We start from the raw sequence: 69,920 nt of genomic DNA on the forward strand, positions 1-69,920 counted from the left end.
ACGCTAGCAGGTTCATAACCTATAGGTGTTGTGAACGATGTGTTCACCGGTGTACTCTATCCCCCTTATGGTTGCCTTTAGGATATCTATTGTTGAGGAAACCCCTTAGCAGTAATGTCCGTCCCGATGAGAATCCTAGATTAGGTCCCTTGAGATAGATGTTGTTTTAGGGACGTAAAGTGAGGATAACGGGAATGGGTAATCGGGATAGTGATTGGTTGGTGAAATTAAATATAATTTATTTATTATAGGTTGAAAACCCTATATGCTCACCAGGCTCCCAAGCCTGACCCACTCAGTTTTATTTGTATTACAGGAAGTGGCACAAGGGCGTAAGATGGATGAATCATCGAGTTGTTTTGTTTACAAGTCTCTATATGTATATATTTGTTGAATGACTTGTAATGTTATCGTTTATGCTTTATGGTATGTATCGGAACATGACATCCTGAGTTTTGATTATATAATGAAAATGCATCTCTTGATGAAATGCTTTGATAAATATTATTTTATCATGTTTTGTTTTGGGAACAAATTCCGCAACACTTTTAAATCAAAAGGATTTACTCTGAAATTATTTTAAAAAGCATAAATGAAATCGGTCTTTTCTGGCCGTGATTTTGGGGATGTCACAGTTGGTATCAGAGCATTAGTTTAAGCGAACTAGGAATTTGTAGGATTTCTAGACTTAAACTTAAAATGCTAAGTGAAATTTTGAGATGTGTATCTGTTATATTTTAGACACGAGCACTAGTTTATTTTAGGAAAGTTTCCTAAAATGCTTTTATGTGCTAAATGTTATATGTTGCCATATATGATATTATTTGTTCAGATCTATGGTCTGTTGCTGACCGGATCTAGAAACCTTATGTGTGTAGTATTCTAAGTGTACGCCTACGATATTAGAACTAGCATGTAATCCTTTCGGAGTGATAAGGATGATTTGAAATCTATCATGAATGAAGATCTAAATTTCACCTTATTCGGAGTGTAGATCAAAAATGGTGAGAACAAGGAGTGGCGTTGGAAACGCGGATGAAAACAGGAATCAACTGCTAGTGATTGATCAAATACCTATTGTAGCAGCAGCACCAGAACCAATAACAATGGCTGGGGTGCAAGCCATGATTCGGGCTATGTTAGCCGAACAAAGGGATGAGATGCGACATATGTTGCATTATAATAGGGACGAACCTATCATACCTATTGAGGAACCTGAATTGATTCCCGAGCAATCGGAGGAAGGGAACAATAGTCGCATTATGAGTCAAGTTGGGACTCAAGGAGAACGAAGGAACGATCCGGAAAGGAGAAACAACAAGGATGGGCGAATGTACAAGAACTTCTTGGGCGCCAAGCCGCCAAGTCTTTCTGGGAGCCCAAAGTCTGTTGAGATAATGGATTGGATCTCTGAATTGGATATGGTATTTGAAAGTTGCGACTGTAGCAACAAACAGAAGACTGCCTTTGAAGTTAGGCAACTGAAGAATGGAGTCTTGAGCTGGTGGAAGTTGTTGGCAGATACTATGCCACGAGGAGAAGCTTTGAAAATGTCATGGGAGGAGTTCTTGGAACAACTAAGGGTGTAGTATTGTTCAGAGATAGATTTGATTGATCAGAACAGTGAGTTCCAAAACTTGAAGAATGGGAGGATGAGCATAGACGACTATGCTACTGCATTCACTGAGAAAATGAAGTTATTTCCGTACCTAGTACTAACGGACCTCTCCAAGATTGAGAGATTTGCTAACGGACTGCCTGCCGACTTTGGTCCGACAGTCAAGATGGCAACTACTCTGAAAACGGTTGTTCGTGCAGCTAAGAATGTGGAGGCCCAGCAGAAGGAAAAGGGTCTGGAAAGGATAGAAGTTGGTGAAAAAAGGAAGTTCGATGGAACTTCTGGGTCCAATAAGAAAAACAAGTTTTCGAAGTCTGGTTCGAGGGGAAGTGGAGGCGAAGCGAAATGGTGTGACAAATGTAAGAAGAAGCATCATGGAAAATGTGAAGTAGTGGCCACATGCTACAAGTGTGGAAAGCCAGGTCACTATGCCAACGAATGTACCCTCTCTAAGAAGGTTTGCTATGGCTATGGTGAGGAGAGACACATGTCGAGGGATTACCCGAAGAAGAAGGAGGCAGCTAGACCCAACATTCCGCCAAAGCCGAAGGCGAGAGCATTCCAGATGACACTGGAAGGTGCTAAAGATGAAGCTGATGTCGCTTCAGGTACCTTTCTCGTAAACACATTGCCTGCCCAAATTTTATTTGATTCTGGAGCCAACTACTCCTTTATATCGAATGAATTTGGTAGAAAACTAGCTTTGCCTATTGATAGACTAGATAATGCCTTATTAGTCGAAGTTGCTAGTGGCAAGTTTGTACCTGTTAGCTATCGTATGAAAAACATCTTAATTGATCTGAATGGGAATAATTTCCACGAGGAATTATTGCCTATCGAACTTAACGGTTTCGACATCGTTTTGGGAATGGATTGGCTTAGCGCCAATTATGCCAAAATTTTGTGCAAGAAGAAGATAGTGAAGGTAAACCCGCCAGGGAAGGAATCGTTTATGGTGTATGGAGATAAACGTAGAGTAAATTCTGGAATCATTTCTCTAATGAAAGCTAGAAAATGTTTGACCAAGGGGTGTACATCATACTTAGCATTCGTGATCGATGCTAATAAGGAAAAGAAGGTGATGCAGAATATTCCCGTTGTGTGTGATTATCTGGAAGTATTTCCCGAAGTTCTTCCTGGATTACCGCCTGATCGACAAGTGGAATTCCGTATTGACTTGTTGCCCGAAACAACGCCAATTGCAAAAGCACCTTATCGATTAGCACCGACGGAGATGAAGGAGTTGATGATGCAACTTCAGGAGTTATTGGACAAAGGTTTCATTAGACCTAGTTCATCACCCTGGGGAGCTCCGGTGTTATTCGTGAAGAAGAAAGATGGAAGCATGAGGATGTGCATCGATTACCGAGAGCTGAATAAGGCAACAATAAAGAATAGATATCCGTTGCCGAGGATTGATGACCTATTCGATCAACTACAAGGTTCGAGCTATTTCTTGAAGATCGACCTAAGGTCAGGATATCATCAGCTGAAATTAAGAGAGCAGGATATAGAGAAGACTGCATTCAGAACCCGATATGGACACTACGAGTTTTTGGTTATGTCGTTTGGACTAACCAATGCTCCAGCAGCATTCATGGATTTAATGAACAGAGTTTGTAATCCGTTCCTTGATAAATCTGTAATAGTGTTCATAGATGACATTCTGATTTATTCGAAAAGCCAAGAGGAGCATGGCAGACACTTGCAAGAACTGTTAGAAGTCTTGAAGAAGGAGAAGTTGTATGCTAAGTTCTCCAAATGTGATTTTTGGATTCGTGAAGTCCAATTCTTGGGTCACGTGGTCAACCAAGAAGGGATAATGGTTGATCCAGCGAAGATCGAAGCTGTGATGAAGTGGGAACAACCGAAAAGTCCCACGGAGATCCGAAGCTTTTTGGGATTAGCCGGATATTACCGAAGGTTTATCCAAGGCTTTTCCTCGATCGCTACTCCGTTGAAAGCTTTGACCCACAAAGGAGCTACTTATGCTTGGAATGATAAGCATAAAGAAGCATTCGAGAAGCTAAAGAAGAAACTATGCGAGGCACCGATACTTTCTCTACCCGATGGAGTTGAAGACTTCGCTGTTTATAGCGATGCGTCTAGGGTTGGATTGGGTTGTGTTTTGACCTAGAGAGAAAAGGTGATAGCATATGCGTTTTGACAGTTGAAAGAGCATGAAAAGAACTACCCGACTCATGATTTGGAGTTGGCAGCGGTAGTTTTCGCTCTGAAAATATGGAGGCATTACCTTTATGGCACGAAGTGCAAACTTTTTACTGATCATAAGAGTCTCCAATATCTCTTTGGTCAGAAGGAATTGAATATGAGGCAACAACGCTGGCTAGAATTACTTAAAGACTACGAGTGTGAGATACTTTACCACCCTGGTAAAGCAAATGTTGTTGCTGATGCTCTCAGTCGGAAAGTCAATCTTGAAAAGAGAAGGCCAAGAGCGTTGAGAATTGAGGTTGTCTCGACTATTTTGGAAAGTATAAAGAAGCTCAAAGCGAAGCTTCTGAGAAGAATGACCGAAAGGAGGAACGTTTGGGCAAAACGTTGGTGTTCGGTGTAAACAGTCATGGACTGAAGGTGTTCCAGGATCAGATTTGGATACCTAAGACAGGAGGAGTCAGAGATCTTCTTATGGAAGAAGCTCACAAAACCATGTACTCGATTCATCCCGGTAGCACTAAAATGTATAAGGACCTAAAACCCTACTACTGGTGGCCGACGATGAAGCTTGATGTTGCAAAGTATGTGGCTGAGTGTGTGACTTGTGCGAGAGTAAAGACACAACATCAGAAACCGTATGGGAGTTTAGAACCATTGCCTATGCCTATGGGTAAGTGGGAAGACATTGCTATGGATTTTGTCACTAAACTGCCCAGAACAAAGAATGGTCACGACATGATATGGGTGGTCGTTGATCGATTCACTAAGAGTGCGCATTTCATAGCAGCCAAGGAGAAACGGTCTATGGAGAAGCTTGCAAATTCTTACGTGAAGGAAATTATGAGGCTTCACGGTGTTCCGTTAATGATTGTGTCGGATCGTGATAGCCGTTTCACCTCGAGGTTTTGGAAAAGTCTACAAGAGGAATTGGGTACCAAGTTGTGTTTAAGTACAGCTTACCATCCGCAGACTGATGGTCAGAGCGAACGAATGATACAAACGCTTGAACATATGCTGAGAGCATGTATTCTGGAATTCCTAGGTAACTGGGATGAACATTTACCTTTGGTAGAATTTTCCTACAATAATAGTTTCCACTCGAGCATTAAGATGGCACCTTACCAAGCTTTGTATGGACAGAAGTGGCGTACGCTGTCTTGTTGGCTTGAGGCTGGGGAAAAGCAGTTTATGGGACCGTAGATGGTTCATCAAACTGCTGAAAAGTTGAAAATAATTAGGGGGAGAATGTTAGCAGCTCAAGATTGTTAAAAGAGCTATGCTGACAAAAAGCGAAGACCGATGACTTTTGAAATTGGGGATTCGGTTTTGCTTAAAGTCTCGTCGTGGAAGGGACTTATAAGATTTGGTAAAAGGGGAAAATTGAGTCCAAGATTTTATTGGACCGTTTAAAGTTCTTCAGAGGATTGGGAACCAAGCTTACAAGCTCGAACTACCATAAGAATTGAATGGAATTCATAACACTTTTCATGTGTGTTATTTGAGGAAGTTCACGAGGGAAGTTCCCAACATGATTCCACTTTTGGAGTTGAGAATCGATGAGAACAAAAGGTTGATTGAAGAACCAGAGGCAATTGTTGACCGAAAGACTAAGAAGTTGCGACGCAAGATGGTCGAGTTAGTGCTTGTCCGATGGAAACACACAAATGGGCCGAATCTCACCTGGGAGACGGAGAGTGACATGATGGGTCGTTATCCGCATTTGTTTGTTGATGTGTGATTCCGGGGATGGAATCATTCTAAGGTGGAGAGAATTGTAACGCCTGTGTTTCTAGGCCTGTCATTAATGATGGTATAATAGTCTAGGTTAACCTTTGTAACCCGTTTTGAAATAATAGAAGTGTATTATTTGAGTATTATGTGTTTTGTGCTTAATTGCTTAATTATGTGGTTTGATTAATTAAGAATAAAAATAAGCGTCAAAATTTAAGTGTAAAATAAACTTGATATCTTTGGATAATGTTGTAGTAGTTGAAACGAGGTTTCCGAAGATATAAAGAATGCCGAAATCCGAGTTATAACGAAGAAGTTATGATCTGTCGAAGTTTCGCGACAGAACCGGCAACGCTGAATGACGTAAAAAGTGAAATTTACGTTAGAGCGATATTTAGCCTTAGTGATCTAAACGAAATTCGTAGAGTTCGTTAAATCGAGAGCGTGCATAAAAAGAACGCCAAAATCTGACTTCGTATGAGGAAGTTATGATTTATTGAAGTTTCGATTTAGCGGTATGCAGCCCGAAATACTCGATTTGAGATCGAGCGGTTTTTAGCCGAAGCAATCTAAACGAGAATCGAAGATCTCGTTGTTAGTATCAAAGCGATGAAAAGTTAGGCGAGAACGGACGTCGGATGAAGAAGTTATGAATTTATAACGGAAATTTTCCAGTCCCGGCCTATTAAAAATAATTAATAAAAATAAAGTCAAAATTAGCCGACAGAGTCTAAACAAAAGTTGTAGAGCATAGTCTCACCTACGCATGGATATAAAGAATGTCGAAAACGAAGTTCGTATGAAAAAGATATGAATTTTTAAAGTTTATTAAATAATTAATATTTAAATTTAATTATAAAATTCGGCCTTATCCGAAGGGGAGTCACCGATCTGATCCGAAGTACGCCCAGCGTACCGCGAAGCATGATGCGCCTCGCACTCGAGTTCTTCGGATGACGCATGCAATGACGAATTCGGAGGCTTACGCCCCGCGTAAGGCTGTACGCCCAGCGTACGACGAGGCTCCAGCCTCCTATAAATAGGATGCGAGGCTGCCGAGTTCTTTTGCTCTTTTTCTCTATTCTTTCTCCCATTTTGCATCGTTTTGCGTGCCAGAAGTACCCCGAAGCCCCGGTAATATTCCCGAGCCCCGAAGATCCTGAGAAGTGCGATTCCCGAGCCGAAGCTCTATCCGCGAGAAGTTTGATTTTTGTAGAGATCTTGACCGTTTTGACCGTCAACTTGTTCAACTCCCGGTAATCAATGCACATCCGGTGTGAACCATCCTTTTCTTGACAAAAAGGATTAGCGCTCCCCACGGCGAGATACACGGTCGAATGAATCCTTTCCCCCAGCAACTCCTGAAGCTGCAAGGATAACTTCTTCATCTCTGGTGGTGCAAGGCGATAGGGTGCCTTGGCAATAGGCGCCGCTCCCGGAACAAAATCAATACGAAACTCCACCTGCCTCTCCGGATGCAAAGTCATCAATTATAGAATCAATTTCAATATTATCCAACAAATCTTTTTCAATGCATAACATAGCCAAACCATTTAATATTTCTTGTGACATTGATGATCTCAAATAATTTTTTAATATTTTTAGTTTTGAAAAGCGTCTTTCTGCTGATGCTACAGTAACAGGTATGGTTAATAGAATTCTATATGCAATACAAACATTTGGATAACAATCTTTACCTTTGGGCAAACTCTAAAATTTCAATCGATGACATAACAACATTTGGAAAAGTCTTTATTAATACTTTAAGATCCGTAATAAAATCATTTAAATCCACATCACATAAGTCATTATGAGTAAACTTATTTACAAAATTAGTACAACTTGTTTTAAGTTCAATTTCATCAAATGATTTTAACCTTTTTGAATCATATAAAAATCCAAAAATATTTTCAAAGTTTGTTAATTTCTCAAATCTACTCTTTAATGACGCAATTGCCACATCAACAATATATATAAAATACTCGATTCTAAATGATTCTTCGGGTGATAGTGAAATATTTTCACAATTAGTTTCATCAAATTGTTTTGTTTTAATAATTTGTCATTTTTTAGGAATATAGGTTCAACATCCATATCCGATGCAATGGCCTTACATTATCTATACTAAGGGCATAACCTTCATTTCTATAATTTTTAAAAAATGTCATCATATTTTTTAATAGATCAATTGTGGCATCAATACACAAGGTTTTGGTTTGCATTTTATTACTAACTTTATTAATAGCAAATAAAATATCATACCAAATTACCATACCAAGTACAAATTCATAACTTTCAATAGCATGAACTAAACTTTCAGCTTCACTTTTAGACTTTGCATCATCACATGATGAACATAATTCTACCAAGGCATTCCTTATATGAGGAGCTTGAAACCTAATGGCTTTGACACTTTTTATTCGACTCTCCCAACGAGTATTAGATAAAGATTTTACCGTTAAGTTAGGGACTTTATCAAGTAATATTGACCATCTTTTAGTTGAACCCGAAAATAATACAAAAATGTGTTGCAAAACTCCAAAAAAAAGAAATAGCTTTAGCACAAGAATGAACCATATCACTAACCGTGAGGTTAAGACTATGACAAGAACATGCCATAAACAATGCTTTCGGATTAATTTCAAGTAATTCTTTTTTAACCCCTTGGTGTTTTCCTTTCATGTTAGAACCATTATCATAACCTTGTCCTCTTACATCATCAATATTAAGACCATATGATTTAATTGCATTTAATAACTCATTAAAAAGTCCTAAACCTGATGTGTTTTCTACTTTCAAAAATTCTATAAAAATTCTTCAACTTTTATTTTATTATTAGACATGTTCACACATCGAATAACTAGAGTCATTTGTTCTTGATGGCTAACATCAGTGGTGCAATCAAGGATAATAGAAAAATATTTTGATTCTTTTATAATATTAATTATAGAATTTCTAACTTTATTAGCTAAAATAGAAATGATTTCGTTTTGAATTTTGTGCCCTAAATAATGAAGATGAGTTTGATAAATTTTTATGTGTCTAACATGCTCTTGCATTATAACATCAAATTCTACCATCATTTGAATTGCTCCCAAAAAATTACCATTGGATTCTTGAAACAGTTTTTCATTACAACCTCGAAAAGTCAAATTGTATTTTGCCAAATATTTGACGGCAACAATTATTCTTTTTAAAACTTGCCTCCAACGTTCTTTTTCAGTTAAAATTTTATTTTGTAAATCTTTATCAATTGTTTTATTATTATACAATCTTGTTTTTACTTCATCCCAAGAATCCATACAAAAAAGATGTTGGGAATTATTTTCATGTTCGTTAAGTCTATCAAATAGATGTTTCCAATCATTAAATCCATCATTTGCTAAAGAAATTTTAGTAACATAATTATTAGGTTTAAACAATTTACAACAAAAACAAAACACTCTATCAACTTGTTTTGAGTAAATTAGCCATTTTCGATCACTCGTCTCACCATTATTTAACTTTCTAGTATAAGAAGCATAAGAAAAATGTCTAGATAAATTATCTTTAGGATACACAAAAAAATTTTCTCTTATCGGCCATTTTTCAATCAAAAGATCTCTTAAGTTATTATCAAGATTATTCCAGTTACTAGGATCAAATATACCTAAAGGTGGAATAAATTGTTCATTGTTATTATTCATGTCGTTTTCATTTTCATTCTCATTTGAAATATTAACATTTTCATGAGAAAAATTAACATCTTCATTATTAAAAATTTCATCATCAATAACATTTTCATGTATGGCATTATCTTCTTCACCTAAACCATTTTTATGTGCAACATTATCTTCTACGTTAGAATAATTTATTTTTTTTACAAACTTATTCATAGATCCTTTTTTAGAATAGTTTAATTGTTCAATTTTTTGTTTTTTTTTTTTCGTTTTTCACTTCCGGACATATATTTTCTAGGAGGCATTTTCAACATATAACAATTAAGATAACTAGTAACAAACAATCACACAGATTCACAAAAAATAACTTAACAAAATAAAGGGAAAGTAGACTATCTGATGGCTAATGTGGCTGCTCAACAGTTGACTTTATGTTGCTTGTTTATAAGATTATATCCTTAATTCTTTATTCCCAAAGCAATATGAAATCTGAAGATTAAAAATACAAAATAATCTTTAAATATGAGAAATTTCAAATTTAGCAAAATCACAGAAAATAGATTAAATTTGTTAAAAAAAGAAATTACTTGTAGGCAGTAGGTTGTAAATCTGTAACCAACTTAGTTGTTAATAATCTTTGAGCAATCTGCCAATCTCAAATCTTATTATCTGAACATAAAAAAACAGTTAAACAAAGAAATTAGAAAATTTATCTCATACCTTGATTAATCATTCATAACAAAATCAACATTACAAAAGTTTATTTAATCAAAATCAATAATCAAATCACATTCCATTGCCTACTCTTAACAAAATAGACAAATAGTTCACAGATTAAAAAATTAGACTCACAATCAAAGCGTTGTACTGTACTTCAGTCTTCAAAGTAAATCCAAAATCCGAATTCACCATTCACTGATTCACGGGACACAGATTCACCAAATGATTCAGAAATGAGAAATCAGAAAAAGAACCACCACAACACCACTCCACCAGCTATTCCAGAAATCAGAAATATGAAATTGGAAATGGCAAATCAGAAAATCAAAGTTCAGAGAAGATGAGGAGATTGGAGAAGGGTAACCGATTAACTTGAAGTCTTGAACTAGAAATAGAAGAAGGAGAATCGAGAACTAACCATTAGAGAGGTGTGTCATTTGGATTTTCCATGGAAGTGAACCAGCTTTGCTGAAGAGAAGTCGAACTATCGAAGATTCAATTGATTCTTGGAAATTGGAACCGAGAACATCAAACACGGTAGGTCAGACTCCTTCACTCCCGCTTCTTCAATTTGGGCGTAGTGTGTTGGAGTTAATTTTGGGCCAAAAACATATGGGCTTTGATTAATATAGGCTTAAAACATATGGGCTGCAACTAATATAACCCAATAACAGGTATAAATATGGGTTCCTTTGACGTTTGGGGGCCCGAGGCGGTCGCCTAGCTTGCCTAGGCCCATGGATCGGCCTTACTGATGTGCCATTAGTTCCCTCTCTTTTTGCTCGTGCTTCTTGTAACGCTCGGGTTTCAGGACTAAGCATTTTTGACAATGTAATAGTCTAGATCAACTATTGTAAGTCTTTTTGAAGTAATAAAGATGAAATATTTGAGTATTATATGAATTATGTGTTTTTCTGTGCTTATTATTTAATTTTAAATATATAATTAATAAAAAATAAAAATAAGCGTCAAAATTAAAGTATAATATAAGCCCGATATATTTATATAAAGTTGTAGTGGTCGAAACAAGGATTCCGGGGATATAGAGAACGCCAAAATCCAAGTTATAAGAAGTTATGGCTCGCCGAAGTTTTACGGCAAAACCGGCACGACACCGGGAGACGTAAATAGTGAATTTACGATGAAGGACTTTTAGCCTTAGTGATCTAAACCAAAGTTGTAGTATATGTTAAACCGAGAACATCCATAAAAAGAACATCCAAATCTGACTTCGTATGAGGAAGTTATGATTTTTCTAAGATTCGGCTTAGCAATGTACGGCCCGAAACTCGAACTCTAGTTCGAGCAGTTTTTGGCTTATGCGACCTAAATGAGAGTTGAAGATCTCATTAGTATGAAATCAACGGTAAAAATACAGACGAAAACAGAGTCCGTATGTAGAAGTTATGAATTTTACGAGGACGTTTAACAATATAATCTCATTGTACTGTTAAATTTATGATCGGTCAAGAATTAGCCGATGGAGTCAAAATGAAAGTTGTATATCTTATTATTACCTATGCGTGGATATAAAGAACATCAAAAACGGAGGTCGTATGTGAAAGTTACGGATTTTAGAAGTCGGAAGTATGTTGTGCGAAAATGGGTGATGTGACACAATCTTGGCCATTGCTTTCTCCCCAAGGCTTGCCACCAGATGGTGACATGTGGCACCAAGTTCAGCCACATTTCACCCTATAAATACCACCTCTCTCACCCTCATTTTCTTCACACCTTTCTCATTCTTTCTTCTCTTTACTCTCTCTAGAACCTCTCTCTAGCCCCGAAACCCCCCGAAAAGCCTAGGGAAACTCCCTAGCACGAGGCGGAAGCCCCGAAGTGCTCAACGGCTCCGAGAAGAAGAGCTTTTTAGCTCGGGAACGCTGCTCCAAGCAAAGCCCGATTTTCTATAAAACCCGCTATAAGTGAGCTACACCTACGCTATTTTTAATATATCATTTATTTAATTATAGTAACGTTATTAGCAACTTATAATAAGTACTTGGGCTATTATTATGGGCTATATAAGTATTTTTTAACGCTTATATAATAGCAATAATACCTAGACTATTAATTAGTCTCGACGAATAATAGACTAAACTCTAGTGGTAATAATACTAGGTTTCGTCGAAGGAAATTGTTTATAAGAAGCGAAGCGCTGTCTGAGTTCGGATTCACCACCTTTTCAGGTGAGTGTATAGTTACTTTCATCTTACACATAGATATGAAGTATTTTATATATTAAATGATATGTGTGCATATTATCTATATGCTTGCTATCTATGTTGGATGAATGTTTTTATACAATTTTTAAATGATTTAAACTGTATATGTATTTTATATCTACAAAAATGTTGGGATAAAACATAGGTAGATGTAATAAGACGATGTGTGATAAAATGAGGAGAGGCATCGATGTTGTTGTTGTTGATCTAGTCATCTAGCGGAGTATAGATGACGACCACGGACACTTCTAGACAGTCTAGTGGAACACTGGCAAGCTCGCAACATGTATGTGTTTGTGAATGATGTGTTCACCGGTGTACTCCATCCCCCTCATGGTTGCCTTTAGTACATTTATTGCTAAGGAACCCCATTACCAGTAGTGACCATCCCGATGATGATCCTTAGGATAGGTCCCTTATGATAGGTGTTTAGGGATGTAATGTGAGGATAACGGGAACGGGTAATCGGGTTATTGTTGGTCGATGAAATTAATAAACTTATTTATTGTAGGTTGAAAACCCTATGTGGTCACCAGGCTCCCAAGCCTGACCCACTCAGTTTTATGTATTACAGGTAGTGGCGCTCAATCATAATTGTGATGTGTTGGGATGAGGGATTACGGATATAGGCCTGTAGATATGAAATAATGTAGTAAGCTTATATTATATTGTTTATACTTATGTACTGTATCAAACATGGCATCCCGAGTCTTTTAATGAAATACATTTCTAAGGAAATGCTTTTGATAACTCTTTATCATATTATTTGTAACGCCCGTAGATCCGGGCTAGTCAATTTAGAGACGATAAGTGTCGAAAACGATTTTTCGACAAAGGATTATTTAGAATAAATAATCTTAACCAATTTGTAGAATATGTCTCAAGGTTTCCGTACATATAAAGAACGCCGAAATCCGAGTTATAACGAAGAAGTTATGACCTGTTGAAGTTTCGCGACGGAACCAACACGATACAGGGAAGCGTAACTAGTGAATTTATGATAGAGCGAGATTTAGCCTTAGCGATCCAAACAAAAGTCGTAGAATATGTTAAACTAAGAACATCGATAAAAAGAACGCCCAAATCTGACTTCGTATGAAGAAGTTATGATTTTTCGAAGTTTCGAGTTAACAGTGTACAGCCCGAAATTCGAATATTAGATCGAGCAGTTTTTAGCCAACACGACCTAAACGAGAATCGAAGATCTCGTTAAAAGTAGCGTAACGAGAAAAAGATGGGCTAAAACGGATGTCGGATGAAGAAGTTATGAGAATTTAACGGACCAATCCTATCCCGGTCTATTAATAATATAAAATTTAAAATCGAGTCAAAATTAGCTGACGAAGTCTAAACGAAAGTTGTAGAGTACGTTCCCGCCTTCACGTGGATATAATGAACTTCGAAAACGGAGCTCGTATGCGAAAGTTACGAATTTTTAAAGTTGAGTGTGCAAATTGCGAAATCTGATGCGAGATGGATGACGTGGCCGCATTTGGGCCATCGCTTGTTGACCAAGGCTTCGCTTCGGATTGTGACACGCCACCCTCGAATTACGCCCCGCGTCCGAGATGTTACGCCCCGCGTAGCTCCAATCTGAACCAACCGGAATGCGACACAGCTGGCTGCGAGTTGGCATCCATACTCGAGGAGTACGCCCAGCGTAAATCCGAAGCCAGCAACCTATAAATAGCTGCGAGGGCAGCCTTCATTTTTCACACCATTCTCCTTCTCTCTCTAAAATACTTTCTCTCCCTAGCTCCCAAACCACCCCTAAGCCCTAGGAAAAATACCTAGCACCCGAGGGAAGCCCCGAGGCTTCCGGAGTCCCGAGAAAAAGAGCCTTTCAGTTTCGAAACGCTGCTCCAATTAAATTCCGGTTTTTGATAAAATTCACTGTAAGTGTGCTATGCTTACGCAGTTTTTAATATAGCTTTCAAATAATTATAGGAATGTTACCAGGTCCTTAAAATAATTATTTGGGTTATTATTATGAGTTGTATTGAGTGTTATTTAACGCTTATATAATAATAATAATAATAGTCAAACTATTAATTTGTCGCGGTTATCGTTATACTAAACCCTAGTGGTATTGGTACTAGGTTTTTATCGAAGGAAAGTTGTTTTGAGAGTATCGAAGTGTTGTCCGAGTGCTGAGTCACCACCTATCAAGTGAGTGCATAGTCCCTTTCATGAACATGATTTTAATACAAGTATTGATTGAAGTATTAATTATATGTTTATGTGCGAGTTAATTGATGTTGCCTGAAATACGTGTTAAAGAACATACCTGATTATATTTAATAATTTAGGATGAAGAGTAGACCTAAATTAAATATGAGGAATATTGGGTAGTATATTCTTACGAGTACAAGTGAGTTATACTCAGAGAATAGAATTTAGTATATGTCGTTTATCCGGGAGTATGGATTAGACATAGTCATTGTTCCTAGTCTGAGAGTATGGATTAGGCATAATCATTCATCATTAATCCGCGAGTATAGATTAGTCATTATCCCTAGTCCGAGAGTATGGATTAGGCATAATCATTCATCATTAATCCGAGAGTATGGATTAGTCCTTCGTCCCTAGTCCGAGAGTATATATTTGGTAAATTTGTTCATTTCTGATCCGGGAGTATGGAATAGGTAAAATGACTAATCTTAGGTCCGAGCGTATGGATAGCCTCGTTGTGAGAATCGACAGGGTGGGATAAGAGTTGTTTATATATATGGTGAAATTGTATATTTTGTGAGTTTTAAACTATATATATGGTATAACATTGTGGGATTGAAATCCCTATGTACTCACCAGGTTTCCCAACCTGACCCACTCAGTTTATTTACATCACAGGTGTTGATATAAAGTCACATTACACTGAGAGATGTAAAGAGATGTAGATCACTAGTGTAAATAAATGTAAGTTCTGTTTATGCTTATGTTTATGTATTAACGATGACATCCCAAACGTTTTGAAATGAATAAAATACGTTTCTTCGAAAATGTTTTAATAACATATTTATCGTGTTTTTCTGGGAACAAATTTCGCAACATTTTTATTAAAAGAACTCTGATTTTTATAAAGCATAAACAAAATCAGTCTTTTCTGGCCATGAAAAATGGGGATGTCACATTATTGTTTTGGGACAAATTCCGCAACTCTTTTATTAAAAGGTTACTCTGATTTTGAAATAAAGTATAAACAAAACCGGTCTTTTCTGGCCGTGATTTTGGGGATGTCACATATCTCCCGTGTCTGCCTTTCCAGGAACTCCAAATGACGATGTAGGCGGTTTATTCCACTTTGGATCCGCTCGCAACAATTCCCATGATTTTTCAAAGTCGAAAACATGACCCATTTCAACCCGATATTGTTCCTTAGCAGATTTGAACAAATCAAAGGCGTTGGTTCCGCTTTATTGTTGCGCCTCAAGCTAGTTGTAAATACCGTTGAATTTGCTGCACCGCTTAGTTATCATACCCTATTTGCTGCTCAACATGTCATTATTGCGATACAGATTTTTCTTTAAAATAGCGTGAAATTGTCGAGCACCGCCCCCCAATAAGCTCCTTTTTTCATTCCATTTCCGCGAAGTTCGTTTTTTGAAGTAGCACACTAAGCCGCCGTTAAAGCGTATTCCTCCTCCGGTATCCACCATTGTGGAACGTCTGCATTTTCTGTTTCTACCGCTATTGTTTTCCCTTTCGATTTTCCTTTTCCTTTCCCTTTCCCTCTCCTACTACCTCCCGCTTCCACTTCACCCGATTGTTGTGTCGTAGGCGATGGTTGGTTGGTTGGTTATTGCATCGAAGCAAAAGAAGGGAAAAGATTTTGTTGTAAATTTGGGTTTTGACCAAATTAATTTTGTTGAATGTAAGGTGAATTGGGAAACTGTAGTGCGGTGAAGCGGGATTAAAAGTTGTGCCTTTATATGAGATTTGTGGTGAGCCTTGAGACGATAAAAGGTTGAAATAACCTTCATACCCCGCAAATCCGAGATGCGAGGTTATGTTTGGTTGTGTGTTTGGGTTTGATGATTGGGAGGTGTTGGGGTTTTGCTCCATTTTTTTAGTAAGAAAGTTTATAAAAGTGTAGATAGAATGTTTAAAAAGATGTAAAATTTGAAATAAAATAAGTATATATATATATATATATATATATATATATATATATATATATATATATATATATATATATATATATATATAATGGTTTGAATTTGACCGTTTTCAAACGGTCTAAAGTCACCACAGTTAATTTTTTTGGCGTTACACTTCGTTTCCATGGCAATGAGAAGCGGACGACGAGATGCAACGAGTTGGGGGGGGGGGGGTGGTTCCCCCGGTTACAACGGCGTCAAGAACGGCCACGTCACCCGCGTCGTTACTTTTTTTTGCCCATACCGATCACTCTTAGGGTTGTTTTAGTCATTACACTTGTGATTTTCACATTGGGCAATGTTTGCGAAAAATATATGTAATAACTTTGCTAGGATCCATTTATTATTAAATAAAGTTTATTTTAATATCTTCATTTCAATAGCTTGATCAACCTTATCATAGAGAAAATTCTTATTACGTTGTCCATCTGCAATGCTTCTTCAATAACCATGGAGTTGCAACAAGACTCTCGATATGATAAAAATAAATATCGTGAGGAAAGAATATCATCACAGATTTATCACGAAGAATAGGAACTCACAAATATATATACTTGAATTTGATCAAAAAAATATAACTCTCGCTCTTGGGTTATGAATGTATATACAAGGGTAAAGGAGCTAAAAACATACTTCTATTATAATAATGAAACAAAACAATTTTTTTTTTTTTAAAAAAACCACCATATTTATTAAGATGTGCTAGCACAAAATCAAAGGTAGTCAGGGAGGATGTATAGTATATATGATTAGGTTTCATGGCTTATTCCTTCCACCAATTATCTTAAGAGATAAAGTTGGATCAATTGTTGATTGTGTCAAATCAGGAATGGGTTGCACATATCCACTAATAAGCACATCAGATTCTATCTGCAATTTAATTTATCAAGTTTGTTAAATTGAATTCTACATATCAATGAAAGCACATTTGCAATATAAAACCAACCTGCTCATAAGAAACATCACTTAACTCCAAAGCCTGTGTCATTTCAACCATCCCAAGTTCCCCAACTGGAGAAGGCGCATTCCTTCCTCCAATTATCTTAGGAGCAACAAAAGCATGCACCTACATCATAATTTTACCCAATTATAGAATTCTACTTTCAAACAAATTAAACTGAAACTGAAAGATCATATATATACTTTCATACACCTTGTGTATGACACCCGATAAAATAGCTGATGCCGATAATGTCCCTCCACATTCCCACAAAACTGAAAGATACCCACGATCATAAAGATATTCCGCAACTCTTTTCGGGTTAAAAATGTCAAATTCCACTACTTCAACGCCTTTTGAGGCAAGAAACTTCTGGAAACTTCTTCTTGCACCTCTCTGAGTGACAACTATTGTGGGCACATCTCTAACATCCCAAAGATTTGCAACCTCGGGAAGATCAAGTGTTTGCGACATAACAATTCGTGTAGGTAAATGAACACCACCATTTCTTGGAGTTAAACGCGGATCTATTTATAAATATCAAAAAACTTTTACTAAATACTTTAGAAGTATTTATTTATAATTCACTAGGTGACAATAATTAAAATTTCGTACTATCTTTGCGCACTGTGTTTCCTCCTACAATAACCACATCGCTTCTACCACGTAACTCAAAGACTCGTGATCTTGACTTTTCGTTGCTTATCCATAATGAATGTCCACTACTAGTAGCAATTTTTCCTGTTAAAATATTTGGATAAAATGGAGCAAATGCAACGTTTTGATTTTACAAAACAACATGTGTCATCACTGAAACTCACCATCAAGGGTCATTGCGTACTTTAAAACAGAGAATGGGACTTGAAACGCTGATCTATATAGCAAAGGGGCATTAACAACAAGACATGATTTCAGAGCATCCTAGAAGAATTAATGTAGTATAAGATTGAATAACGACAAATTAGAAAGAAAGAAAAGAAACGTGTGAGAATGCTAAAGATTTATACAATACGTACCTCCATGGAGACACCTCTTATATCTTCCCCAAGAACATCAACCTGTAGTCCTTCACTTCGCAATGCTTGAATAGCATTTCCACGAAGATGTTGCAATGGATTTCTGATCCCAATTACAACTCTGGTAATTCCAGCCTAAGGGTTATGATTATTAAGCATGTAGATTTGAACAAATTATCCTATAATGTGAAATGAAGCAATGACAAAAACCTTAATAAAAGCAGATAGAGAGGTGTTATCGTTGTTGCAGTCTTCAGGTTCCATATTGACATAAGCAGTGGCGCCTCTGCAGTACTCTCCGGCGGCCTCCACCGCCTGGACCTCCGCCGGTTTCGTCCCTTGAGCGTAAAGGTATCCTTCTCCGAAAACTTTGCTGTTTTTTGCTATCACGCAGCCAAAGTTAGGATGCGGCGAGGTGAAACCGGCAGACAGGTCTGATAACTCGGCGGCGCGTTTTACATACGACGCATCAAGAGCGTGGTGGTGTTGTTCGTTGTAATTCATAACAGCGTTGGCCTTGAGCTTCATTGGGGCAGAAAACCCCATTGTCATCGACATCGACATTGCCACGGCAGATCAGAGATTACGAGTTTCTGTGGCGGTGATCAGATTACTCCATCGGCGGCGCGTTTCACATTTTATGTTCAATAAATAATAAATACGGCATTTATCATGTCATACCGTATAAACACAGCACTAATCATGCATCGCAACAATGCGAACCTTACATTATATATAATATTAAGATTAAATTATATTAATGGCCCCTATGGTTTGGAGTAACTTGTAGGTTTAATCCCTAACTTTTATTTTTAACTTGGACCATCTTATGGTTTGTTTTTGCTTATGGTTATCGTCATGAGTTCCTCCCCAAACGATAAACTTATCCCAGTCTCCTCGTCAATAAGCTCATAAGCTCCTGGTTTCTAGTGGCCGCTTTGTATAGCCTGCTCCGACCGCTACAACCCCTCTTTTTCCGGATTTCGTGTCGCCGACCCTAATTTCGCCGAAAACATTGCAATTGTTAAAAGAAGGAAACGTCGAGTTTGAAATGGTGTTGAAGTTGAATTTGAAGTTAACATGTAATGCCGGTGTGATGCTTTGAGAAGCATTGAAATAACAGGGGTGATTTTTAGTTGGAGTCTTTCACCAGTTCTCATCAATCGGAAAACATCTATTCTAATATATAAATGTTTTTTTTTTTTTGCCAAATATCATCGTCTCCTTCATTTTGACAAATGTCATTTTCTAGGCATTTCAGAATATCCTTTTTCCACTTGTCATTTTCTTATTTATTTTTATTTTTATTTAATTGTCACATGTCATATTCTTGTGTTTTTCATTTTTTTAAATTAAAGAGTAAATTACACGAATGGTTCCTATGGTTTAGGATAATTTACACGTTTGGTCCCTAACTTATTTTTTTAACTCGGAAGATCCCTACTATTTGTTTTTGTTACGCGCTCGGTCCCTATCATACCTAAAAAGACTACTTTTCTCTTGATTTTTTTAATTTATTTAAATAAACACACCTCCAACCTCACCTTCTTACCTTATATTATCTACACTACCATTTTTTTTCTATTTAAATAATAGTTTTTTTAGGTAAGATAAGGACCAGACGTGTAACAAAAATAAATAATAGGGACCAAGCACGTAACAAAAAAATAGTAGGGACCTTCCGAGTTAAAAAAATAAGTTAGGGACCAAACGAGTAAATTACCCTAAACCATAGGGACCATTCGTGTAATTTACTCTAAAATTAAAATTTTGTTTATATATGAAAGGTAGATTCATTCTATTAAATTTGACAATAATTACTCAAAAAATTGCTTAAGATTTACATAGCATTTGTATATACTCTATATAAAAATAATACTTAAAAATTGTTTAATATTTACAAATCGATATTTTTTTAATAAACTCGTGTTATACACAACTCTTACAACTAGTTATTATTATTTAAAATTAAAATATCTTAAAAACCAGTGGTTATAGTTGTTAAAGTGTTAAACAATTTATATATATATATATATATATATATATATATATATATATATATATATATATATATATATATATATATATATATATATATGGAAATTATCAATCCTTTAAATTTGCTAAGGATTTGGCAAAAGTGGTCCCTTATGTATGAGTGTCTTTGCAATGCTTTCTCATTTGTTATTTGTTTTTGTAGAGGGTCAATTTATATCTTTATATAGTTTGTTTGTTTACACGTGTTCTTTTTAATTTGGTTCACCGTTTTTTTAACCAATCATCTTTGGATTGATGTTACTGACATCTCTGGTAGAAGCACCGCCTCAAATGTTTGGATACCTTTATTCCTCTTTCGTATTCTCCTTTTTTGCGACAGTATCAACAAACCCCATCGATCAACAAACCCCTTCCATGATTGCTTCCAAAACTGAACGACGGTTTCTCATCGCCTGGTATAACCGACCGGCTACAGGGAACATCAACAGTCCACCAGGCTATGTATGTACGTTTCTTTATGTGTGTGTGCTGAATCGATGGCGACAGTCTCAACAAACCCCATCGATCACCATTCACGCCTTTAGAGGCAAACATCGACACCTCATCTACATCATTCATTATGAAACATGTTTGACTTAGCATGTTTGATTTAGTATGTTTGAAACAGGTATTTGAAATCAACTTACAATTCAATTTTCGAATTCCATCTTCTTCTGCTCTATCCCAATACAGGTATAAGGTTTTATGGTTTTATATGTTTTGTAGCCCCTTCATCTCTTATCTACCTTTCCCTAGCCCTAATTTGTGGTTATGTCTACGCCCAAAGAGAACGATAACGTCTCCTTTTGTGACGTCGTTGATTTTTATTTCTTTTATTTCTCTAAAACATTTCCCTGTGTTGTGTGGTCACTAGAAAAAAAAAAAAAAAAAGGCAGATGCAGATGGAGACGGTGACGGTGCCGACCACCGGAAAGTGCAGCGGGGGCGTCCATCCGGTGGCTACTAGAGGTATCCGGGGACTGAGTTGTTGAACGAAGTTGATATAATCGATTCCTCTTTACAAGATGCATCTCCAACGCTACCTGTTAATCTACTTCTTTTTCTATATACGGCTGTTATCTAATTGTCTTATGCCTCTCCTACTCATGATGATTTCAATTTGAGAATTAAAAGTTGGAAAAAGGATTTGTGTAATGTTTAAGTGTTGTTGCAGTCTATATGTTCGATGAAATGCCTCAATGAATGTATAATTGATGTTTTGGAGTTAACTTGTGATTACTAGAGTTAGGGTGCATCAAAGTCATGGAGAAACAAAGAAGATGCTAGAATTAGTGTATACTATATTTAAATTTTGATCCAACATACTACTTTTTGAAGTGACTAACATTGAAAAAAACATTTCTAATTTCCAGGCTGAAACCGGGTGTACAACCGTTATAGAGCCAAGATGACTATGAAAGTGAAAAACATACATTACATAAGGTACAGACAAAGTTGATTGGCATCCTGTAATTGAAAACAAGGAAGATGCTTTCTTACCCATTGATTATGTTTTTCACACAGTTTCAACATGTAATTGAGACCAACCGACTTCGAAGCACATGGATTTTTTGGAGCAGTATTTAGGGTTTTAATAGGTTGATTCAATTTACAAGTTTGATGATGGTGATGGAGGTACTAAAAGAGTAAATACTATTAAAATACGAAGTTTCCATATGTTCTTCCTTTCACTTACTGGATTGTTTTCTACATAAAAGAGTTGATTTACTCGAATGACTTCTTATATATGCTATTACGACTTGATGTTTTTGTATTGATACATGATAATCAATATTTCAGTTAGTTTTAGTCATTGAGCATGTAATATTCAGCATGGAATTGATGTAGACGTTGTTGATAGTGAAGATCGTGATAGCGACGCTAACGAAGAAGATGGTATGAATTCTCAATAATCTTTCTGTATCAAGAATGAATATTTGGAATGCTATTGTTTTCTCGAAAGGTACTTTAAGCTTTTTTTTAATTGTTATATGTACTCTTTTTTTATATTTGTTTCTGGGAAGTTTTGGATTTTACATTTATCATGTTTTTGCTCATGGCCTTGATGAAACGGAAATTGAAGATGATGAGTATGAGAAAGATGATTTCGTAGTAGATGATGTTGATGAAGGTGAACAGGATGCTTATGAACATGAAAGGGCAGATATTGATGATGAGAGGAAAAAGAATAAGAAAAGAAGTAAGATCAATTTGACAATCTTAAATTTTGTGTGAGTCAATGGCTATCTTTCTGATTTATGTTACATGAATCTTGGTAGAGAATCGAAGCAGAACAATGTTCTTGATGAAGACGACTGTGAGTTCCTTCAAGCTAACATCATTGGTATTAGGTGTCGAAATTTTGTGAGATTTTACGTTTATGTTTTGCTATGAATGGATGTGTCAGTGTCTGCAGTTGTGTATCTTACTGTGTGTGGATGGTTTTGGGTTTGTGTGTGTGTGTGTTTATGTATACATCTACTTTTTTTTTTGCTTAAGTGGTAATAGTAAACTTTCGGTTCTACTTCCATTTCATAATGTTACAGATTAATAAAGGAGAGGAACTTCTACATCCAGTTGGTAATAGATGCTTCAAGAAAGTGGTTGACTTAGAGGACAGGTAGATGCGAAACAAATACTACAAATGGAAATTAAAGGCTTTTCATCGCAAATGGAGGTATGTTTGACTATGTATATGTTAGCTTTACTAAATCCTATTTTAAGGAAAACTAAATTAATTCTTATAGGGTGTAGATGTTCCTTTTGTAGAGATGTTTGGGGCATTTGTTGTATCGGATTTCACTACTATAAGATATGAACATGACGATTCTAGATGATTATGAGATGGAGGATCTTGGTTACCTTGTTGACCCTAACCATGACAGTACTCAGTATCCTTAAAATATTTTTCACGACTGTATTGCTTCAATTTAGAAATTGATGATGATGATAGGTAATGAAAATTTAAAAGAAATCATCATTATCGGTCATTGTATACAACCGACCTTAGTTTTTCTTCAAAAAAGCTCACAATTTCACAAATATTGTATAAAACAAACGATTCACACATTTATGTATAATTACAGGATAAGTACTTGCTGTAGGCAAGCCCAATGTTGGAAAAAGTACACATTCAAACTGGATATCCATGGAAAATTACTTTTACCCAACTCTCTAAAATATCCCAAGAACCCTTTTTCATGACCAAAACATGAACTTGATTTCACCGTCTCCAGTATTTTTTAGATATTGATCCAACAATTTTGGCTTTTAAATTTGAACATGATGTTGTTCATTCGTAGATCGTTATTTTAGCTTATATGGAAAAAAAAAACATGCTCTTTAGAGGTGGAATTTATGTAGATCTGGACTTCATATCACCTACTAATAGTAATATAATTTATAGATCATGAACACACCAACCATTTCATTATTTCTACTCTGTTTCTATACATTAATATAACTCATGATGTCAATGGAACCTTAGGTTTATTTTTTTCCTCAGGTTGACATTTTAACAACCCTAAAGGTGTGGTTCTAACAGATAGACTTTTAAAGAGGTAGTATTTATTTATTTTTTTCTATTTACCTTCCTTTAAAATTCATATGATGTTGTTCAAGATCAGAATATCTAAAATTCTGATTTCACATTAATATGTTTCTAACAAAGTGGTGAGCATCCACTCAGCGTGCCTAACATGAGGTGGTGATCAGAAATACCTTTCTTTTAATCCATTCGATGTTTTCACATTCTAGAATTATTTTCTTAAAATCTACTAGAAGTGCATGAAATTGAGGTGAACATATGAAAATTTATTCTTACATCTATCATAAACCGTAACGACCATTCTTAAAATGAAGATAATTTAGAGTATGTTCCCATTTCTTCATCAATGTTTCCTACTTTATCCATTGCCACCCAATCCCTTCATCATTTAATTTTAAAACCTATTTGAAACTGATTAATGCTTTTTATTTCTAAGATAACTATGAATCTTTAATTGATATAAACTTGTAGTTATATTAAGTTTACAGTGAAGTGAAGTAGGGGGAGAGGGGTTTGAGGATGGAAAAAGGAGAGGAGCGTGATAATAAAAACCACATTTTTTCATTCCACTATATAGAGCCTCTTCTAACAAACTTAAAACTAATAAATACCATAATTATCCTTGAGCTAACCTGCAATTTCATGCATCATCTTTTCTTTTCTTTTTTTAATAAATCACTTTATTCATGACAAATTATTATAATTACATAATTTTAGGCCCGAGCTGATGGATCAGGCACCCTTAAGACGCACAAGATGTAACACCCAAAGTTTTAAAAGACAAGAAAGGAATGAAATCCCAAATTTTAAGGGTCGACTCGGCGAGTCCAAGGAGTGACTCGACGAGTCCGAGCGGGATCCGGGTCAAGGTGTAAGTGGCCAACTCGGCGAGTCGGCCAAGTGGACTCGGCGAGTCTGGTCTGTGCGAGGAGAACCCTAAATCCAGGACTTTGAGCACTATTTAAGCTTCTTATTCTCTCCATTAGGGTTCCTTAGAGCCTCCCTTGTTCAGAAAACGAAGCCTAAGCCTCCATTGTTGTGCATTCAAGCTTCCAAGCCATTTTTAGGTGATTTGAAGGAAGAAGAAGGAGGGGAAGCAGTGAAGCTTCAAGGATTTTCTTCAGATCTGGAGTTTGTGGAACCTTTCTGAAGTATTGAAGGTATTAAGTCATTTCCTTCCCTTAGATCTATTTTGGTTGTGAGTTTTGGGCTTTTTAAGCCATGATTAGCCACCCTTATGGGTTAGAAGCCGGATCTGGAGTTGCTACTTCAGATCCAAGTGTGTTATGGTATGGAGAAGCATAAAGTATCAGCCATTAAGTCGATCTTGAAGCCCCTTGGCCTTAAACCCTAGTTTATGGCATATTTTGCCTAGATCTCCTTCTCTACACGTAAAGTTTGCAACTTTACGTGTGGAATAGGCTTGGGAAGGGTAGATCTACAGTTTGGAGTCCATGCATGACTCTAAAGTCCTCTGCATGTAAGGAGAACTGAAGGGACTCGGCGAGTCTTTTGAGTGGACTCGGTGAGTAGCATGAAGTTGTGGAGAAACTCGATGAGTGGGATGAACAACTCGTCGAGTCATATGAGGATTGCTTTGTACTCGGCGAGTCTGTTCTTGGACTCGGCGAGTCAGGTCGCGAAACCCCAAACCCTTCGAGTTGAGACTCGAATCAGTGAGTCGGGTGAAGACTCAGTGAGTTGGACAAGTCTGGACTCAGAAATCGGTAGACTCGGCGAGTCATGGACTGACTCGGCGAGTCGAGTCGCGAATGGAAGGAATCTTATCATTTTGAACTCGGTGAGTCAGTAGGGTGACTCGGCGAGTAGGGTTGACCGGGAAGGTTGACTTTGACCAGGACTTTGACCTTGGACCAGGGTTGACTTGGTTGTCTTTCGGGGGTCAATTAGACTCAGTGTTGCATTGATATTAGTAGTTCGGGGAGCAAGGGGAGCAGGAGTTTCGTGAGTTGTCGGGCAGTAACTAGTGAGATCATCAGCATGTTCAGCTAGTGCAGGTGAGTTTCCCTTTGTGTGAATGGGTCTAAGGCCACAATGCCGGCCCATGTAGTTATGAGTAGAAGACCCGGGGGTTAGCCCTAGGCACAATATGCTAGTATTATTTTCAGGACGAGGTCCAATAATAGCGGGCGGGTGCCCAAGGAATTGTTTATATGATAGTTTATACTTGTTGTCTGTGTGATACATGTATGTGCCTGGTAGGGAGGTGAGTGTGGGTGAGGTCCCGTATCTCACCAATAGCAGAGTGTGGATGGGGTTCCATATCTCATTAGTAGCATAATAGGGGCGAGGCCCGAACTTGAACAAGAGTGAGAGTGGGCTAGGCCCGTACCTCACTACCATTAGGAGCGTGGACGGTGTCCCATGACTCATCAATAGCAGGACATGGGCGAGGCCTTAGGACAGAACCAGTCGTATGTGTTAGTTATGTGTTGTGAAATGTTTATGTGTTATTATTTGTTGACGGGCGAGGCCCTGTGACAGGCGAGGCCTAAGTAAAACAGATATGTATCCGAGCGGGGCTCGAAGCCAGGCGGGGCCTGGAGCAGCGGGGCCGTTGTAGCGGGCGAGGCCCAAGATAGTGGGCGTGGCCCAGTATGTGCAGTATGTGGTTATGCATGGTATGCGGTAGGGTGGGGAACTCACTAAGCTTCATGCTTAGTGAGTTCAGGTACTTCCGGTAGCGGAGGGAAGAGCTCGGGGTGATCGCATGGCACACACTATAGATTAGATAGCCTGGGAATGTTTACTCTGATAATGAACATGTGTTTTGAAAACTTATACTCATATTATGTTTTGGAATGATGACATTACTTTAAGTAATGATTTATTAAAAGAAATTTTTGGTCTTAAATTTTGGGTCGTTACAAGTTGGTATCAGAGCCTTGGTTTGAGGGATTCGGACATGCTCTCAGGTGTGTCTGAGCTCAAACTGAGGAATTGGTAAGGAAGTTTTCAAAATGGAAAGACAGTTTTGTAAAAAGAGTTTTGAGAAAGAAAATGGTTTTAGAAAAGTAAAAAGAATTCAGAAAGAAAAGATCTTTGAAAAGAGAAAAGAGGTGTGGTGCATGCAATCAACCGAGCTCAAGTAAGTACCCCAAAATACCCATACAAGTTTATGGTTTGGTTATCAGTAAATAGAATAGCATGCTAGATTAGGACTAAGGATCTAGGGAGGATGCCTTATGTGCCTGTTGTATGTGATTTTGATCTACATGATAGTGCTGAATAGTCAGTAGTAGGATAGCCTGATTAGGTTATGCCTGAGTTTATGAGTTGTGTTGCATGCTAGTTCAGATTCTTGCTATGTGGTATGGTTAGATTTTCCCTTGTCCGAATGTTGCTTGCTCTGTGCATTGTGGGATTCTAAGTGATGGGAGTTAGCCATTAGGTGGATACGTCACGTCACATGTGATCAGGGTTGAATAATCTCAGAGTGTTGGATTTGGTCCTATTGCACAGCTCTTGTTTGAGTCCAACCGTTGTAGGATCGTCACATGTGATGGTATCCAGGTGATGGCTAATTGGTATTGCGAGGAGGCCTTCAGCAGCTGAGGACTGGTTTGAGTTGAGTCAAAGGTTTCCCTTGTAGCACCTGGTTTCTGGTATGTAAATCTTATCCGAACATTTCCTATTTTAGCCTTGGACTCGGCGAGTCATAGGTCCGACTCGCCGAGTAGGGACGCGACCCAGGACACGTTTTAAGTTGGCGACTCGGCGAGTCCATATCCTAGACTCGGCGAGTCGCCGCTGTTGGATGAAACCCTAAGTTTCAGGGGTTTGCACCCTATTTAAACGACTTAACTGCCCCAAGCCAGCCCCCATTCACCCTTAGAGCCCTGTATCCCCCGTTCTAAGTTGTTCCTTGAGAGTTGGAGGCTATTGTGTGTGTTTTTGAAGGTTTTGAAGGAGGAAGGAAGTAGATCCAGAAGAAGGGAAGCCATCCAGGCAATTATTGTGTTCTTCCAGCAGTTCCTTTGAGGTATAACTCGTTTTCCCCATGATTCTATGCTTAAAACTTCATTTGGGTCTTTCTTGGTCAAATCCCCAAGCTTGAATGTGCATTATATGTCGTAATAAGATGTTTGGCCTCTGGATCTAGGAAAGATTGAGCTCCAGGAGCTCAGATCTGTTAGCTTTATGGCCCCATGTTGCTTGTTAGCCCTAGATCTACCCTTTAAGGCATTTTGAGCCTTAAAATCCATATTGGTGAATATCCACACGTAAAGTTGGAAACTTTACGTGTGATTTGTGTCCTAGAAGTCCAGATCTATGAATGCCATGGAGTGGAATCGAGCAAATCCATGTATTTAGTAAGTGCATGGCAACGACTCGGCGAGTCGTTCATATGACTCGGCGAGTCTGGTCGCGAGTCTCCGGGTTTGTTCCCTTTTCGTAATGTCGAGTGAGCAGTGAGTCACGGGGTGTGACTCACTGAGTCGGAAGCTTAACCCATCTATGGAGGTACTCGGCGAGTCAATTCCCTGACTCGGCGAGTTCAAGGCAATCTCCTTAGATCAAGAACAGACTCAGTGAGTTGTTCATACAACTCAGCAAGTCTAAGCATGAGTGTTCAACGGATGAAGACGAACTCGACAAGTGTTCATATGACTCGGCGAGTAGGACGAAGAACTTTAATGTCAGTTTAGAAGAAGAACTCGTCGAGTCATAGCCTAACTCGACAAGTAGAATCAGGGACCCAGGACAATCGTCTGGACAGGGACTCGGCGAGTTGGAGAGCCAACTCGGCGAGTCGGGTCAACTAAAAGTTGACTCTGATTTGACTTAGGGCTAGACCAGGGGTAAAATGGTCTTTTTACCCAAAGGACAGTTAGCAATGTATGATTAAGTATATTGTGGGAATTACAGCCGGGGAGTTTCTGGAGCAGCAGCAGCAGTAGTAGGTGATCAATTCCCACACAGACCAGCAGCTATTTCGAGGTGAGTTTCCTTTCCAGTAGGAATGGGTCTAAGGCACCAAGGCCGACCCGTGTAGACGAGATGTTAGTACTAGAGTGTGGGCCGAGCCCGTACCTCTGGGTTTAGTCAAGTATGAAATATGTGTTAATATGATAGAGTTGCTTATACTTGTTGTCTGCGTGATACTTGTATGTTATGGGTTAGCGGTTGAGTGTGGGCAGGGCCCGTATCTCTCCGAGGTTGGAGTGTGGGCTAGGCCCGTATCTCCCCGATAGCGAAGTGTGGGCAGGGCCCGTATCTTCACAAGTATGGGTGAGGCCCGTATCTCCCGGCTAGCGAAGTGTGGGCAGGGCCCGTATCTTCCCGAGTGTGGGCAAGGCCCGTAACTCCTAGCTGAACATTGTTTGTTATATGTATGCATGGTATGGGGTATTATGGGGGAACTCACTAAGATTTGTGCTTACAGTTTCAGTTTTGGTTTCAGGTACCTCGTCAGCTAGGGGAAAGGAGCCGGCGCGGTAGCAGCATGTCACACACACACTCTCCGGTTTCCGCATTTACGAGCTTTTCTGGGATTGATACTCTGATATTCTGATTAGTTGTATGTTTTGGTTTTCAGACATGGTTCAGTTTATATTATGGTTGATCAAACGATGTTTTAGTTATTAATATTTTCTAAAGTAACGGTTCTAAACAAAATTTCTTTTGGATGTGAAAATTGGGTCGTTACAAGTTGGTATCAGAGCCCTGGTTTGAGGGATTCGGACACGTCTTCGGGAGTGTCTGAACTCAAATCGAGGGATTGAAAGATTTTCTAAAAGAAAATGTTTTCTAAAATTGAGAAAAGAGTTTTGAGAAAGAACGAAGTGTGTGATGTGCGCGACCGGCCGAGCTCAAGTAAGTATTCCCCATAGTACCCATACAAGTTTATGTTATGTTTATCAGCTTTCGTAGAACCGCATGCTAGAATAGGACTAAGGATCTAGGAGTGATGCCTTATGTGCCTACTATTTGTGTTTCAGTTGTATGAGAAATTGCATGCTAGTTATTGAGTAGACAGTAAGTAGGATAGCCTGATTAGGTTATGCCTGGTAGTATGAGCTTAGCACTATATGCTAGCTCAGTTCCTGAAAGTGGATAGAGTTAATTGAGATTGTTACCCTTGTTTGAATGCTGCTTGCTTCGTGCTTTGTGGGACTCTGAATAATGGGAGTTAGCCATTAGGCGAATGCGTCACGTCACATGTAATCAGGATTGAATAATCTTAGAGTGCCGAATTTGATCCTACTGCGCAGCTCTTGTTTGAGTCCAACCGTTGTAGGGATGAGTCGGGTACTCGAAGGATTATCTGAGCCTCATCACATGTGATGGTATTCGGGTAATGGCCAATTGGCATTACAATGAGGCATGCAACAGCTGAGGACTGGTTAGAGTAGAATTAGAGATCTCCCTAGGGCAAGCCTAGGATGAGTATAGCTGTGATCAGCAGTAGTGAAGGGGATCTGGTGGAGTCGAGGCATTCCTTGGAGAAGGTACGGATAGATGTGGAAGGTAGTATGGACCCGTACTACTGAAAGCAGAGGATCCGTACCCGAACCAAGGAAGGCCAAGATAAGACCAGGGAACCTGTAAGTAGTTGTGATCCCTCAGGAAGTATCAGTATCACTAATGATTGTTGTGATGTATTGCAGAATGGTGGTACTTCGATCGAGGCCGGTAGATGGCAGTTCAGGAGAGGGGTCAGGTTCGGGATCAGGCTCCGAGCCGATTGATGAGAGGCTACGTGAGTTCATCGCGTCAGAGATCACCAGGGGCATCCTTGAGTCGACCCCCATTCTCTTTGGGTCGATCAAGGAAGGGATCATGGAGTTGATGGAGGATCGCCTACGGGCATTCAGGAATATGGCCTCTAGCCAGTCAGGATCTCGCACACTGTCCTTCAAGGACTTCAGGGGCAGTGGTGCGCCGGATTTCCATGGGGTGAAAGACCCCATTGTCTCCAGGCGATGGATTGCAGATATCGAGTCTGCCCAGTTGACTAGCTTCTGCCCCGAGGGGTCGAAGGTGAGATACGCAACGGGGTGTTTACGGGACCGAGCCCGGGATTGGTGGGAGTCAGTGGGTGACTCGTTGGGAGCCTCAGCTATCGAGGCAATGACCTGGTCGGACTTTGTGACCAGGTTCAGGGCAGAGTTTGCGCCGGCTGTCGAGCTTCAGCAGCTGGCCAAGGAGTTTCTAGACATGAGGCAGACGATGGAGACTGTGGCGGAGATCACCGCCAAGTTCCGGGAGAGGGCTTTATTGGTTCCCCAGTATGCTGGTGACGAGGACATGAGGAGGACTCGTTACCATGATATGCTACGAGCTGACATCCGGGAGCATGTTAGCTTTTCGGCTTGCCCTACCCTGGACTCCATGATTGCCAGGGCTAGGGAGAGGGAGATAGATTTGGAGCACATCCGGAAACGGAAACTAGAGGAGGGTCAGGCAGGAGGGGCTTCGGGGAAGAAGCCCAAGGGATCAGATGGTAGGCCGAAAGGCCAGTCAGGACCGAGCCGCTGCGGGAAATGCGGCAGGACGCATGTGGGGGCATGTAGGATGGGATCAGGAGGCTGCTACAAGTGCGGCAAGACAGGGCACTTTAGCAGGGATTGTACTACTCCAGTTTCAGCTATTCAGACATCAGAGTTGCTGTGTTTTCACTGCAACCAGAGGGGCCACAAGAAGGCCAATTGCCCCCAGTTGATAGTTGCAGCGCCAGTGAAGGCGCCAGCTCCAGCGACCCTGCGGATCACGGATGGTCGGCAGGGCAAGGCAGAGGCTCCAGTGGTGAGGAGCCGAGCATTTCAGTTGACTACCAACGAGGCACGCGCCGCACCCGATGTGGTGACAGGTATGATTCTTTCCCTCTATCCTATTTTTATGATGATATGTGCTCTATATGTATATGTATGCATTAGGATCGTTCCATGTGAACGGCCTCCCAGTTCAAGTGTTATTTGATTCGGGTGCGTCCCGATCATTCGTTTCCCTTGCACTTAGCAAGAAGTTTCATGAGTCATCGGGCGAGTTAGATTGCCCCTTGGAAGTGGAGATCGCTGACGATCGATCGGTACGAGCATCGATGATATTTCGAGATTGCGTGCTGCGTTTGTTTGAGGAGCGCTATTTGGTAGATTTGGTTCTCATTCCGTTGCGTGGGAACAAGGTGATTATAGGCATGGATTGGCTGAGCCCTAATGGAGCGGTGATAGATTGTGCACAACAGCTAGTGCGCGTCAGGACCCCAAGCGGGGGAGAGTTAGTGATTCATGGAGAGAGGCCTCAGTGTGGACCCACTGTATGTTCAGCTGCGAGGGCTAGGCGCTACCTTCAGCAGGGATGCGCAGGATATGTTGCATATGTGATGGATACCCGGGAGGCGGGTAAGGCGACAGTGAGCGAGGTTCCGGTGGTCCGAGACTTTGCAGATATTTTCCCAGAGGAGCTTCCTGGGATACCTCCAGAGTGACAGGTGGAGTTCAGGATTGACCTTGTCCCTGGCGCGGCTCCGATAGCCAAGGCGCCGTATTCGTTGGCCCCTCCTGAGATGCAGGAGTTGTCTACGCAGCTGCAGGAGCTGCTAGACAAGGGATTTATTCGTCCGAGCAGTTCACCCTAGGGAGCCCCGATTCTGTTTGTAAAGAAGAAGGACGGGTCGCATCGGATGTGTATAGATTATCGAGAGCTGAACAAGGTATCGGTGAAGAACCGTTACCCGCTTCCGAGGATTGATGACCTATTTGACCAGCTTCAGGGAGCATCTTGGTTCTCTAAGGTTGATTTGCGTTCGGGTTATCATCAGATGAGGGTCAGGGAGGAGGATATGCAGAAGACCACGTTTCGGACGCGCTATGGTCATTATGAGTTCGTGGTGATGTAGTTTGGGCTCACCAATGCTCCTGCCGCGTTCATGGACCTCATGAACCGCGTATGCAGACCGATGTTGGATCGGTCTGTGATAGTCTTTATCGATGATATCTTGGTTTATTCCAAGACTCGGGAGGAACACGAGGAGCATCTGAGAGAGGTATTGGAGACCCTGAGGAGGGAGAGCTTGTATGCCAAGTTTTTGGTTGCGCGAGGTGCAATTTCTTGGACACCTCGTCAACCAGAACGGGATTCTGGTTGATCCGGCCAAGGTCGAGGCCGTAATGAGATGGGAGGTCCCGAAGTCTCCATCTGAGATTCGGAGTTTCCTGGGATTGGCGGGCTACTATCGGAGATTTATCCAGGATTTCTCCAAGATAGCCGTACCCCTGACACGGTTGACGAAGAAAGTCGTGGTCTTTCGGTGGGGACCCGAGCAGCAGGCTGCATTTGAGACACTAAGACGGAGATTGTGTGAGGCGCCGATCTTAGCCCTGCCAGAGGGCGTAGAGGATTTTGTGGTCTATTGCGATGCGTCTGTTACTGGGTTGGGCGCGGTACTGATGCAGAGGGGGCATGTCATTGCCTACGCTTCGAGGCAGCTCAAGCCTCACGAGGCGAACTACCCGACGCACAATTTGGAGTTGGGGGCGGTGGTCTTTACTCTCAAGATTTGGCGACATTACCTCTACGGGGTTCGGTGTACCATCTACACGGACCACAAGAGTTTGAGGTACCTCATGGACCAGCCGAATCTGAACATGAGGCAGCGTTGGTGGTTGGATGTGGTGAAGGATTATGATTGCGAGATCCTTTACCACCTGGGGAAGGCCAATGTGGTGGTCGATGCGCTTAGCCGCAAGGCGGCGCCGATCAGGGACGTCTTCTTGAGGATGACCGTTGACTCCCCTGTTGGAGCAGATTCGGGAGGCTCAACAGGAGGCTATCAAGGAGGAGCATCGGAAGAGCGAGCGCGTGGTGGGTCAGGTTTCCTCCTTTGATTATGATAGCCGAGGACTATTGACACTACACCGTAGGGTGTGGGTGCCGTATCACGGAGGCGTGCGCCAGATTTTGATGGAGGAGGCGCACAAGTCCCGATTCTCTATTCATCCCGGGGCGACGAAGATGTATAGGGATCTTCGTTTGGATTACTGGTGGCCCTGCATGAAGCGGGATGTGGCATGGTACGTCGAGCGGTGTTTGACCTGCAAGAAGGTCAAGGCCGAACATCAGAGACCACATGGCAAGATGCAGCCGTTGGATATTCCACTGTGGAAATGGAAAGATATCACGATGGATTTTATCACGAAGCTTCCCAGGACCGCACGTGGAGTGGACTCGATTTGGGTCATCGTGGATAGACTGACCAAGAGTGCTCACTTTATTCCGATTCAGGAGAGCATATCGGCCGAGAAATTGGCCGACATCTATATCAGGGAGATTGTGGCACGGCATGGGGTGCCAGTATCGGTGACCTCGGACAGGGATGTGCGTTTTACTTCAAGATTTTGGAAGAAATTCCATGACGATTTGGGCACTCGTCTGCATTTTAGCACCGCCTTTCACCCGCAGACGGATGGCCAGAGCGAGCGGACCATCCAGACTCTGGAGGATATGCTGCGGGCGTGCGTGCTAGACTTCGGTGGTAGTTGGGATACCTATCTTCCCCTGGCCGAGTTCTCCTACAACAACAGCTATCACGCGAGTATCGACTGCCCTCCCTTCGAGATGTTGTACGGACGGAGGTGTAGGACCCCGATATGCTGGGGTGAAGTTGGCCAGAGGGTCATGGGGAGCACCGAAGTGGTGCTCAAGACGACCGAGAGGATCCAGCAGGTCTGGAGCAGACTTCAGACTGCTCAGAGTCGGCAAAAAAGTTATGCCGACAAGCGTCGATCCGATTTGGAGTTCCAAGTCGGGGATATGGTTCTCCTGAAGGTGTCGCCTTGGAAAGGCGTCATTCGATTCAGGAAGCAGGGAAAGTTGGGCCCGCGATTCATCGGACCGTTCAGGGTCATAGCCCGGGTGGGCAAGGTGGCGTACAGGTTGGATCTGCCAGCCGAGCTCAGCCAGATCCACAGCACTTTCCATGTTTCTCAGTTGCGGAAGTGCTTAGTGGACGATTCAGCAGTAGTGCCTTTGGAGGATATTCAGGTTGATGACAGCCTGAATTACATTGAGCACCCAGTCGCAATCCTCGACAGGAAGTCGAAGGATTTGAGGAACAAGAGGGTGGAATTAGTGAAGGTGCAGTGGCAGCACCGCAAGGGTGTGGAATGGACTCTGGAGCCGATGGACGAGATGATGGAGCATTACCCCGAGCTGTTTTAGGATCGAGCAGCAGACTTTGAGGACGAAGTCTAAAATAAGTGGGGGAGATTTGTAGCACCTGGTTTCTGGTATGTAAATCTTATCTGAACATTTCCTATTTTAGCCTTGGACTCGGCGAGTCATAGGTCCGACTCGCCGAGTAGGGACGCGACCCAGGACACGTTTTAAGTTGGCGACTCGACGAGTCCATATCCTGGACTCGGCGAGTCGCCTCTGTTGGATGAAACCCTAAGTTTCAGGGGTTTGCACCCTATTTAAACGACTTAACTGCCCCAAGCCAGCCCCCATTCACCCTTAGAGCCCTGTATCCCCCGTTCTAAGCTGTTCCTTGAGAGTTGGAGGCTATTGTGTGTATTTTTGAAGGTTTTGAAGGAGGAAGGAAGTAGATCCAGAAGAAGGGAAGCCATCCAGGCAATTATTGTGTTCTTCCAGCAGTTTCTTTGAGGTATATCCCGTTTTCCCCATGATTCTATGCTTAAAATTTCATTTGGGTCTTTCTTGGTCAAATCCCCAAGCTTGAATGTGCATTATATGTCGTAATAAGATGTTTGGTCTCTGGATCTAGGCAAGATTGAGCTCCAGGAGCTCAGATCTGTTAGCTTTATGGCCCCATGTTGCTTGTTAGCCCTAGATCTACCCTTTTAAGGCATTTTGAGCCCTAAAATCCATATTGGTGAATATCCACACGTAAAGTTGGAAACTTTACGTGTGATTTGTGTCCTAGAAGTCCAGATCTATGAATGCCATGGAGTGGAATCGAGCAAATCCGTGTATTTAGTAAGTGCATGGCAACGACTCGGCGAGTCGTTCATATGACTCGGCGAGTCTGGTCGCGAGTCTCCGGGTTTGTCCCCTTTTCGTAATGTCGAGTGAGCAGTGAGTCACGGGGTGTGACTCAGTGAGTCGGAAGCTTAACCCATCTATGGAGGTACTCGGCGAGTCAATGCCCTGACTCGGCGAGTTCAAGACAATCTCCTTAGATCAAGAACAGACTCGGCGAGTTGTTCATACAACTCGGTGAGTCTAAGCATGAGTGTTCAACGGATGAAGATGAACTCGACGAGTGTTCATATGACTCGGCGAGTAGGACGAAGAACTTTAATGTCAATTTAGAAGAAGAACTCGTCGAGTCATAGCCTAACTCGACGAGTAGAATCAGGGACCCAGGACAATCGTCTGGACAGGGACTTGGCGAGTTGGAGAGCCAACTCTGCGAGTCGGGTCAACTAAAAGTTGACTCTGATTTGACTTAGGGCTAGACCAGGGGTAAAATGGTCTTTTTACCCAAAGGACAGTTAGCAGTGTATGATTAAGTATATTGTGGGAATTACAGCCGGGGAGTTTCCGGAGCAGCAGCAATAGTAGGTGATCAATTCCCACACAGACCAGCAGCTATGTCGAGGTGAGTTTCCTTTCCAGTAGGAATGGGTCTAAGGCACCAAGGCCGACCCGTGTAGACGAGATGTTAGTACTAGAGTGTGGGCCGAGCCCGTACCTCTGGGTTTAGTCAAGTATGAAATATGTGTTAATATGATAGAGTTGCTTATACTTGTTGTCTGCGTGATACTTGTATGTTATGGGTTAGCGGTTGAGTGTGGGCAGGGCCCGTATCTCTCCGAGGTTGGAGTGTGGGCTAGGCCCGTATCTCCCCGATAGCGAAGTGTGGGCAAGGCCCGTATCTTCACAAGTGTGGGCGACGCCCGTATCTCCCGGCTAGAGAAGTGTGGGCAGGGCCCGTATCTTCCCGAGTGTGGGCAAGGCCCGTAACTCCTAGCTGAACATTGTTTGTTATATGTATGCATGGTATGGGGTATTATGGGGGAACTCACTAAGCTTTGTGCTTACAGTTTCAGTTTTGGTTTCAGGTACCTCCTCAGCTAGGGGAAAGGAGCCGGCGCGGTAGCAGCATGTCACACACACACTCTCCGATTTCCACATTTACGAGCTTTTCTGGGATTGATACTCTGATATTCTGATTAGTTGTATGTTTTGGTTTTCAGACATGGTTCAGTTTATATTATGGTTGATCAAACGATATTTTAGTTATTAATATTTTATAAAGTAACGTTTTTAAACAAAATTTCTTTTGGATGTGAAAATTGGGTCGTTACATCCCTAGGGTAAGCCTAGGATGAGGTAGTGCTGGGAGCAGTAGTAGTAGAAAAGGGACCTGGTGGAGTCAAAGCAGTTCCTGAGGAAAGTACGGATAAATGTGGAAGGTAGTATGGGCCCGTACTACTGAAAGCAGAGGATCCGTACTAGATTCGGGAAAGGCCGAGACAAGACCAGGAACCTAGTAGTGAGTATGTTTGGTCTCGCGGCAGTGAGAAGTATTCTGATAATGGTTATGTTATATGTTTCAGTATGGTGACATTGCAAGAGGGACCAGCGGGCGGATCAGGCGCTAGAGAGGGATTGGGCTCGGGTTTAGGGGCCAAGCAGCTCGAGGAGCGGATGAGAGAGTTGATATCAGCCGAGGTGACACGCAGTATTCTAGCTCAGACTCCTGTGATCTTTGGCATGGTCAAGGAGGGTATATTGGAGATTTTGGATGAGAGGCTGGGAGCCTTCCGTACTGAGATGATGGCCTTGATGGGAGCGCGTACCTTGACATTTCGGGAGTTCAGGGCTTGCGGGGCACCAGATTATCATGGGGCTAGGGACCCCATCGCTAGCAGCAGATGGTTGGCTGATGTTGCCAACGCATTCGGTACGAGCCGATGTCCTGAGGAGGACAAGGTCAGACTCGCTTCCTATCTTCTGAAGGACGGAGCGAGGGATTGGTGGGAAAAGATTGGTCATGCTTTGGGTGATGACGCCGCGTTGGACGCGATGACTTGGAGTGACTTCTCAGCTAGGTTCTGAGCGGAGTTTTCACCGATTATTGAGGTGCAGCAGTTGGCCCGGGAGTTTCAGGATTTGACGCAGACTACTGAGACTGTGGCGGAGATCACCGCCAAGTTCAGAGAGAGAGCCCTTCTTGTTCCGCGGTATGTTGCGGATGAGGAGATGAAGAAGGCACGATATCACGAGATGTTGAGGGATGACATCAGGGAGTTCTTAGCAGGTCCGGTTGTAAGATGCTGGAAGATATGATTTCTCGGGCCAGGGAGACGGAAATTGATTTGGAGCAGATCTGGAAGAGGAAGCCGGATGAGGTTCAGGTAGCCGCGAGTTCGGGCAAAAGGTCCAAGTGATCGGAGTCGAGATCGAGGGATTATCAGGACCGCAGTCGATGCGGAAGGTGTGGCAGGACGCATGGGGGCACGTGCAGGAGTGGTAGTGGTGGTGAGTCTGGCTGTTTCAGGTGCGGTCGGACTAGTCATTTTAGCAGAGATTGTACTGCTACCATCACTCAGGGATCAGTTTTCACTGCAATCAGAGGGGCCACAAGAAGGCCCAGTGCCCCAGTTTGTTTCCAGCAGGACGGGTGATGGCACTTGCCCCTGCAACTTTGAGGATCACAGACGGCCGTCAGGGCCGTGCGGAGGCGCCTGCAGTTGGAGGCAGGGCTTTTTAGATGGCTACTTTGGAGATGCGAGCAACACCGGACGTTGCAGGTATGCGACTTCCGTTTTCAGTTCTTTTATTTTGTGCATGATTATATTGTTATGGTTCTGCATCATTATCTGTATGAGTATTTTATTTTTGAGCGGATTGATTATGATCGACTTATATGCCATCTGCATACCTTGGATATTGGTTAGTAATTAAGGGATGGGTTGTATCGAAGAAGGTTACTTAGAGTGCAGTATCTGTAGCATGCCTTGGAGAGACTCGGTATGTCTCGCTAGTTCGGAGCCGTATAAGTTTTAGAATAGACCCTTAGCTACGGTAAGCTTGGGATTCCTCAGCGGATTAATTATGGTAGCAAGGATTGAGATTTCTCTCCATCGAGCATCGAGGTGTAAGCAGGATCAAAGTGGGGGAGAATCCTCTGAGTGTATAAGGGTAAGGGCACGCAAATACAGATCGGGTATATGATTCTGAGAAGGAAAGAAGGTAGTTCAGCGTTCGACGAATCGAGTAGTTCAGGGTTGGGAGTTTGAGAACTTCCCACCAGTGCGTGCGTGTAAAGGGTAATGGTGGGTATGTGGTTCGGATTCAGGTTAAAGGGCCGCATGTAGGACTCGTGTGAGTCGGAATGGAGATCTTGAGGTCAAATAGCAGGGGATGTTTTCGTGTTAGCAGTCAGTGGTGGAAAGTGATGTAAGACTACGGGGGGACCGTAGCATTCACTAGCAGTCAGTGGTGGAAGTGTTGTCAGACTACGGGGCAGCCGTAGCATTTTGTAGTAGCTTCATTGGCGGAGTCAGGGCGAGGCCCTTATCTCCTAGCATTCAGATAAGGATCAAGAATGGGGAGTGGATGAGAATGGTGATGAGACCTTGAAAGAGGCCGCTCTAGGATATAGTCGGGTGAGACCCGTGGGCTAGGCCCGTACGAGAATAGCAGTATAGGTGAGACCTGAGAGCAGGGTTGCTCAGTAGTATGGTTGGGTGGGACCCGTGGGGGAGGCCCATGAGTTTTAGCAGCACAGGTGGGACCTGGTAAGGATCTTAGTGTCTAGATAGGGGGTCGGGGATCCCAGAAAATCGTAGTGCCAGCCTGGTAGAATAGATTGAGAAGTATAGGTGGCGGGAGTTTCTTCGAATGTCGCTGGGAGCGACTAGCGGATTGTGCTGGGTCAGCAATCGGTGAAAGTCGGTAATCCAGATAAGGAATAGCAGAATCTCTAGTCAGTAGTGGTGCGGGGATGCAGAGTTTGGTGGAATTCAGTTAGTCGGTCGAGGGTTGCTCGGCACCAAATGGTAGTAGAAAGAACACCAAGTGGATACTGACAATGATGACCCGTACTGAGTAGCGAGAGTAATAGAGTGGGTGAAGACAGGGTCTTCACGGTGGCAAAGGAGATAGATGGTTATGGAGCGTTGCCTTGGGAAGGCAAGGAAATCGCGTAAGGAAAGAAGGGGTGAACCCCTATGTTACAGTACCCGGAGAGTACCAGAAAGATTGTCGATTGAGTAAGTCGTGTTTCCAGGATGCTCAGGGTCCGGATGCATCCGAAATTATTACTTGTAAGGATTGGCGTTGGTTTGAATGACTGAGCGGAAGGCCAGCGAAGTTAGACAGCGGGTGTTAGAACGAGTGTTGGAGTATTGGAGGCAGGTCGCAGGCGGTGGATCATAGCAAACTTCGAGGACAAAGTTTAGTTTAAGTGGGGGAGAGTTGTAACACCCAAAGTTTTAAAAGACAAGAAAAGAATGAAATCCCAAATTTTAAGGGTCGACTCGGCGAGTCCGAGCGGGATCCGGGTCAAGGTGTAAGTGGCCAACTCGGCGAGTCGGCCAAGTGGACTCGGCGAGTCTGGTCTGTGCGAGGAGAACCCTAAATACAGGACTTTGAGCGCTATTTAAGCTTCTTATTCTCTCCATTAGGGTTCCTTAGAGCCTCCCTTGTTCTAGAAAATGAAGCCTAAGCCTCCATTGTTGTGCATTCAAGCTTCCAAGCCATTTTTGGGTGATTTGAAGGAAGAAGAAGGAGGGGAAGTAGTGAAGCTTCAAGGATTTTCTTCAGATCTGGAGTTTGTGGAACCTTTCTGAAGTATTGAAGGTATTAAGTCATTTCCTTCCCTTAGATCTATTTTGGTTGTGAGTTTTGGGCTTTTTAAGCCATGATTAGCCACCCTTATGGGTTAGAAGTCGGATCTGGAGTTGCTACTTCAGATCCAAGTGTGTTATGGTATGGAGAAGCATAAAGTATCAGCCATTAAGTCGATCTTGAAGCCCCTTGGCCTTAAACCCTAGTTTATGGCATATTTTGCCTAGATCTCCTTCTCTACACGTAAAGTTTGCAACTTTACGTGTGGAATAGGCTTGGGAAGGGTAGATCTACAGTTTGGAGTCCATGCATGACTCTAAAGTCCTCTGCATGTAAGGAGAACTGAAGGGACTCAGCGAGTCCTTTGAGTGGACTCGGCGAGTAGCATGAAGTTATGGAGAAACTCGACGAGTGGGATGAACAACTCGTCGAGTCATATGAAGATTGCTTCGTACTCGGCGAGTCTGTTCTTAGACTCGGCGAGTCAGGTCGCGAAACCCCAAACCCTTCAAGTTGAGACTCGAATCAGTGAGTCGGGTGGAGACTCAGTGAGTTGGACAAGTCTGGACTCAGAAATCGGTAGACTCGGCGAGTCATGGACTGACTCGGCGAGTCGAGTCGCGAATGGAAGGAATCTTATCATTTTGAACTCGGCGAGTAGGGTTGACCTGGAAGGTTGACTTTGACCAGGACTTTGACCTTGGACCAGGGTTGACTTGGTTGTCTTTCGGGGGTCAGTTAGACTCAGTGTTGCATTGATATTGGTAGTTCGGGGAGCAAGGGGAGCAGGAGTTTCATGAGCTGTCGGGCAGCAACTAGTGAGATCATCAGCAAGTTCAGCCAGTGCAGGTGAGTTTCCCTTTGTGTGAATGGGTCTAAGGCCACAATGCCGGCCCATGTAGTTATGAGTAGAAGACCTGGGGGTTAGCGCTAGGCACAGTATGCTAGTATTATTTTCAGGACGAGGTCTAGTAATAGCGGGCAGGTGCCCAAGGAATTGTTTATATGATAGTTTATACTTGTTGTCTGTGTGATACATGTATGTGCCTGGTAGGGAGGTGAGTGTGGGCGAGGTCCCGTATCTCACCAATAGCAGAGTGTGGATGGGGTTCCATATCTCATTAGTAGCATAATAGGGGCGAGGCCCGAACTAGAGCATGAGTGAGAGTGGGCTAGGCCCGTACCTCACTACCATTAGGAGCGTGGACGGGGTCCCATGACTCATCAGTAGCAGGACATGGGCGAGGCCCAGGATAGGCGAGGCCTTAGGACAGAACCAGTTGTATGTGTTAGTTATGTGTTGTGAAATGTTTATGTGTTATTATTTGTTGGCGGGCGAGGCCCTGTGACAGGCGAGGCCTAAGTAAAACAGATATGGATCCGAGCGGGGCTCGAAGCCAGGCGGGGCCTGGAGCGGCGAGGCCGTTGTAGCGGGCGAGGCCCGAGGTAGGGGCGAGGCCCAAGATAGTGGGAATGGCCCAGTATGTGCAGTATGTGGTTATGCATGGTATGCAGTAGGGTGGGGAACTCACTAAGCTTCGTGCTTACGGTTTTCAGTTTTGGTTTCAGGTACTTCCGGTAGCGGAGGGAAGAGCTCGGGGTGATCACATGGCACACACTATAGATTAGACAGCCTGGGAATGTTTACTCTGATAATGAACATGTGTTTTGAAAACTTATACTCATATTATGTTTTGGAATGATGACTTTACTTTAAGTAATGATTTATTAAAAGAAATTTTTGGTCTTAAATTTTGGGTCATTACACAAGATTTGAGAACCTTTTGTATGTGCCTTTGTCAAATCCAAATGAACGTAGGACCATCTTGATAGATCTTGCTAAATAGATGTTGACCTTGACTTTTCAGGAGAGATTTCCAATATTAGGGTGAGGCGCCACTGTTGATCTTGCAATTGGCTTATCAAGATATAGATAAAACTACCAAGTAATTTGCAGTCCTCACACTCCTGGGCCATGAACAATTATGCTTCTGGATCTTAACTGTTGCAGCCAGTTTACTCATCATAGCATGTCTAGCAATCAATTGGTCTGCCCGACTGCATAGAAGGTAATAACAAAGAATGAGGTCCACAAAATGCATTTTTATATAGTCCAATGTTTTGAAGGGAATATTGGTCATTTTCTTATATGTTTTCCATTCTCCTTCATTTATAGATTCTATTGGGTTTGAAGCTACAAGGGAGACCTAATAAAGATCAAGGAGGAGGAATTGGAGCAGTACCCACGAGAGGAAGCAGGTGAACTGGTGTTGCCTTTGACTAAATTTAGTTAAAATGATTTTGTACCCAACATATGTGTTTTAAAAAGAGAATATATAACAATTTGCTTTTACTTTACTTCATTTTTTAAGCATCATACCTTCATAGTCAACCAGTTATAGCATCCTACTTCCATGACAAACGAGTGATAAACGATGACACTAATTCAAGTGTTTTTTGTGTCCTGTTGGTCAGCCTATCGAGCGAGAAGCTTGCTATGCATGCACTATAATAGTATCATAACAATGAAAGATTCTATATGATATGTCCAATGTGAATTGATCTCAATTGTCCAAGATTCGCCACTGCTGCCCCCCCCCCCCCCCTACGCGGGAGTCCGGGCCATGTTTTAGTCCCAATGTGTTTGGATTAGGATTTTACAAAGAAAACAATATAAGGAAAAAAAAAAAAAATTGGTAAGATTATATACACTTAAAACCACTTTCCTGGTGGCTTTTGATTATTCGTTGCTTGAAAAACTGTTATTTGATAGGAACGAAGCCCGAGTTAATTATATTTGGCCCCCCTCAATTACTAATTGTAGCCTCTACAAGGAAAACCTACATGGTCATGTATGGCCATTTTAGTCATTTGTCTTATAGCAACAATCTAAATCACGGTTAACTTTCTTTTGTTTTATTCAGTTAGGTGAAGAATTATGATTTATAATGGGTGGACAAAACTTGGTGCTTCCCCACAGAAAGATGTACATAATTAGTTTAGACATATGGAAATCATCAAAAACAACTTTCTATTGAGTTTTTTTGGATAGTTTACAAGAATGGTCCCTAAGTTTGTTGGATATTGTAGGTGAGTTGCTATTTAAACACAAGGTTCTAGATTATGATGCACTTTTGTTTACATATTATTCGACTAGGCTACTACTTTCCATAAAACTGATCAGTTCTCAAGTAAGCTACAAATCTGCTTGTCACCGGGTTAATCTCTTTTAATTATCAATTATAGTAATGCAGTTAAGAAATACCAATATATATTCATTTTTTCACCGTGTTTGTAAATCGGAGAATTACAAAGAATAGCAACATATTTTTACTGTGGTTACCAATTCGGGCAATATACAATAGTTTCACACAAATGCAACATCATCCAATCCCCGCAACGCGGGGTATACCCTTCTAGTTTATATTAATTTCTTGTTCCCTTAGGAACATTGTCTAACCTGGGTTGTGTTCGTGGGTTACTTAATCATGGTTACTTTAATCCGATCCACTACCTCTCATATCCCACCGTTTCCACCGATCCATCGTCTCAAATTCCCCTCCCTTCTTCCATTTCCTTCTAGTTCTATTGCTCGCCTTCCCCACTGCTCATCTTCTTCGATACAACATTGCATCGCTACCGGTAGAGAATATGACTTCGAAAGCGTCAACGTTTCCGCACCCTAAAAGATTATTGATGTTCCTTCGCCACTGTGAAAGAAACACAAACTGTCAGCGACAATGGGATTAGAGGGACAATGCAGATGACCATCGACTGGCTTCCGATTTAGGTTTTGACGACGTGACTGCGACAAGGGAAGTGCGCAACAGCCCCGACAATCATGAACTTGGGGGTAATCACACCCCAATTCCTTTTTCCCCTTCTTTGTCTTTACAAATTCTTAGGTATGTTTTTACCCGTTTTTTTGTCCGCTTCTTACCTGTTTCTCTTTTCAACTAAATTATGTTTCTTGTGTTTTGTATTTGTTTGTATGTTGATTTTTCTCTAAGTTTATTTCTTTGTTTTCATGGTTATCTGTTCTCATATGTGTTTCCATTTTTTGATCATTTTTTGTTGTTTTTCATGTGAGTTTTATAATTACCCTTCACAGTTACAACTTCACTTCTTTTAGCATCTTATTTTCCCTGATAGCTGCACCTGGTAACTGGTAATCGGTGAGAGGCAACCAATCAATTAATATTTTCTTTCTAAAGATTGATGATTAAGTACTTCTTCTGATATGCGAAGTGTTGGTTTAATGGTATGTACATAGCCAAGTTTTTTTAATTTTCTAGACATACCTATATATAGTTTAGGATCTGAAAAGTGTTAGTTTAGTGTTAGTTTAAGGAATCACATATTATTTAGGTGCATGAAATTTGTCATTGGAATTGATTAACCTGTTTCTTTATGTGTTGTTTTTTTGGCGTCTACATAGCCTAGTTTTTTTTTTTTACTTTTCTACACACATCTACATTCTTGTACATAGCTTATTCTATGTGATCTCAATTCTTTATCTCTACATAAATGAATATGTGTTGAACCATGTTGTTGTTTAATTTTATGTGAAGCAAGAAGCATCTTATAAGAGGTTGCATCAAGGCTAGAATCATTCTTAATGTTTCTTTATCGGCTCTTCAGTTTTGGAGGCCATTTATATATTCAATTGCTAATTGGCATTGATGTTGGCACAGGTATTTGATGCAACTGATGATGAAGCTTTGGGTCCACATGTGATTATGAATGTTCTATGGATCGGATTAACCAAAACTGACCGCAATTGGTGTCATGTAGACAAGGTGCGATAATTTTTATTATCACATTTGTTGCGACTTGCCAATATTCCATTTAATTTAATTGTTTGTCTGACACTAATAATTTTTTTTTTTTCAAATTATGACTTATAGATGGTAGATGGGGACGTTGCTTTTTAAGGTACATTTTCACTTTTATGGTCATATGAACAAGGTTTAGTTTCATTATTTTGATATCACTACTAGAAACCAGACCTTATGCGACGGAATTAGTGACGGAACGCTTCTGGAGCTAATTAACTATGGTTTTACGAGGGATCAGCGATGGATTTCAATAAATCCTTCAACTAAATTAATTACAGAAATTTAGTGAGGGGTTATCGAGGGCTTAGTGAGGGATTTATCTAACTTTTTCGGCAATAAGAAATTGCTTGCTAATCTGTCGCAAGTTAAAGGTTTTTAGCTAAGGATGAACGATGGATTTGTAAAAAACATTAGATTTTTTCTTGGGCCTCGCCAATCGATCGTTGAAAAGCCCACGCCTTTCTTACTTTCTTTTTTTCATTCGACGCTCTTTTCTTTATTCCTTCCCTCGTTTTATCTTCATTCCGTCTGAAAAGCCCTAAACATGATTTCCTCCCAAAACCCTAAATCGCAATGCGTTAACTCGATTCCATCCTCCGCCCCTGGAAATATCCTCCACCACCGTCTACCTGCTTGCCTCTCTTACCTGCATCGCCTCTCTAAAGCAACGCCAAAGAACATCCTCGTGGCTTTCCTCTCGGTTTGTCTCCCTTCCTCATTGACTCGTGGTTTTCTGCCAACGTTGTTTGATCTGTTGGTTGCTAGAAAGTTGTGGTGGTAATCGCATTCAAGCTCTTGTTCTTACAAATTTGATTAACTTTGAGGTAATTTTGAACTTTTGTGGATGAAATGCATAATTTTAGGCCACCGTATGTGTTATATGTCCTAGTTACAATTGATGAAATTTGATTAAATTTGAGGTAATTTTGGAGGACATTGCTATGAATATAATTTGGGTGATGAAGGATAAAAGTCTATCCCCTTTCAATTGAATTCTTAATTCTATCGATCAAAATAATATAGTTATATAGCCTAATACTTTAGATGATTAGAGTTAGACATTTGCTTGTTTCATCATGGATTGGATTTTTGCTAATATTTAGTGAATTAATGCTTGAGTATTTTAATAGTATTTTATCCTATCTGATGGATTTTATTGTATGTTCTACCTTTATAGATTCTCTTACATTGCTTTTCAAGGATTTAGATGTTTAAAGTCAAGCTTGTGTTTAATTGGTTTATATATGGAGTTTTTGGATTTTTGTTTGATATTCCCTTCAAAACGTGTACAACTTTTTTAATCTAACAGTTGATTACTTTTGGCTGTTATTGAGTATCAAAAAATGAAGTTTTCAGTATATGAACAGTAGACGTGATTGAAGTCTCATTTTCCTTCTTCTACTTGTTGTTCCAACCATTATTCTTTATAGTCTTTTGAATTATGTTATGAGTACTTTTAGTTACACAAGGCATTTGTGTCTATACAGGTCTTTTGTAGTTTAATTTTTCAAAATAATCTCTCATTATGTATATTTTGATTAATGCTTTTGACTTTTATCAATAACAGGTCCAAGTTGGAAGTTCCTGATCATATAAGATTAAGAGAAAACTTGGAAAGGGAGGATTTGGACACATGAATGCACCAGTCCCTAATGAAAGAACGGGTCCTGGAGCAATAGAGGTATCATATTATTTTTCTAATTTAATTGCTTTTTAACAAAATAATTGTTATTAAAATAATTGTGTATTTGTTTTCAGGTCACAAGTGTTGGAATAAATACTGAATGGAGATTAAATATGACCAGTATCTCAGAAGATAATGGCGAGAAAACACCATTAGAGGTTGGTTTTACATCAGAAATTATTAGGGTTAAATTCATCTTAAAAACTACTTTATTGCATAAATTAACGATTTAATTCTAATTTAATAATCATTAGTCTGTTATGGCTTATGATAGCTACGTTTGAGTGGAGTTGCAACATATATTGGCATGCATAGTTGGGCTTGTGTTGGCTGTAGCTGTTCTTGTTGTTCTTCTTGCAAGGTAATTAAAACAAAATTCACCTTTTTTTACCCTTTTTAATATAAAATGTTTTTTCAAATGATTTATAATTTTTTTGTTTGGTAGGTATTTTACTGGACATAGTAAAAATCCAGATGAAAGCGTGCAGTTTATTAAAATTTTCACGGTTGCTGTATGTAACCTATTTTTTTTCAAATTCAAATTCAATAGGTCACTTTTGTTGTTGTTGTGCTAGAAGGGCTACCCTTAGCGCGCTGTCACATTAATATAAGTTTATATATTTTTTTTAAATAAAATCAATTGTAATTTTTTATAAAATTTCAGCATTTAATATATTGTTATCTAGGTTTACTAGTTAGAATACTCTATGTGTAAAATGATGGCTGACAAAGGGTAATTTTTATTGAAAATCTTAAATAAAAATTCATGTATATTATTTATATAATAATTATTTGTTGTTGCAGGTTAATTAGAAGACTATCTACTTGTGAGACAATGGGATCTGCCACTACAATTTGCAGTGACAAAACTGGAACATTGACATTAAATTTGGTATGTTTCTTCAAATTTATAAAATCTTTATTATTTTGTTGTGTTCATATGATTGTGGTTGAGGTTTATATATGTGGTAAGAAAATTGATCCACCAAATAAAACATCCGAATTGCCATCTAGACTTGTATCTCTTCTCATTGAACTAGCAGTATATTCGTTAAGAATTTATTTATCTTAAAAATAATTGTTTATAACTGTTTGTAACTTTTGATATAGGTTGGTGGAAATGTGGAGCTACCAGTTACTCATATATTATTTTCTTTTATAAGTTTTGATTTTGTTCCTCATATATTATTTTGTTCCTCATAATATATTATTATTATTATTATATGCAAGCTTGGAATGACTTTTGATGATGACCTGATTTTGATGATGTCAGATCATCTTTTGTAGTTCATGCATTCTCATTCAACTTAGAGAAAAAATGAGGCGAGGTTACAATCAAACTGGTAAAATCATTTTTTTTGTATTTTATTATAATTATTTTTAATATTTGGTATTATACTTGTTCTAACATTTTATTTATTAAAGAAACTTTTTATTTGAAAGTACAATGGTCTAATGTGAGTGCCATTCCATAAATCTTTTCTTTTGTTATTTATTTATGTATAAGAAGTACTATGTTGGCTGTTATAACATCCTATTTTTGTGTTTCTTAATATATTTATGTTGGCTTTAATAATTTATTTCATGTATACTTTTGCTATAATAGGAGGCTCGTGGAAGAATATTTGGATTTGCATCTAGTAAAATAATGTCCCAAAAGGTTCGTTTAATTTTGTCTATTATAGTATCCTACTTCCATAAAATTTCACTTTATAGTTTTTCCTATCATAAGTTTCTAATAACAAAATCTAACATCCTATATTCATGTTTTAACTGTAGCTTGTGTATGAACACTGGAAATATGTGGGGAGATGGATATTAAAGATGTGAAAGCTATGGAAAATTATGAATTATGGTACTTTGAAATCAAATGAAATATCAATTAAAGTTAAACTTTGATATATGATGTTTTAGGATTTTTTTGGTAAACTTTGATGGTTGATGCTTTTGGTATTTCAAGGTTAATTGTTGGTTTTGGAGTGTATATTTATTATTGTTTTTGTTATTTAAATATTAATGTTTAATTGTTTTGGGATTGTATAATTTATTTGATTTTTTTGGTATTTTTGGTTTAGATTGGTAATAAAAAGAAATAAAAAATTATGTTATTATGTTATTAAATTTGCGACAGTTCAGCAAGGGACTAAAACAAATCTTTTATCGCACATTTGCGAGGGATCAACGATGGATTACAAAATTTTGGCATCATATATTTGCGACGGATCAGCAACGGACTGCAAAAATAAAATATGGAGATTTGAGACGCATCAGCGATGGAATAATGTTACTATGTTTTGTCGTTGGATGTCCTAAATAAGTGTAGTAAGTAACCATTTGCGATGGATAATCTGTCACTAAATCGTCGCAAGTAAAAACCAATCTGTCGCAAAAACTCTCGCTGGCACATTAGCCATCCTTAAATTGGCTATGGAGTTTGTCTGTTGCTGATCTGTCGCAAAAAATCATTAGCAACGGAATAGCGACGGATTGGTCTGTCGCTGAAACTCTTGTTTCTAGTAGTGTATGTTCTTTCACGAAATTGATGAAATAGGAAATTTGATATAAGCGGATTGATAGTGGTGTGAAATTTCATCCAAATTCGTATTTATTTTTTCATTATAGAAGAACTATATTTGACATCTAATATCAAACATGTCCATTCATAATAATATATTACAATTTATATAAATTAGACATTTTTAATTGACACATACCGTTTATTAACTTTTTTTTATATTACCTAGAAAGAGCAGTTGTTAATCAAGTATCTTCCCTCCATCTTTCATGTTGTTTTCTATACTTATTTTTCTTCATATTAAACACCCTCTTGTGTGCCTTATTCACTCCTAATCAAAGTTTATATTGGTTTAGTCGTCAAATTTTCTTTCATTTTCTAGAATACTATGCCTTCATAATTTACTTGAAGCACAACAATGGAATATAAACAAATAAATAGGATGTTATAATGCATCAGAAATTGAAAGTGTTGTTACTTATGGATTGGGTTTTGGGTGATTTATAGGGATATCTTGATGATAAATTCACACAACTTCATAAGGTGCAAGATGAGAGCAAACCTGATTTTGTGGTCAAAGTGGTGAATGTATGTAATGTTTATTTTGTAAAATTCATTTTTAAATGCAATCAATTTTCACATATAACTGCATTCTATTTATACAATCAAACAAAAAAAAAACCTTCCAACCCATGTGAAGCATGGAATACTTCAATAGTACAAAATTAAAATATAGTTATAGATTTTTTTATGTTGTTTGTTCTTCAATATTTAATTCAAATAATATTTCTTTTCATAATATGTTTTCTCAGAATATAGTAAGGTTTGTGAAAACAGATATTTTCGTTTTAGACAAAATTACATAAATGGTCCTTAAGGTTGGAAAAGATACCATTATAAGTCTTTGAATTTTTTTAATATGATTTGTTCTTTTCAAGTTTAAAACGGATATGATAGATTTTTTTTACTGACCATAATGACTCATGGTGTGTTTTTTAAACCTAAAAATGACCAATCATGTTAACAGTTCATCAAAAAGACCGACAATGGTTTTTTTTAGTAAACTACATGAATGGTCATATGGTTTGAGGTAACTTGTGTGTTTAATCCCTAACTTTTATTTTTAACTTGGACCATATGCATAGGCTATGCTATACAGGTGCATATAATTTTGGTGCATACAATTTTTTTATTTGTTGCTGAATTGGTACCATATGCATAGGCTATGCTATACAGGTGCATATAATTTGTTGCTGAATTGGCACCATATACACAGGCTATACATGTGCATATAACAGCACAAACTGTCATTTTAATCATACTTTGTTGTTAAATTTCTCATATTAACAACATATTTTGTTTAATTTACCATCAAATACAGGTGCATATAAGACACTAAACCCAACTTCATTATCATAAAATGGGGTTTCAACACATATATACCATCTGAAGACTATTACAGACCTAGTACCAACCTATCAACTACATCTTGGTGATAATTACAATAAGACACACAAATATTGCCATTAGAAGTCTTGTAATCAAACGTACTAGAATTGTCAATGTGTCTTTGTTCTCATGCAGGTGCAGTTGGGACCTTGAAGGCATGCAATCCTTTTCATTGAGCCACCTAAAGAACCCACACCCCCGTTATCATCCCTGTAATTTGGGCACCCTTGGTACTTTCTACCATAGTTCTTAGGTGTGTGCGCGACCTGAATTAAGCAAAATTTGTCACACTCGTATATATGATCGCTAACCCTACCTAGTGAAGATCGCACATTGCTCGAATTTGATCGAGATATTGTCATGAATTTTCCGTGAAAATTCTGCGTCTTGAACCTTTAATTGAATTGGGAGCACAGTTGAAGACGACGAGCCCTAATCTTGACTTTATGGTTAAGGTGACCGGTAACGGGCGATTAGATGAGTGAGTTTGCAGGTTAAATGGCTATTGCGACACAAATTGGACAACTATCTGATTTCTCTGGACCTAAATTGTGACAAAGGGGTTAAACCAAACATTTTAGACAAACTCTAGGCTTTTTATGCCATTTGGCCATACACTAATCATTAAATTCTAGTGTTTAATAAAAATATTATTGGAACTTACTCTAAAAAAAAGAAATTAAATATCCTTTTATAATTTCTTTCTAGTTATCTTCCTATCCATTTTAAATGGTGACAAGTGGATTAGAATATTATTAAGAAAAATTAAATATGACATATATCATCATTTGACATAGGTATGAGAAGGTAGAAAAAAATTATAGTAGGATATTTAATTTCACAAAAAAAAAAAAATCATTAGTAAGGTAAACATAACATACCACTCCCCCAAAATTAGAAACTAACTACTAACTATTAGACTAATTCATTAAAGTAAATGATTCATAGTTTCATACATAATATTTTCTCCATACATAATAGTTTAAGTTTTATAAGGTTGTACAGTACAATATGTTAAAGTATAAATTATTATGTATGAAGAATGTTATGTTAAAGTGGATATATATATATATATATATATATATATATATATATATATATATATATATATATATATATATATATATATATATATAGAGAGAGAGAGAGAGAGAGAGAGAGAGAGTTAGGTTAAAATATTTCTCACATCTATTATGTGCTAGAATGCACCAATAAGAAATTAGTAAAAATTAAATTATTATTTAATCAAATAAAGATAGATATTAAATAATTTTCATAATTATATGTATATTAAATGATATCTATAATTATAATTTTTTTTATGTAAACTAATTAAATTCATCATTAATATATGCAATTATATCTACGTTTTCTATATGAGTTTATATTTTGTTTCATAACTCATTCACTCAAAATACAACAAAATTGTCTGAAACAAGGAGAACGAGAGTTTATTCTAAAAAAATGAGAATATATTTTAATAGAATGAAAGTGTATTTTAGTATAATACACTCTCGTTCTTCATGTTCCATGCAACTTTGTTGTATTTTAAGTGAGTGATCTATAAACAAAATATGAACCCATACATAAAAACCTATATGAGAATTTATTCTATAAGAATGTTATTGTTGACATTAATGATGAATTTAATTAGTTTCTATAAAAAGAGAATTATAATTATGAATATCATTTAATATATATATATATAATTATGAAAATTATTTAATATCTATCTTTATTTAATTAAACTATTATTTAATTTACTAAATTATTATTGGTCTATTATAGCATATAATAAATGTAAGAAACATATATATATATATATATATATATATATATATATATATATATATATATATATATATATATATATATATATATATATATATATATATATATATATATATATATATATATATATATATATATATTGAAAAAAATGTTTTTTAGATAAATTTGTATTTAGGACTTTGTTAATTATATTTTAATGTTTCGTTAACTATTGATGATTAAACCTTAACATGTTTCATAACAATATATAAGCATACATGAATCGTGTGACAGAATATGTTGATCTTTTTTAGTGTTCTTGTGTTAAAAATTGTCTGTGTCATGTGTGTTGTACTTTTGAATATTTTTTTTTTTTAACTTTTTCATAACGTGAGTTCATGATATTTTTAAAAGTATATGTACATAAAAGTAATGTTCTATGCAAAAAGTGTTTTAAAAGAGGTTTATTCATATTGTTGTGTATAAAAAGATAATTCATTGAAGTTGTACTTGTTATATGTGAGATAGCATGCTTATTCATTTAGCTGTTTACATTACATAGATCATGAATTTGGATGTGTATGTTACCATGCTATTTGATTTATTTAATTGTTTACGTTTTCAATTATGATGATACTAAAAAAAAAAAACAACTTTTGCACTACAATTTCGACACAAAATCCATTTGCATATATATTTTGAGATCATTTCCCACAAAAAGATTGCATAATCTTTCTTGATCTTGATCATCAAGTGAAGATAATGCATTATAAAAGAATATTAAACTATATATATAAGCTTAAATGGGGTTTGGATATTATAACCCATATCATGTGCACTTTTAATTTGTTTTATCCCTTGATTAAATCATCTATCCCGATCTAATCTATAATTTGTCCAATCTTCTATGTCAAATATGACATTCACTCTCAAAGTCAACCATGAGTTTGTTGATCTTCTTGTTACTTATTCTTTGTGACACCATCATGCTCTCCCCCACCATCATACTACAAAACAAAAAAAAAATATTCTTTTAGCAACTCATTACAATTTCATATAATATGTAACTTAGGATCAGATACAGATACATAGTGATCCACTAGGTGGCTGACAACCATGTATCCATAAAAGTCAAAAGAGCGCAATTCACAGTGGAATTGAAACTCTCGTATTATAGCTGTTGAAACTCAAACCCTGTTTCTGCAAACCAATGCTTAATCACAACTCACCTTGGTGGAAGTGAAGAGACATCAGAAGGTAATAGGATTTGTGCTAGCTTCATAGCATCCTCATTGGAGTTGATGACATGGTTAAAGCACAAATATCGACCATAAGCCGAACTTTCTTCGAAAACACAAATGTGAGAATCTACCAAAAATTTGAGGTCAACCGTAACAAAAATCCCATCTTTGTACATCTCGGCTGCGCCTTTTAAGTACGGGTGTGTGATCGTGAGATCAGGGCTCAACAGTAATCCAGCGTTTATGGACACCATGCTTACCCCTCGGTCCATGGCTAGGGCCCACGCAGTCTTTTCAGCTAATGTTTTTGATAATCCGTGCCATAACTGTTTCATTGATTTATCCGCAAATTAGATAAATGAAAAAAAAGGGAGTAATGATAGTCATTATATGTAATTAACTATTATATTTTATTTTTTTCAAAATAAAATATCAAATAAAGTAAAGTTTGACTTTTTTTTTTTTAATTACGCTATTGACGATGGTAATTGATTAAATTTAACTATTCAACAAAACAACCAAAGAAAAATATTCTTTGAAAAAATATTATTTTAATATTTTTTATTTGAAAAATATAATTTTAAAATTGACTATTAAAATAACAATTGGTCGTTTCATGCCTTTTAGGCTTTTACAGAAATAAATTATTATATAAAAATATAATTGTTTGCTTTTAACGTAACCCGATAATTAACTTTGAAATGATTCATTATTCCGTTTGTCGTAACATTTTTTTTTCAATTCAATGAACCCTTCCATTATTTGCTCTATCAAACACGACATGAATCTTAATGGGCACTTTAAAGTTTAAAGCATGTATACCTTGAATTTCTTGCAGAAATTGACATTGCTCCAATTTCGTTCATCAAAATCAGGCGAAGAAGATGATGAATCAGTTGGGTCTCTCCAAATTGAGGCAGTCGCAGATGAAGTAAACACCACTTTGTCAATGGTGTCGGTTTGAGCACACGCTTCCAACACGTTATGAGCTGCTCTTACCTCCATTTCCGTCATCAATTCCTGTTTTCATTTCAAACCAATACATGTAAATTAAGCATTCATGATTCATCCATTGAAGATTCAACTGAAATCGAAACTTATAACACTACACACATCATAAGAAGGCTGATCCGATGGAGGTTCAAATGAGTAAAACAATCCGCAACATCCTTCCAAAGCCTCTACTATACTGTGATAATCCAATGGGTCTGTGTAAAACACTCTCAATTTCTTCTTGTCAACAATCGTTCTCTCCATAGATTGCATCTCCACTGAAAAATTAACAAATTCAAAGTTATTTCAATTCAATTCGCACCCAAATTGAAATCCCCAATTTACATATCCAAACGAAAATATAAAAGGAAAGAAACGAAGTACCATGACTGTTAATTGCAGCATGAACGAAGTAACCCCTTTGAAGAAGACGATGCACAAGTGCAGATCCTAAACTTCCACCAGCATCCATTACACAAACTGTCTTCGATGAAGACGAAGATCCATCAAAATCAACCGCTGCGGGCGCCATTTTGATCCGGGAGAGAAAAGGTGTGTAGAGTAGCTGGCAGGCCGCTGTGTTTTGTGAGCTGTGAATGGTTGCTTTAATGTGAGAGAGAGAGGGAGAAAGAGAAAGAGGGAATATGGTGTGTATGGATATAGAGGTATGATCCGTATGTGTGAATAATATATAGGGGGGAGGGAAAGAGAGTTGGGAAGGAGGGTAGTTAAGGAGGGAAGATGGAAAAAGGTGAGCATTTATGAGTAGTTAGGTTAAAGGGGTGGATGGGATTTCGAAATATAGTTTGGATGGTTGTTGTTGTATGTGATAACACCAATTCCAGAAATTTCTTACGTTTGCTCTTACGTTTACTTGTTTGTTTATGGGTTTGAGGCGTAGCCCGTAGCTGATAACGAAAACCAGAGGCGGACGCAGGATTTCATATTTAGGGTAAAACGGAAAAGTTGAATAGTGATACAATAATAGAAAAAAAATCTGAAATTTCTTGTACTGCGTACAAATAGGCGTTGCTAGAGCCATCAATGGACCCTATACAAAACCGTCTTACTGAAAACATAATGTTTTATTTATGTCCAATTTGTTCGGAAATAGCACTTGTAAGTTTTTGAAAGATATGTTATGTTTGATAAAACTAGCTGGTGGTAGCTGATAGCAAAAAGCTGAAAGTTGGAAGCTTAAAGATGTAACTTTTATTTGTTTATAAGTCGAATGATATATGTATCATGAAGGTGTGTTTGTGGTCGGGTGGCAAGAACAGCATGGTTGTGCACACCAACCCCTCTACCTCGAGTGTGATGCTTGTGCCAATTACCACGAGATGCAATGGACCAATCATTTAAACGAGTATTATTCCAAAAAAGCTTACTATATTTTTAGGAATTTACCTACTTTTGAACTATAAATATAACCACTTTACTACAAACTATTACATATAATTTTTTTTCTCTACCAAACAAACCGCAATACATTTACTTATAATTTCTTACTCCCTACCATAGAACAATTTCCACAACCATCAAACTTTAAATCCCAACAACCATCTATTCGAAACCACTTCCACAATGAAATGAGAAACTATGTTTATCGGGATCTAGACGAATTTTTTGTCAAAATTGCGTGATATGAAGTTCGAAATAATAGAAATCAACTACATTTACAAGGAACTCAAAAACACACATCCAAATAGGAGCAATAACTCTGAGGTTATCAATGTGGCGATGAAATATCACCCATAATCTCAACTTAGTTGTAAACATTTTCCCTATATCAATGTTTGGTATGAGTTGAGTAATTCTCCGATATCGTTTTATTTAATTTTTAATGAAAGTCTAGTATTTTTTCCTTAGTTATTTAAAAAATATAATTTACGTAATTAAAAAAAATAAAACATAAATTGTTTTGATGATGTGGTATACCAACTTCATGAAGATGTGGTTGTAATGAAAAAATATATGCAAACTTTTGAAATATTTAAAATAACATATATATATATATATATATATATATATATATATATATATATATATATATATATATATATATATTATCCACTATCCACCGTATGCTTAGGTAGGTTCTACCTAATTTTTTAATTTCATTTGCAATGTATATAGTAGAATAATTATGAACTACCTTAGAAAAAATAAATAACCTACTTTGAGTTTGTTTTTTAAAAAAAATTCTTAAAAAAACATTTTAAAAAGAGAAAAATATAAGTTATTAGAACGATTTGTTATTTTAAATTATGAGATTGATAACAAAAAGTTAACCACTCTTAACCGGCACTCTCAAAATATTACTAAATAAATAAGTTGTTCTAATAAAATGAAAATCCACATGTTAAAGACTCTCACTTTCCGTTTGCCGTTTTATCAATGGATTAATAATCAACTAGTTTTTCGCTAAACTGTACGCCTTTTCAGTTATATTTTAATTGGTTTTTTTTTTTTAATTTTAATCGGTGGTACAAGGTACATGAGCCTATTGAACTGGTTCATGTCTTTTAACGTACATGACCCGACCCGACTTGACCCCAAAAATGTTGTTGATTTTTTTTTATTAGGCTCGCTTAATTTAGGAACCACGTAATTTTTTATTCTAGATTCGCCATTATATATATATATATATATATATATATATATATATATATATATATATATATATATATATATATATATATATATATATATATATATATATATATATAAAACATAAAAAATCTAAAATACTATTTAAAATAGCCTTTGACTTATAAATATTTAGTTTAAAATAAAAATTTTAAATATATATTTTTAAATGATAATTTATTTTAATTCCAGATTTTTTTTTTCTACGCTTTTTTGATATAGAAGTACGTTTTTTTGGAACTGCCATTTGAAAATCATTGTTATAGTTGATTACTGAAAAACCTTCAAAGCCTTTCTAGAACTACCGTTCACCCAAAATTGAAGTTGTACAATTCAAGATTAGAAAAAACTCCATTTAAAATAGAGGCATGAGATGTTCACACTGCTTAAATGTGGGACAATCGGTTTTTATTTTTTTTATTTTTTTTCCCTTTGAACATTGACGGATTATTGTATTGGTTTCTATGGTTTTCTTGTTTAAATCAAATTGTAGGAAAAACATTAAAAATAAGTTTTGACGTTATAGCGTTTAATGGATAGGTAGCTGACCTTTTTTAATATAGGGTCATCCTTGTCATGATATGAATGGTTGTTTGGAATTTTGAAAATATGAAATGCCCAAATCCAGCCTTTATCGATGACAATACATCATATAAGGAGTTAGAAGGTAATCTGTCTCATATCATACTTGCTTTCTTCACCCATATGTCTCATCTCGATTGTCATCTTATATGTGTCATTAGTTCTAATTGATTTGATTAATTTTCTAATGTATATCCTTACGTATAAAATACAAAAATGATACAAAATAATAGTAATGAAAACTAAAATGTGTTCAATTGTTAATGTAAGTAGATAAGACCCGTGGGTGTCAGGTTAAAATGGAGTTAATTTTCATGAAGATGATATAGTTAAATAATAAATTCTACATAAATGAGAATAAACATGTTTTTGTAGTGTCAAAGAAAAATCCAAAGTTTGTTGTGCACTTAAAACGTTAAGTTCAATTTTTTATTTTTCATAAGAAAACAAATTGTCGAGTTTACACATCCATTTATCAAATATTTAAACTATTTTAAATTGACTAATAATATTTTTATATGTATTTAATTTAATGATAGTTGTCATTTGAATTAGAACATAGTTATATTTTACTTTGTCTACGAATTTAATCGGATTGAGATGTTTATTCAATAATATCCAATAAGAGACTTGGAAGATTCATTTTATATTCAAAAAACTTACCAAGCATTATAAATACTAGGGGTTGCATTATAAATACTTTAAAAATGTAGAAACCCCGTTTAACCATACAAAAGCTTCTCATGATTGGGTATATTTATTTTTGAAGTACACATGTAAGGTTTTAATAGAAAAAAAAAATGACAGAAACATGTTATAACAAACAAATAAATTAAAGTGTATTACTATTACAGCATTATTCTATACAAACAAAATGAAGAAAGGAACAAACAATCATTGTTTAACCTGAATATCGTCTCTTAATGTTGGTCAAAAGAAAACCAAGCTTCTAATTCTTCCAAAATCTGGAAGGTTGAAGTTTCAAATTAACTAATAATGTTATTAACTTTTAAGCAAAAATAAACAAAATGATAAATTTAAGTGTGTCTTTCACAGTCAAGTCTATGATGTTTGCAACATGTAAAATACCAACAAAAAATAAATAGTCGTCGCAATATATTTTATTTTTTATCGTTCAACAACAATGTTATCGTTCAATGCATTATCAAAATAAACAAATAAATAAAAACTTTAGTTTGTAATTTAGAATTGGTCATTACGTAATCTAAAAACCTATATAAGTTTTCTCGAAAATGCGAATATTTAACAATTCAAATGCAAATGTATGCTTCATCGTGAACTCTGTTTTTAAAAGGAAAAATTCAAAAAACATACTTTCAAGTGGCTAATACCAAAAACCGGTTTTCAAATAGTTCTTTTTTTTTTTTTTTCTTAAATCGGCTCCAAAGAATTCCAAGAGTCAAAATAATAAACCACAACATAATCGTCGGATCTGCTTTTTTGAAACCATTTATTCTCTAAACTGATTCGGGTCGGTTTTCATATCTTTTTTCCTTCTCATTAATTATGTCACACAATTAGTGTTCAAAAGTCGTTGAACAAATTACCTTTTATGCCAATATCAAAATTGTCTAGCGAGACCTCTTTTTCTAAATTATAAAAGTAGGTTTCAGTTCCATTAAAAAAAAAAAAACAAACTGTACACATCCTTAAGATTTACAAACCGATTCTATAAAAGAAAAATTATAAGTTCGAAAATCGATTTGACTAATATATGAAAATAATAATAATAATAATAATAATAATAATAATAATAATAATAAAAATGCCAACCAACTTTAAAATTGAACGGCGCACACAGCATGTGTTTGGTGGTTGTATTAATGTTAGTTAGTTTGCATGGATAAGAATGTGCCAACCAAAGTCAATCCCAATGCTCATCTGTTTTAATGCAAGCTGTACGCATACCCAGTTATGCATAATACAGTTGGTGTGGGACCCATTCCTTCTAAAACAAGTCAAAATCGTTGACCCAAATTAAAAAAAAAAATACAGCCAATCTAATCACTCAGCATTCATTTCAATTCCAAAAAGTCAAGCCCCATCACTCTTCCATATTCCACTACTTGTTCGTTAACATGTTGCCAAAAAAAAAAAAAAAGGAAGGAATATATCATCTTAAAACGAAAAATGTTGAGGTAATTTTCCAAACTTGTTGGATAAAAAATTGTTGTATCTACGTCGAAGGTCTCCACCTACAAACAAAAATATATATTTTTTTCATGAAAAATTTAGTAAAAATTGGGAATCCAAAAGCCAAAAGGTGTTTTACTTTTTCAAGAGTTACCTTTACATTCAAATGGTGGAATATTCTTGTGTTGAGTAGATTCTACCAAATTTACAAAATCCATCCCTGAAAAAATGTTTTGGAAGGAATTGGAATCTATCAAATGAGCTGGAATTTGAAGGATTGGAATGGAATTGAATTCCGATTCCAGATAAATTTCCCTTACCGGATATTTGTTTCTCTCCTTGATTTACATTAATCAGGAATGAAGGAATTTGGTTATCTATCAACTGTAGGAAGACAAAGTGACAATTGACAAACAAAAACTTTTAAAATGTTTTTCTCGAATATAATAAAAATATATATATATATAAATTACCTTTGAGAAAAGAGATTTTGCAATCTGTAATGGATCACAAAGATATGAAGTCATACCATATGCAGGATTAAATGTCCCATTTTTATATCCTGCTAGAAAATGATAAGCTGCTTGACCATGAGAGAGTTTTGAGATAGTAGGAATAACACCTGAACTGCTTCACATTTAAAAAAAAAAAAAAAACATTTAATAAAATATTAAGCTAATAAATAATGATGAAATTAGAATTTGTAGAATTTGAGTAACACCACCTATCGGATGATGAAAGAATCATTGAAGCTGGAAATTTTGATAGAAAACGATTTTTTGGATTTGTAGATGGGAATAATGGTGAAGCATTATGAGTAGATGACATTATTACCCCTCCATGATCTGTAACCATATGTTTTAAGCTTTTTTTAATGGTGTCTTCTGAAAGGAATATAAGAAATACACGATCACACGAGAGCAGGATTCTGAAATCAAGAAATATTATTTTTATTATGGAATTTGAAAAATCTACCAAATTATTGATTAGTAAAAAAAAAAGATTTTGAGAAAATACAAATGGGGTATAAATGTAAATATGTAATTACTTAGGATGTAGAAGAAGGCCTCCTCTAGAAAGTATAATTGGTTCAGATAAGGCGGAAAGTGCTTTTTTAATACCATTTGCATCACAAAAAGCTTTACCACATAAAACTAAAGATGACAGGTCAGCATCAGCAGCAATAACTCCATCTGTCACTTCACTTCCAAGACCAATGGCATCCAGAACATTCAAGCTGAAAAAGGTCAAAAGATTATCCAAAACAAAAATAAATAATTTTAATAAAACAAAAAGCATAAAAGAAGTTTAGCCAAGTATATAACAAGTTGTACTGTGTTTGGCGTGCATTGGACTGAGACTGAGACAGATGTCAATCAGACAAAAGTTCAACTTTTTGTCCCATCCAAAAACATGGAACAAGGTTAGACAGGGTTCTTGTCAGTGTAAAAGACGTAAATGCCCTCATCATTAATAAAATATCCCTAGAAAGCTTGGTTAGTCCAGTATAGTCATGTCTTGTGTAACAACCACAGCCTGAACTGGACTAGAAGGAGCTTTCTAGGGCTATTTTATTAATGATGAGGGCATTTATGTCTTTTACACTAACAAGAACCCTGTCTCACCTTGTTCCATGTTTTTGGATAGGACAAAAAGTTGAACTTTTGTCTGACTGACATCTGTCTCAGTCTCAGTCCAATGCAGGTCAAACACAATACAACTTGTTATGTCTAATACTTTTTCCAAAGGGCAGATTTGGAAGATTGGGTTAAAGTTTTGAGAAGAGATAATAATATAATATAATTTATCCTGTAACCTTATGGATGAGGCAACATATACAGTAAGAGGGCAAGAATCATGGGAAACTGCACGTGTAGGGGTTTGAAAGAGGATATTATGAAATGCACATGTAGCTGTAGGATTATCACTAATCACCCGAACTTTTGCATCAATTTGTAGGGTTGAAGTTGAAGTTGAAGTTGAAGTTGAGCCAATAGCACCATCATGAACAAAAATATCTGAAACAGATGATATGTGGGTAGTCACCTGAAAATAAATTAAATGATGTGAAAAAAGAATAAATCCAGTGTTTTGTAAAATCTTTGTTTGGTTCGTATACATTGTAAATGACAAAATTATCCTCCATGGAAAATGTTGATGCTAAAAAACACATTAAACCTCAGAAGGATTGGAAATGGTAGTGGAGACTTGAGACATGCCTGTTTCAGTAGTTTACTGAATTGTGCTTTGGTAATTTCTGATTTTTGTACAAAAAGATTCCCTCTAATATACACAGGAATTCCAGATAAGGAATCTAAGGAATTCCAGATAAATAAATAAGAACAATTTATAAACGAATACATAAAAAGGTTGAATGTTGATATTCTTGTATTTACCTTGAATAGTTGCACCTCTTGTTTGTAGTTCAGAAATTGTCAAGTTTTTAAAAATTTTGTCATTCACAATTACACCTTTTCTAGCCAAAGCCAGGTTAAGACCATAAGAAATCCAGGATTTTCCCTTCAAAATGAAAAGTGATAAGAGTTAACTTAGAATTGCAATGTATCTCAACTTATTTGTGTATTATAGAATCCTACTTTTGTTTATTTCTTTTAAAGAATAGTGCTTCGATTTTTTTATTAAGGTATTGTATTTTTTAAAAATCTATCAAGATAATATGACATTGTGACAACAAGTTAGAGAAAATATATGATCTAAACAGCCTAAAAAATAGAATTTTGACCTAAAGAGTATGCAATATGCAATTTTGGGGATGAAATTTTAGGAGTTAAGTTTATGTCTGATTTTATTACTCGAGGTAAACCTTCCATTAGGAGTCCAAGATAGGTTGATAACCAGAAATTGGGTGAACCTTATTAACCTTACATACCAATAACCTAACGGGAAACCTAATCGAATACTATCTACAAACAAGAGAAGAGAAAAAGATGATTATTCGATGACGCCGATAATTCAAATGCTGATTTACAGGTTAAATGAGTGAGTAACTGGCATAAGTTTTTAATAGCAATGTGTTGTCTTCATCATAGGACGGATATATGCATCATGTTAAGGGATTAGTTGATGATACTTGATATAGTAATATGAAATTATCAGTTGCAGGTTGTAAGAAAGCAAACGAACCTGATATTGATGAGCAGGAAGCCCTAGGAACCGAGTAACGAGACCCAGGAAACGAACCATCCAAATGTCGAAATGACACTGAAACGCTTATTCGTGCTTTTGCTCGGCGAAGATTAACGACATCTGATAGTCTGAAACCATAACTTCAATTGCTCATATTCTTCAGGGTTTTTTTTTTTGTTATTTTAATTGAAATTCTCTTCATATTAATTTTTAATTTTTTGAGTGAATTAATTGTCCCTCCGTAGACGGTAGACCTAGTAAAACATGACACAACACGAAAACACAATACGAACCCGACATGAAACTAGCGGGCTTGGATCAGAGATTTTGACATGTTTATGTAAACGAATTCACACGACACGATAATTAAACAGATAGGGTTAGGGTGAATACTTTCAACTCAAAGATGACTTAAATATGACCCGTTTAATTATATATTATTTATTATGAAGTTCATATTTTTATAAATACATTATATGTTATAGACTTATAGTGGGTCAAACTCAAGAATTAGAAATAATATTCAAATTTTCAAAGTTACTTAATTTTACTCATCCTCACCGCTTATCTCTTTTGCTCCTCAACTTCAACTCTTTTCATTTTGCCTTCTAAACTTACTAATTTTTTTTCATTCCATCTCCTAACTCCAATGTTTCACTTTTTCATTTTGCCTTCTAAACTTACAAAACACCGTAAGCATAAATGTTAGTGAGTTCCCCAAAATACCACATTTAAAACATAATAGTCACTCGAGGCTATAACTCTGTGAGCCCTCTGGATCTAACTCTGTGGACCCTCTGGTCCTAACTCTGTGGATCTTCCGGTCCTAACTCTGTAACTCTGATATACACACAACATAAATCACAGAGAAATAATGTTGTGCAACACATCACATAATACAAGATACTATATCACATAACTCTAATTACCACTCAAGGTAAATTATAGTGAGAAGACTCACCTCGGGTAACTCGGTAAACCTCGAACCCTGAAATACTACACTAGCCTCCGCCTAATCACATAAATAATTACTCTAATTAATAAAACTTCTAAAGGCTAGGCTAACACCTTTCTAGAAGTTTTTTAAGAAGGGTAAAAGACCATTCTACCCCTCTAATGGCTCATAAGTCCAAACACTGACTAAACCCTAAAAGTCAACAAAAGTCAATCGGTTAAACTTTGACCCGACTCATCGAGTGCACTCGTGTGACTCGACGAGTACACGCATGTCCTCTTTGTCCCTGGTCCTTCACTTGACTCGCTGATTCAACCCTACACCTCACGGATTATCACAGATCGCGAATTGCGGGGCAACCCGACTCGACTCGTTGAGTCCCTTATGGCTCGGCGAGTTCTTCCCATGACAACACTCATCTGACCTCTTGAGGTCAGATCTGTTTCTCTAATCTATAGATCTGACTTCCCCATGACCAATAATCACGTAAAGGTCGAATCTTGCTACACATGCAATGCCCCTAAGGCTTATTTTGGTGAAATCTCTTCTAACATGGCAACCTATGTCCATTTTCTCCATGGAACCACAAAAAGCAGAATGGGGAAGGCTCTCTGGACCTCCATAGGTCCAGATCTGAGGTCTAGCATAGCAAAGGACCATAAACTCCACTTATCAAACTCTAAAAAGGCTATAGAAAACCATAGATCATGGATCTTAACCCAAAATAGAAAGGAAGTTTGATTGATACCTCAAAAGTGTAGATCTGATCTTGAAAACTCTGGATCCACTGCTCCTTTGACCTCCTGTTACTAGAAACAACTTCTCTTTTGCTAAAATCACACCAAGATTGATCAATATAGCATTATCTCTCTCTCTCTCTCTCTCTCTCTCTCTCTCAACTCGCTCAAGCTCTCAAGGGGCACTCTCTCTGGACAGGTAGCCGCACAAGAGGGCTATAAGGTCCTTTAAATAGGGTACAAGCTCGGGGATTTAGGGTTTCAATCGTCAGCACGAACTCGTCGAGTCCACTCTTACCGACTCGTCGAGTCCCCTCATTTATCAGTCAACAATACGCGATCCTACTCGACGAGTCTAGGCATCAACTCATCGAGTCCCTCTCTTAACTCCAGAAATAAACGATACAATATAATACCTGAAAATCTGGATGTTACCTAATACTTCTACATTTGTCACATGAGTGGCTTAGATATCCACTTTTGCAAAGAACTCATTCCTAAAGATCTCCGCTAAGCCTCACTCTAAGTTTTTCCAAAGAATCCTATGTCTAGCTACCTTTGCTCCCCTATATGCAAAATAAACGAAAAGGATCATTTGGAAACACCTTGCAAAAACCATAAGCAATAATCTATGTTGCGATGAACAAGCATCATCTAAAAACACCTTGCAAACTTGTCCATGAACTTTCTAAAAATTGTAAGAATAATAAAGATGAATTCATAATATGATGTCATGGTAATGTGAAATGGTATTGCATATATAGTAGGATTTTTAGAATATTCCCCTGGCAAGTTCATTATATAATGTCCTCCCGTCCATTTTGTCACTATCCTTTTATCATAGCCCTTTTAGGCATCTTGAACATTGAACATAGACAAGAATCAAAACATGTCAATAAGACTACCGTCAAAAATATACTTAAAAAGTTGGTACAATTCAATCCAATATAACATGACACTTAGGGCGTGTTTGGTTATAGAAGACTTTCTTTTCCAAGAAAAATATTTTTAAGAAAATATAATCGAGTTTTCATTTTTAGTTTTCATTGAAAATTTTGAAAACACATTAGGTTGGAACCGATAGAGTTTTTTATTTTTCATTATAGAACTTTTGAAAAACTATAAAAATCACTTTTCTAATTTACTTACAATTTGGAAAACATATCAAAACTTTCATTTCATTTAAACATTTTCATGGAAAACTAGAAAATTTTCTACAACCAAACACACTCTTAGGCTTTCATAGCAATTCAGTCCGGTTCAGTTAGGTCCAAGCAAGTAACAATGTTCAAACTTCATAATTGCTTACACAAACTCAGATTGTTTACAAATTTAATAACTTTACAACCATCTACTACAAATTTAAGGCTCAAGAGTGCAATGAAACAACGATTTTTACAAGGATAAATCATTAATAACATAATTAAAAAGTTTACAAATCAAATTATCCCCTCTCTTCAGCTTCCAATTCATTTGAGGACACTGGTTCTACAACAGGTGGAATACAATCCACTTTGTAGCGAAGAGCCTGTTTTTACATATCCAACAACATTAACTACATTATACATAATAACAATGATAAGGGTATTCATGTCTTTTGAGCACACAAGAGAAAAAAATGTTCCATGAAGTCAATTTTGGAAGAATCAAACAAACAACCAACCTTCTTGAAAAAGGTTGAATACGAATTGTCCCATACGAGTGTGTAGTTGCCAGCCATGACTGTGCAGAAATTACCCTGCAAAAAGACATTTTTACCCTCTGAATTTACTTTTGGTTTCATTGGAAATTATAAAACCTGGAGGAAGATGTTACTACTTACTTGGTTAGACTCGTATCGCCTGTAGGGCAAGATAAGCTATATGAAAACAAACACAGAAAGAATGACTTAATCCAGTAAGTTATATATTATATATATAAAGTGTTTCTTTTCTCCAAAAAATTATAAACATTATTTATTTAGACATTACATAATGAGAAAAATAAAAAATTATAAAACATCAACTTACTGTTTTCTGTCCAGTAGAACTTGTGTGCTCCACACAAAATCCAATGTCCTGTAACAAGAAACAGACATTTTTTTTTTCTAATATTTGACCTTTTTCCTTATGTTTCTTAAAGATTTCTTAGTTTTAAAGAATTGGAGCTATTTGAAAATTTACACAAAAGGTCAATGATCATCTTCTAATCTTAGAGAAATTGAGACTTCTATGCAAAATCCATAGGTCATTCCACAACTTCCAAAAAAGTTTGGGCCCGTTATGAAAGAAGTAAAAGTACAGGGACTGTTTGCGTAATTTACAAAAAATCCAAGGGCTGTTTTGAAACATCCAAATAAAGTCATGATTACCGTGCTTATTTTCCCTTGCAGTATGGAGAAATCCCAAGCAATGTATGAATTTACCGAGTCCACCATTAATGAAACCTAAAAGGAAAGCACATAACAATAATAATAATAATAATAATAATAATAATAATAATAATAATAATAATAATAATAATAACAATATTAATATTAATATTAATATTAAGAGTATAATAATAACATTACTCATTGCATATTGGGAAAAGTAAACTACCTCATGAGTTCTTCCAGCAGCAACAGCAGTTTCACTATATCCATCATTTTTACTGCAGAAATCAGATTTGAGTTATATATTATATACAAATATATGTATAATGTATATGTATAATTGTATATATATATATATATATATATATATATATATATATATATATATAAAGATTAAAGGGAGATGAATTTACATTCCATCTATTGCACCAGCTTCTTCAGCTGTAAGAAAGAAAGGTGAATTTGCAAAGACCTCCCTGTGAATAGAGGCAAATTTACACTTCACTTAAAGAATAAAAGATATAATGTTACTATTGATCCATTCATATATATATATATATATATATATATATATATATATATATATATATATATATATATATATATATATATATATATATATATATGTAAAAGGAAATATTTATGATATAGAATGAAATATGAGAAAAATCGATACCCAATGAATTTCAGAAATCTTTCCAACTCAGAAACATAGACTTGAACTGCTTCTTCCAAGATGGATATTTGATGCTTCTGACTAATCACAAGAAACCAGAAAAAATATAAAACTAAATGGGACTTTTATCATATTATAAATAAAAAAATAAATAAAAAGGAAAGATTTTATGATATTCTTACAGCTTAATATCTTCAAAGCGCCACCATGACAATGAAAGAAAAAGGCGAATATTGAGCACCATTTTTGTCAGGGAATACAGAGGGGGCCCATAACGATGTCGTTGCTCCTCCATGGGCCTAGTGTAAAACAAAATAAGGGCATTTACGTCTTTTGCACAAATGAGGATATGAGGGCATCATGTCTTTTGTTACACCTGACAGGACTAGACTACACAACTAACACAAGCTTTCTAGGACTATTGAGGGCATTCAGTAAAAAAAATTGTAACTTTTGTCCAGTTGACTTTGGTCTTTGACCTGGTCAATGCATGGTTGACTATTCTTGAAAGAAAAAAAATATATATACCCTTGATCATCATTTAATTGTCGGATAAAATCCAGTAAAACCTGCAGCAAGTGAAGTAATTTATCTCATTATGACAACTAAAAAACCTTAAAACACTCAAAACTATCTTACAACAACAAAAAAAAAATATATATATATATATATATAATGAAAAAACATATAAAATATTGATATACCTGAGGCACTCCCACTAAATATTTCACAAGAGTCTTGTAGACACCTGTTGCAGAACCAAGCTGAGATAACTGTTTTCTCCTGGATAAAGACATAAAAAACATGGATTACGAAGAAAAAAAAAAGGAATATTATTATTTATTAGTTTATTACCTTTCCATTTGTTGATTCCAAAGAAGGGCATAACGGGCACGTATAGTCCCACCTGAATTTACTAAAGCATCAACTTCTGCTTGCTTATTTCTTTCAGACCTTTCTCTTTGTTGTCTGATTAATGTGCCTCTGAAATCTTGTGGCATGTAGCTCATAACTGCATACATTACACATCAACATATGTTTTCAATTTCAGTATCATATATATCTTATCAATCCTTTAAACTAACCTGTGTTGAACACATTATTAGAATTTTTTGTTTGGAAGGATTCCACAAGCTCTAATGCAACTTTAAATTTATTGTTTAGTTGTTTAAGAACTTGAGCAAGTTCAATGTCTTCTGGTGTGGACTGTTTTTGAAGCTGCCAACAGCAACAAAAATACAAAAAGATAAAAGGTGAGATGGGATTTGAAAATAAATAAATAAAAGAATTTGTATCTCACAGATTTTGGCCAATGAGAGCTTTGAAGCAAGAAAAGGATTTCTTCAATGTGTTCACGATTCTTCCACATGTTCTCATCCAGTTTGTGTGGTGGTTGTGACTCTGCTTCTTGAACCAATAATCTTTCCCCTGAAACATATCCATTTATAAGTAATAAAAAGGAAAAATACCACATCATGGATCATAGTTTAGACCAATAATCTTTCCCCTACATGTTCATTATGCCTCTTGAAAAGAAACATTCTCAAAGAATGTGTAATCCTTC

General features: G+C 37.5%; 6 protein-coding genes across 28 annotated transcripts in view; 2 read left to right on the plus strand and 4 right to left on the minus strand.

Annotated features, from left to right (window-relative positions):
• Positions 1–16,953: 16,953 nt before the first annotated feature.
• Positions 16,954–18,883, minus strand: LOC145011929 (riboflavin biosynthesis protein PYRR, chloroplastic-like). The gene is made up of 7 exons (XM_078970673.1): positions 18,455–18,883; positions 18,245–18,379; positions 18,050–18,149; positions 17,844–17,969; positions 17,442–17,755; positions 17,235–17,354; positions 16,954–17,158 (listed from the first exon to the last, which is right to left on the minus strand). Exons 1-7 carry the CDS (start codon positions 18,806–18,808, stop codon positions 17,045–17,047), a joined length of 1,263 nt encoding a protein of 420 aa, XP_078826799.1. The 5' UTR covers positions 18,809–18,883; the 3' UTR covers positions 16,954–17,044.
• Positions 18,884–20,555: 1,672 nt separating this feature from the next.
• Positions 20,556–24,232, plus strand: LOC145008054 (uncharacterized). 12 transcript variants are annotated; one of them, XR_013663244.1, is made up of 7 exons: positions 20,556–21,724; positions 21,806–21,916; positions 22,082–22,244; positions 22,365–22,481; positions 22,561–22,632; positions 22,828–22,958; positions 23,051–24,232. XR_013663244.1 is itself a non-coding variant. In XM_078966678.1 (7 exons), exons 3-6 carry the CDS (start codon positions 22,211–22,213, stop codon positions 22,892–22,894), a joined length of 303 nt encoding a protein of 100 aa, XP_078822804.1. In that variant the 5' UTR covers positions 20,556–21,724; positions 21,806–21,916; positions 22,082–22,210; the 3' UTR covers positions 22,895–22,958; positions 23,051–24,232. The 12 variants fall into 12 exon arrangements, 11 of the variants coding, with proteins under 11 accessions (XP_078822804.1, XP_078822805.1, XP_078822798.1 ...); XM_078966678.1 differs by having other exon boundaries at positions 22,561–22,645; XM_078966679.1 differs by having other exon boundaries at positions 22,130–22,244; positions 22,561–22,645.
• Positions 24,233–44,091: 19,859 nt separating this feature from the next.
• LOC145012036 (calcium-transporting ATPase 8, plasma membrane-type-like) lies at positions 44,092–49,165 on the plus strand. 8 transcript variants are annotated; one of them, XR_013664366.1, is made up of 11 exons: positions 44,092–44,518; positions 44,766–44,874; positions 45,308–45,412; positions 45,521–46,275; positions 47,019–47,132; positions 47,210–47,293; positions 47,410–47,496; positions 47,940–48,027; positions 48,409–48,478; positions 48,742–48,795; positions 48,915–49,165. XR_013664366.1 is itself a non-coding variant. In XM_078970801.1 (11 exons), exons 4-7 carry the CDS (start codon positions 47,085–47,087, stop codon positions 47,596–47,598), a joined length of 237 nt encoding a protein of 78 aa, XP_078826927.1. In that variant the 5' UTR covers positions 44,109–44,518; positions 45,308–45,412; positions 45,521–46,275; positions 47,019–47,084; the 3' UTR covers positions 47,599–47,647; positions 47,940–48,027; positions 48,409–48,478; positions 48,742–48,795; positions 48,915–49,165. The 8 variants fall into 8 exon arrangements, 4 of the variants coding, with proteins under 4 accessions (XP_078826927.1, XP_078826928.1, XP_078826930.1 ...); XR_013664367.1 differs by lacking the exon at positions 44,766–44,874 and having other exon boundaries at positions 44,094–44,518; positions 45,521–45,548; positions 45,614–46,275; XR_013664368.1 differs by lacking the exon at positions 44,766–44,874 and having other exon boundaries at positions 44,094–44,518; positions 45,521–45,548; positions 45,621–46,275.
• A 4,371-nt stretch (positions 49,166–53,536) lies between these two features.
• LOC145011277 (cinnamoyl-CoA reductase-like SNL6) lies at positions 53,537–55,818 on the minus strand. Its single transcript, XM_078969964.1, has 5 exons — positions 55,488–55,818; positions 55,224–55,381; positions 54,933–55,130; positions 54,099–54,436; positions 53,537–53,876 (listed from the first exon to the last, which is right to left on the minus strand). Exons 1-5 carry the CDS (start codon positions 55,633–55,635, stop codon positions 53,780–53,782), a joined length of 939 nt encoding a protein of 312 aa, XP_078826090.1. The 5' UTR covers positions 55,636–55,818; the 3' UTR covers positions 53,537–53,779.
• Positions 55,819–60,207: 4,389 nt separating this feature from the next.
• Positions 60,208–63,801, minus strand: LOC145013387 (uncharacterized). Of its 4 annotated transcripts, none has more exons than XM_078972181.1 (10): positions 63,633–63,801; positions 62,885–63,008; positions 62,708–62,802; positions 62,305–62,534; positions 61,634–61,725; positions 61,213–61,372; positions 60,962–61,118; positions 60,809–60,872; positions 60,643–60,708; positions 60,208–60,550 (listed from the first exon to the last, which is right to left on the minus strand). In XM_078972181.1, exons 1-10 carry the CDS (start codon positions 63,690–63,692, stop codon positions 60,474–60,476), a joined length of 1,125 nt encoding a protein of 374 aa, XP_078828307.1. In that variant the 5' UTR covers positions 63,693–63,801; the 3' UTR covers positions 60,208–60,473. The 4 variants fall into 4 exon arrangements, with proteins under 4 accessions (XP_078828307.1, XP_078828305.1, XP_078828304.1 ...); XM_078972179.1 differs by having other exon boundaries at positions 60,962–61,115; positions 61,213–61,416; positions 61,537–61,725; XM_078972178.1 differs by having other exon boundaries at positions 61,213–61,416; positions 61,537–61,725.
• A 2,811-nt stretch (positions 63,802–66,612) lies between these two features.
• The window catches only part of LOC145011200 (uncharacterized), a 4,128-nt gene continuing 820 nt past the window's right edge, over positions 66,613–69,920 (minus strand). For both annotated transcript variants that reach the window (XM_078969862.1, XM_078969861.1), the window contains 14 exons: positions 69,657–69,784; positions 69,442–69,574; positions 69,212–69,368; positions 69,061–69,139; positions 68,885–68,925; positions 68,539–68,655; positions 68,357–68,437; positions 68,094–68,156; positions 67,907–67,958; positions 67,678–67,752; positions 67,337–67,384; positions 67,150–67,185; positions 66,991–67,065; positions 66,613–66,855 (listed from right to left, as the gene is read on the minus strand). In XM_078969862.1, coding sequence (XP_078825988.1) covers positions 66,772–66,855; positions 66,991–67,065; positions 67,150–67,185; positions 67,337–67,384; positions 67,678–67,752; positions 67,907–67,958; positions 68,094–68,156; positions 68,357–68,437; positions 68,539–68,655; positions 68,885–68,925; positions 69,061–69,139; positions 69,212–69,368; positions 69,442–69,574; positions 69,657–69,784 — 1,169 coding nt within the window. In that variant the 3' untranslated portion in view covers positions 66,613–66,771. The remainder of the gene's footprint in view (positions 66,856–66,990; positions 67,066–67,149; positions 67,186–67,336; positions 67,385–67,677; positions 67,753–67,906; positions 67,959–68,093; positions 68,157–68,356; positions 68,438–68,538; positions 68,656–68,884; positions 68,926–69,060; positions 69,140–69,211; positions 69,369–69,441; positions 69,575–69,656; positions 69,785–69,920) is intronic.

The sequence above is a fragment of the Lactuca saligna genome, chromosome 8, assembly GCF_052625555.1.
Source record: "Lactuca saligna cultivar CGN05327 chromosome 8, ASM5262555v1, whole genome shotgun sequence".
NCBI classification, from domain to species: Eukaryota; Viridiplantae; Streptophyta; class Magnoliopsida; order Asterales; family Asteraceae; genus Lactuca; species Lactuca saligna.

Bases quoted from the DNA above. Each gene is read 5' to 3' on its own strand.
- LOC145011929 (XM_078970673.1), bottom strand. From the start codon at position 18,808: ATGTCGATGTCGATGACAATGGGGTTTTCTGCCCCAATGAAGCTCAAG. The intron at 17,756-17,843 runs GTACGAAATTTT...ATTTATAAATAG, and splicing joins AAACACAGTGCGCAAAGATA to ATCCGCGTTTAACTCCAAGA. The intron at 17,355-17,441 runs GTGTATGAAAGT...ATTATGATGTAG, and splicing joins TATCGGGTGTCATACACAAG to GTGCATGCTTTTGTTGCTCC.
- LOC145008054 (XM_078966669.1), top strand. From the start codon at position 22,211: ATGAATATTTGGAATGCTATTGTTTTCTCGAAAGGTACTTTAAGCTTT. The intron at 22,482-22,560 runs GTAAGATCAATT...GAATCTTGGTAG, and splicing joins GAAAAAGAATAAGAAAAGAA to AGAATCGAAGCAGAACAATG. The intron at 22,646-22,827 runs GTGAGATTTTAC...ATAATGTTACAG, and splicing joins GTATTAGGTGTCGAAATTTT to ATTAATAAAGGAGAGGAACT.
- LOC145012036 (XM_078970801.1), top strand. From the start codon at position 47,085: ATGAATGCACCAGTCCCTAATGAAAGAACGGGTCCTGGAGCAATAGAG. The intron at 47,133-47,209 runs GTATCATATTAT...ATTTGTTTTCAG, and splicing joins CGGGTCCTGGAGCAATAGAG to GTCACAAGTGTTGGAATAAA. The intron at 47,294-47,409 runs GTTGGTTTTACA...GGCTTATGATAG, and splicing joins GCGAGAAAACACCATTAGAG to CTACGTTTGAGTGGAGTTGC.
- LOC145011277 (XM_078969964.1), bottom strand. From the start codon at position 55,635: ATGGCGCCCGCAGCGGTTGATTTTGATGGATCTTCGTCTTCATCGAAG. The intron at 55,131-55,223 runs GTGTGTAGTGTT...AAATGAAAACAG, and splicing joins CGGATCAGCCTTCTTATGAT to GAATTGATGACGGAAATGGA. The intron at 54,437-54,932 runs GTATACATGCTT...TCAATGAAACAG, and splicing joins ATTTCTGCAAGAAATTCAAG to TTATGGCACGGATTATCAAA.
- LOC145013387 (XM_078972178.1), bottom strand. From the start codon at position 63,692: ATGGTTCGTTTCCTGGGTCTCGTTACTCGGTTCCTAGGGCTTCCTGCT. The intron at 62,803-62,884 runs GTAAATACAAGA...GGAATTCCTTAG, and splicing joins AAGAGGTGCAACTATTCAAG to ATTCCTTATCTGGAATTCCT. The intron at 60,551-60,642 runs GTAACTCTTGAA...TTTTGTTTGTAG, and splicing joins TCCACCATTTGAATGTAAAG to GTGGAGACCTTCGACGTAGA.